This window comes from Lolium rigidum, chromosome 7 (genome assembly GCF_022539505.1).
Source record: "Lolium rigidum isolate FL_2022 chromosome 7, APGP_CSIRO_Lrig_0.1, whole genome shotgun sequence".
In the NCBI taxonomy this organism is placed as follows: domain Eukaryota; kingdom Viridiplantae; phylum Streptophyta; class Magnoliopsida; order Poales; family Poaceae; genus Lolium; species Lolium rigidum.
The window spans coordinates 351,945,019-352,017,107 of NC_061514.1; the positions used below are offsets into that span (position 1 = coordinate 351,945,019).

The window sequence follows — 72,089 nt, forward strand, 5'->3', positions numbered from 1 at the left end:
GGGTATACCGGGGGCTATAATGTGCCAAATGGTGCCAAACCTTGCTTTCCATGTGTATATGGACTAACCAAAACCAAACCTATCAAAAAGTATGTTGGTGGAACCTCACGCGGTGAAATCTAGGGGGTAGACCCCCGAGGCAAGCGAACGGCCGTTTTCGGGGGAACGACCGCCGGAGCACCGGAATGCCACCAAAACTTGCATGTGGACCTAGGATATGTGTGCAAGTGTGGTGGAAGGTGTGATTCACCAAATGGTGCAAGGCATAGCTCCCATGTGTGACCTTCCCTCTTTCGGGCGATAACACTTGGAAGATTCCTCGACTTGTAGGCTGAAGTGTCCCGCTGCGGGTATACCGGAGGCTATAATGTGCCAAATGGTGCCAAACCTTGCTTTCCATGTGTATATGGAAAGACCAAAACCAAACCTATCAAAAAGTATGTTGGTGGAACCTCGCGCGGTGAAATCTAGGGGGGTAGACCCCCCGAGGCAAGCAGACGGCCGTTTTTGGGGGGGGGGGGACGACCGCCGGAGCACCTGAATGCCACCAAAACTTGCATGTGGACCTAGGATATGTGTGGAAGTGTGGTGGAAGGTGTGATTCACCAAATGGTGCAAGGCATAGCTCCCATGTGTGACATTCCTCTCTTTCAGGCGAAATCTATAGGGGGTAGACCGCCGGGGCCCGTAGACCGCTGTTAATTTGGGGGGCAGTTGAATCCCAGCGAAACTTGCATGTGGACCTAGAATATGTTTGGAAGTGTCGTGTAAGGTGTAAAGCTGCAAGAAATTGCACCAAATATGTGGGGGCGATAACACTTAGTAGATTCACCGAACCCCGTTAATTTGCTCCGAAACCCTGATATATATGTTGGGCCGGGGAGAAGGTCCATGAAGATGTAGATTACTTGTTTATCGGTATACGGATTGTATTAAGTAACACTAACAAATAGTCTACAAAAAGTAAAAACTAATTTTACAACAAATATAAGTATTAATATAAATATAAATACTACAAAAAAGGAAAAGAAATAAAACTGCCCTCTGTGCCGTGCAAAAACACACGGCAAAGGGATGGTTTGCACGGCAAAGGATTCTTTGCCGTGCAATGTTTCTTTGCCGTGCGCCTTGGCTTCCTCGTTGCCGTGCATGTTACTTTGCCGTGCGTTTTTTGGTTGTTTGCCGTGAACTGCTGCCTTTGCCGAGTGCTGGGCTGGCTCTTTGCCGTGAGCCCGATGTTTGCCGTGCGAGGACCAAAAGCTGCACGGCAAAGATTTCATTGCCGTGCGCGATGCGCACGGCAAAGATTTTTCGCACGGCAAAGGCTGCTGTCAGCACACGGCAAAGGGCCCTGCACGGCACTGGCCTTTTTTCCCGTAGTGTTAGATGTTTTTAAAGCTTGTCATGCGTATTGGTAGGCGACCTTGAATAAAGTTTATGAAATTTCTGGAATGAAGATAGTGCATGATTCGCTGCTAGCTAGTAGATTTTCTTTGGAATCAAGTATTAGTAGGTTAAGTCTTGCTAAAGCAATACTACGTACAAACTTGATGGATAGCTATAATTAGTGTTTAGCTACCGCTACACAAATTGCAGAAGTGGAATGTGTACCTCCATGATTACTTGGTGATGAGGAACTACACCGGAAAGGCATTCCAAGGCGAAGGCACTTTGTCTCCACATCCCGTTGGCGTATGCCGCGATGTGTTATGATTAAATTACATAGTTATCAGGTTTTATCTATGCTACAGACATAACTGCGTTCATCTGATTTTATCTCTTCCAGTCTGATCTTTCTGCCCTGGATAAGAACTTGTTGCGAAACCGGCGCATTTATTTTTCAGATCTTATATTTTTACAGTCAACTGAAGAAAGATATCATATACTTATGAGTACTGAATTAATGAGAATTATGAGTACTGAATTAATGAGAATTAATGTGCCTTTATATCGAAATAAAAGATGCAATGGACTTTGTGCACCTTTTTTTTTTTGCGGGTAGACTTTGTGCACCTGGTGTGTGATCACAAACCCGATTGACATAGAAGGAGGCAAAATGGAAACATTTGCGGAAATCAGCAGATTTACTTAAGCCTAATAGAAAGCATGTCATCGAATCTTCCCACACACACATACGGGGGCGCGCTGGCAGATTTATTTATGCCTAGAAGAAAACATTCTGCACCAAACGTGCCAAGTACAAGGGGCTGATCTTACATTTACCTTACTTATTACTTGAAAGTGCCAAGTACGACGACCAGATCTTAGTACATTAGTTCACTAAAGACGCAGATCTTATACTACTTTATTGAAAACAAAGACTTGGGACGCGAGAAGGGGACGCTTCTCCTGAAGAGTTCGGATCTAAACATTACTTCATCAATGACCACAGTCGCAACTGAAGCAGTCGCCGCCCGGGAGCTTGCAATACCTGCACACGATGATGCACGCACCGCCCACATACCCCGTCGGCTTGATCTGTGCCTGCGCGTTGTCGTCGGTAGCAGCCGCGGCGGCGCCATCAGCAGCTGTTCGTCCGCCGGAAGACGAAGCAAGAAGAAAAGAACACATGAGCTGTTAGTTCACCGGCGGCTAGGACTAGGGAGAGTGGAGCGTGGTGTGGAAGAAGAGAGCGTGAATCGTGATCGGTCCGGTTGAGTTACCTTGGGCTGCTGCCGGCACGGCGGCGAGGTCCCGGCACGAGGCGACGACGAGGAGGGCCAGGAGAGCCACGGCGACGGGAAGAAGCTTCATCTTCATCGTCGTCTACCCTTGTTGATCTGACTGAATCTCTCCCTTGCTAGTGATGATGATGTTGAGCGTGCGTGATCGGGTATTTAAGGACCGGGGCGGGCGGGCGGCCGAGAATGCCTGCCAGCTGCCTCTCCCAGCTTATTTCTGGTGGGGACGGCCATGAATGCTAATTACGCAGTGCCCTCCTGAGGACAGTGAGGTTAATTTGACGCTTGTGGCACACCACCATCCTTATCTTGAGCTCGTGCCAAATACAGCATTGAGGCGACAGCTGCGTTGCCTGATGGTGCCACTGTGCCAGCACTTGCATGGGACAAGACAACTACGGCCTCGTTGGTGCGGAGTCCATCGGCGCCGACGCTAGAGCTCGTATGTGCAAGTGTACCTTCAACGCGGCGATCCATCCCGTGTTTGTGCGTTCGGATGGATTGAAACGGACAAAACCGTGGCCTAACGCGATCACACATCGCAAATTCGGACGGCCGCGGTGTCCTGAACGACCCAAATCTAGGCCAGATTTGCGTAGCCGCTGATGGCATGCGCCGTCCGGTCGCGTCCGCCTGCTCGTCTGCTCGCATCCCTGGGCCAGCTGTCGGTGGGGGGCACGCGTCATATTAAATGTGGACCGGGAGGGATCTGTCCCTGTCCAATCCACTTCCCCACTCCACTCGACAGTTCCCCAAGCACGCGCAACCGCCGCCATGGCCCCGAAGAGGGCTTTCGCTCCCGGCGCCAACAACGGCGAGGCGAGCAGCAGGCGCCGTCCTCCAGCGTCGCTGAGGGCTGGGGGACACCGCGACGGTCTCTACATCAGAGAGGCCGCCCACGTCGACGCGGCATTGGCGCAACCCGCGCCGCTGCTACCGAAGCCGGAGGATGAAGACGACCCGGAGATGCGCGCCGCGATGGCGCTGTCCAAGGCGGAGAATGAGGCCAACTGGCCGCATCTCTCGGAGGTCATCCGCACCTCCGTGATGGAGGAGGAGGCCCGGCAGGCGGTCGAGGACGCCGAGGCATGGGCATTGCTCGACCAGGCCCATCGGGAGGAGGAAGCGAGGCAGCGGTGCGAGGAGGCCAGGTTCGGCCGCAAGGAGGAGAGGCGCCAGGAGGCCAGTTGCATGGCGGAGCAGGAGAGGCGCCAGGAGGCCAGGCGCCACGCGTGGCAGGAGAGGCAGCTCCTCCTCAGGGAGGAGGCAGAGCTCCGGGCTGCTGCGGCGGAGCAGCGGGCGGCTCCGGACCCCCACTCGGCCTGGGAAGAGGCCTAGTGGTCGCCGTGGCCGGAGTCCCCGGCGCGGTCGAGCCACAACAGCGCCTCGCCGCCCGGGGACGTCGTCGACGCCCACGGCGACGAGACCAACAGGGACTAAGCGGCGCGCCGGTGGCCACCTCGTCCTCCTCCAAACCCTAAGATAGGTTTTTTTTATTTTTTTAAGTTTAAAGCTCATATAGAGGGCTTTCTTTTGTAGTTTAAATTTGCCCAAAATAGGGCATATGTATAAGAGCATCTCCAGTCGCTTCCCCCAAACCGTCCCCCAAACGGCACCGGATTGAGCGTTTGGGGGACGTGTTTCGTTCGGGCCGCGTTTGGGGGACATCGCTCCCCAGCCGCGTCCCCCAAACGCCGCCTCCAAACATTAAAATAATCTTTTTTTTGTTTTTTAGCATTTTTATTTCAATAAAGAGAAGAAATATTCCACAAACTAATACATAATTGGGTACGTGGTTTACACGAAGACATAATTTGGAACATGATTTTCCACAAACTAATACATAGTTTGAACCATGGTTGACACAAATATAAATATTGCAAAAGAACTAAACCTAACTAGGCCGTGCATCGAAGGTTTCGCGTGTTCGCTGCCAAGAAAGAACACTCGAGGGCATACCCAGTCACCCAAACTGGAACATCCAGCTGGTGATGGTGCCCTGTTGGTTCTTCCGAGGAAGAAAAACCAGAAACCTCCGTGCATATATTCGCTGCGAAGAAACAACACTCTTCAGTCGTCGTCCTCCTCGGCGTTGTCCCGTGGTAGTTCCGGTGGCAACGCGTCTCGTCGAACACCTTGACGCTCGTGTCCTTGTCGCCAAAGTAGGAGAACAGGAGGACGAAGCCGGCTTCGAGGTGGTGGTAGCGCGCGAACTTCTTCCAGCCGATGTGGAAGTACATCTTGCTGCGTGCATCGTAGATCACGTCGACGATCCACCAGCAGCAGCCGCAGCCATCCTCCCACAGATGCAGCGAGCGCGGGCGCTCGTCGCCGGCGACGTCACTAGTAGGAAAACCCTTATAGGCGAAGCTTAGTTCTGTGGCGCACCATTAAAAATGCGCCACAGAAATTTATTTTGTGGCGCACCTGGTAAGGTGCGCCACATAAATAGCTTAATTTTGTGGCGCACCATGGAACACTGCGCCACAAAAACTTTGTGGGGCCCACACCCTGTCACGCCCAATCATTGGTTTCACTTTTTCTACGGCGCACTGCACTTGGTGCGCCACAGAAATAACGTATTCTGTGGCGCACTGGCCTAGGTGCGCCACAGAAATAACGTGTTCTGTGGCGCACTGGCCTCGGTGCGCCACAGAAATAACGTGTCCTATATCATGGCCGTACCCCTCGCTCGTCCGTATACCACTCTCTCCCCCTCTCCCCTCTTCCCGCGCCGCCGCCTTCCATGGCGAGCGCTGCCGTCGCCGTCGCCGCTGCCGCCGCCTTCCTCCGTGAGGGCCGCATGCCGCCACGCTCCACCCATTCCCGCCACCAGCAGCACAAGCCGCTGCGGCGTGGAGGAGGAGGGGCCGGCGCGGCGTCAAGGTGGAGGAGCCACCACCGGGTCAAGGTGGAGGAGCCGCCGCGACCTCCACCCCTGCCGTCGTCGTCGGTGAGCTCCTCCACAACTGCCGTCGTCGTCGGTGAGCTCCCTCCCCTCCCCTCCCTCTTCCTCTCCCGCGCGAGCACAAAGTGCTCGATGAAATGCTGCTGTGATTTTGTGCTGTTGTTGTGCTCGATGAAATGCTGTTGTGCTCCCCTTTTCTTATTCTCGTATAACTTGGCTAATTACATGGATTGAATTATGATCCCATTGATGCCATTTATCTGGTATGTGCACATGGATTGAATTATGATCCCATTGCTTGCAGTTGTTGCCTGTCAAGCACTGCATGAAAGCCTTGATTAAGTGCTTTACTGAAGCTTGGGCTTTAGTGAAGTGTCATGTGCAGGTCATGCTGCTATTGCTTGATTAATTGGTGCTATGCTTGTTACGGATGGAGCTATAGTTGATTAATTGTTGCTATGCTTGTTACTGATGCTGCTATATTGCTTGATTAATTGGTGCTATGCTTGTTATTGATGCTGCTATATTGCTTGATTAATTGGTGCTATGCTTGGTACTAAATTGGTGCTATGCTTGGTACTAAATGAACATGCTATATGAACACCAGCTACTAGCAGTGACATGCTATATCGGCTCTATATATATCTGCTCCAAAGGTTCCATTTGGAGCCTGGATTGCTCACTTGGTATTGCTTGCTAGTTGGACATTTGGTTGGTTTTGATGCTACTGGTTCATTTAAATGCATGAAATGCTACTATTGTATGCTATTGTGGTATCCTTGTGAAGAAAATGATGGATTCTTGTGAGCTTATGGTATGCAACTATGCTACTGTGGTATCCTTGTGAAGATTTACTTGATGGATTCTTGTGAGCTTATGGTATGCTACTATGCTTATAATGCTCGATTAGTGGGGATGCTTACTCGGATCATGTGCATATAGTTCATATAGTTCCCTAAAAAGAAAGAATGCTCCCTGGCCAGATGCTTGATGTCTTGGCTCAGCCAATGATGCAAAGGCTGAGGCAAAAACTTGGATAAGAACAGATACTAAAATGTGTGATTTAAATGGAATGCTTATGATGGTATACTAAAATAGAGATATTCACATTAGGGAATCATGTAAATGAATGCCACTGTGGTATCCTTTTCTTGTTGGCTTTGATGAAAATAGAGATATCCACAGTAGGGGATCATGTAAATGAATGCCACTGTGGTATCCTTTGAAGAAAAAGGACTGTTTCTGATGGTTTTAAAAGGCTAGGTGGTGCTAGGTGATTCAGTTGGCTACCAAGACTTGTCTCATCTGGTTAGCTGGGATATGCTATGTGTTTTTGCTTGTTTAGGCATATCTATCACTTACTGGATTTACTGGTTCTTGATTGGCCTCTCTTTTGCCAGCATCACTTGGTCTATATACCAAGTGATGAATAATCCCTTTGGAGCATCTGCTCCATGCATGCTATGTGTGTTTGAGCATCTTGACTTATGTCACCATGGTTGCTGGTTTGTTGGTGTTTTTGTACTTGCCGATGATTAGATGGTTGGTCGATCACTCGTACACTCGGGGTGGAGCAAGTGAGTCCGGTGTGATGGCACAAATATCAATATCTTGTGCATCCTACCCGGCCTCACTTACTCCATCCCTGGATGTTAATATTTGTTTCGACCAACAAAGTATGAGGCATTCCATTTAGTTCATACTATTCAGTTGTCTATTATTTGAGTTGGCACTTCTTAATTGCATTGGCCGATGATTAGAATGTTCGGTCACTTGTAAACTCAGGGGTGGAGCAAGCGAGCCTGGTGTGATGGCACAAATATCAATCTCTTGTGCATCCTACCTGGCCTCGCTTACTCCATCCCTGAATGTTAATATTTGTTTTGACCGACAAAGTATGAGGCATTCCATTTAGTTCATACTAGCTACTTCTTAATTGCATTGGCCTTTCTTCCATTTTAGTGTCGATGATTAAATTGTTTGTTCACTTGTACACTCTGGGGTGGGGCCAGTGAGCCTGGTGCGATGGCACAAATATCAATCTCTTATGCATTCTACCTGGCCTCACTTACCCCATCCCGGAATGTTAATATTTCTTTCGACCAACAAAGTATGAGGCATATGATATCTAGTTGAGATACCACTTGGCTCTTTCTTCCATTTTAGTGCCGATGATTAGAATGTTTGGTCACCTATACGCCGCAATATACTTTGTAGATGGCCCCCCTTTCCCCGGCCGCCGTTCCGTGAATGAGTCTTTGACGAGACAACAGCGCCGACCTGCCTCTCCGGTGCATCACCACTTTTCTTCTCTCGCCGTCCAGTACGTGAACGAGTCCTTAATGCAAAGACGGTGTCGGCCTCCCTAGCATCATGCCGACTCCTGTTGCCGTGCTTCGGGCCGTGTCTCGGGCGCCCTGCACTCTTCGCCTTTTGCCCGGTGAACGAATAGACTAATCGTTGGAATAAGGAAGCCGATGACGGCCGATCGCAATTTAATCTTGCGACCGGCCGTCATCGGTTTCCTTATTCCAACGATCGATCTATTGGTTCACCGGCAAGAAGGCGAACAAGGCAGGCGCGGGACACACGGCCCGAAGCGCGGCAACACGGCCCGGCATAATGCTCGGGCAGGCCGGCACGGTCTTTGCATCAAGGACTCGTTCACCGGACGGCGAGGGACTGCCGTGGTTCCGCGCCGGAGAGGCAGATCGGCGTCGTTGTGTCGTCAAGCACCCGTTCACGGAACGGCGGCCGGGGAAAGGGGGCCCTTCCGCAAAGTATACTGCGGTGTATACTGCAACTATGGTTTCTGACCATAGTATTTGTGTTGACCAACAATGTATGAGGCACTTATTCCATTTTGTCATTCCATTTGCTTTGAGATTTTCAAAATACCGATGATTAAAATGTTTGGTCACCGTACACTCGGGGGCGGCGTAAGTGAGCCTGGTAAGATAGCACAAATATCAATCTCTTGTGCATCGGACTTGGTCTCACTTACACCGTCCCTAGATATTAATATTTGTGTTGACCAACAATGTATGAGGCATTTATTCCATTTCTCTTGTGCATCGGACTTGTTGGTCTCACTTTCTTCCATTTTCATCATAGTAGGAACTGGATGAAGAACCCCGATGGAAGCGAGCCTGGTGGGTAGAGATGAGGGAGCAAAGGAGGAACCGGATGAAGACTACTTTGTATCTCGAAACTGTGAATTTTGTATGAATTAAGAGTTGTATGCAAAACATTTGACACTTGCCACTATATATGTATCTCGATCGGGCTCTAAGTAATGTGATGATGATGTCTATGTTATATCCGTGCAATGTACATGATATTTATATTATATCTGAATGTTGCTCGTATATAACCCGTATATATGTATATTGCTGTCTATAAACTGCATGTGTATAGCAGGCAGCACAAAATCGTGTATAATACAAGCAAATTCCGTGGCGCACCGAAAACCAATTCCGTGGCGCACGCTTTTCCGTGGCGCACCTAAGAACACGTGCGCCACGAAACCTTAATTCTTTGGCGCATGGGCAGGTGCGCCACAGAAACCTTATTTTTGTGGCGACGTTTCTGTGGCGCACCTCCCATGCGCCACAGAATCCATTTTTGGTGCGCCACTGATGAGGCTTTTCCTACTAGTGCGTAGTCGGCGAAGGAGTCCGGCAGCATCTAGATGCCGTGCGGGTCGCCCTTGAGGACGACGATGAACTCGAATAGCACGGGCGCTCGTCCTGCATGTCCTACGATGAGGACGACGACAGCGTCACAGGCGACGGCGAGCGTGTAGCTCTGCCGCGGCCGCGGCCACGACCACGACCATGGCCGCGAGCTCGACCTCCTCCTCTACCAGCCATGGCGTCGACTCTTGAGATGGTGGAGGCTAGGATGGGGGAGAGAGGCGCTAGGGTTTGTGTGTGAGAGGGACAATGAGAGGCAGTCCTTTTTATATGCCGGGGGAGGCGGGGGAGCGGTGGTGCTCATTAACGCCTGCACGCAGAGCTAGGCGCGACGAGACGCTTCGCTGCGCCTCTGCGGACTTCCGTCGCAAGGTAGACGACAGTTAGGTTAAAATTCAATGTGCCGCTGACGGGTCGGCCCCGCCACTCACCGCCTCGCTTTTCGGTGTGTCCGGCGTCCCCGGTGCGTCCCCTGTGGGGCGGGGACGGGCTCGGGATGCCAGACACCGTATCAGGCCGCGCCAGACAAAATGCAGCTTTGGGAGACGCGGCTAGGAATTTTTTTATCCGACAAGCGCGAGGCTCAAATCCCTTCGGGGACGGTTTTGGGGACGCGACTGAAGATGCTCTAAATTTGCCTAAAATAGATCATATGTTTAATGAAATATGGTTAGGTTTAAGTGTTTTCATTTTTTTCTTTTATTATTATTATTTTTCACTTATGTGATGCGTCCGTGCGTTGGGCGCATCGTGCAACCCAAAGACACGTGGACGCGGCCGCTGTTCGCGTATCCGCGCAGCCACCCAAACAATCCAAAACGAACGCCGTAAGTCATAACTGGAGTACTGGGAGCGCTCTCAGCCAATTTTTGATGGGGACGGCCAACTGAACTGCGCAGTGTCCAGATTGCCGAATTTGTCGCTTTCTGACCCTCATCTTGAACTCGAGAGATCCCTCCGTATGCCGTGACCACCCCGTCCCTGTCTTCAGGTGCTCTACCAGCGGACCTCCGAGACTTTTGGTGTCAAGAGTGGGACCTTGCTTGGACGGCACTGAGATTGAATGCCAATTCACGCATGCAAATCTTGTCTATGGCACCGACGCCTGCCTACACTTCAGTCGACGATGGCCACTTCCTGACCTGAAGCAAGAGAATTAATGATGTTTTCTTCACGGCCAAAGCGTCTGAACAAGCAGCAAAAGATGATGGACAAGCAATGCAATTTTCAGCGAATTCAGTAAAGTGAACTAACTCATCCACACAAAAATTGTGAAGCAATTGCCTTGTGTGTGACAGGCTTCAAATAATGATGCGTTGCAGAGCAAACTGATTTTATTACAGATAGATGCACCTCATGGTAAAGCTTGCCTTCATGGTGAGTTGGGTACAAATACAGGATTTTCTACCAGACATTGAAACTCAATGCAACCAAGTGCTAATATACACGTGGCTAGATTATTACCATAACATTGTACATGTCAGATGTACACAAGTTGACTGAGACATCGCGCGACCATGGCCGCATCCATGGAAGGCGTGCCGCCGCCTTGATCTCCCAACGCCGACCTCCGCTCCGTCCATTCCGACCAGATCTGGCATCCTCGCCATGTTCTGTCTCTACCCATCCGAGGTTCGTGGTAGGCTGTGGCCCTTGTCTCGTCAGGACGCCGCCGATCCATCGCCGACCCAGGGTCCGTCGTCCGTGTAGCTGTTGGCGCCCCATCAGCAAGCCGGTGACGCTCGCGTCGTCTGCTACTGTTGCTCCGGCTACGCCGGCCGGTTTTCGCGACTGCGGCTGCACTTGCCTCTCACATGGCCGATCCGGGCATTGGTCGGTGTTTGCCTCGTGTTCGTCGAACCGTTAAGCCTGTGGCATCGGCTGCTCCGACCCTCTGCATGGTCGTCGTTGCAGCTTCCATGACCGATGGCACCTTTGTCCAGTTTCAGCCTTTGGGGATGCCCGCTGCATGCTGCTTTGGCCCCTGGGGCTACTGGTCTACCTCCGCTCGTTCCCGTTCTGGAGATGCTAAAGCCTGACATGCCGTTGCTGCCACCATCACCCGCTCTCAATATGGCGCCGGTGGCCGCTGCTTCGATGTCGCTCCACCTCGTGGGGCTGTGGCGTCCGAGTGTTGGGCCTCCCTCGCCGACGAGGATGATGACTCTAACAAGGAGGAGTTAGCCCCAATGACGTCGCCAGCTACCAGCAGCCCCCCGCTGGCTAGCGACCCTGCCGTGTTGGTCAATGGGCTCGGATCCTTGTTGTTGTCGCCTGTTGCCTAGGCTGGCCCTACTGATGATATGCTGCTGGCCCCGAGCTTGCTTTAGGTTGCTTCTTTGGGCTCCGACGAGGAAGACGACGATGAAGAGTTGGCTCCGCGATCGCTGTTGGCTGGCTCGATGCATGTTGAGGCGGCGGCATCTCTGCTTCTGCCAATTCTCTTGGTGACGATGATGACTGGGGTACAGGTGGGTCGAGGCGGCCACCCCAGCTGTGAGCCATCGTCCCTTCTTCGGAAGGAGGGCCTTGAGCGTAGCCTCGCCTTCAAGCGTTGGGCTCGGGGGAGAAGCTTTCGGTGCCTCGAGCGTGACCACCAGGTCAGCTCATGTCTTGCGTCCTTCAGATGCATCCGTTGTCGTCATCCTGGTCATCGGGAGCGTTTCTGATGGGGTTCGTAGCATAGAAAACAAAAAATTCCTACCGCAAGAAGAATAAATCCAAGATCTAATCTATGGAACACCCAAGATCTAATCTACAAGATCGGAGCAACGAGATTGATGTGAGACTAACCCTCGAAGATTTCCAAAGCCTACGAGATTAGATCTCGTTGTTGGTGTAGACGATCGTCCCCAGTGCTGCAATCCGGCAGCACTTCCGTACTCGGTCGCGCGTACGGTGTCGATGAAGCCCCTTTCTCTCCCCGTTCCAGCGGGCAGCGGAGGTGTGGTAGATCTCCTCCAAGTTCCAGCAGCACGACGGCGTGGTGGTGGTGGTGGAGGAAGAAAAACTGCAGGGCTTCGCCTAAGCCAGAGCAGCGTATGGTGGAGGAGAGAGGCGGCCAGAGGAGGGGACAATGATGGGGATTGTGGCCGGCCACCCCCTCCCCTCTTTATATAGGGGGCCATGTCGGCTGGGGTGGCCCCTGATGGCGTGTATTTCACACGTTCGTTGGGCAACCCCAAGAGGAAGGTATGATGCGCACAGCAGCAAGTTTTCCCTCAGAAAGAAACCAAGGTTTATCGAACCAGGAGGAGCCAAGAAGCACGTTGAAGGTTGATGGCGGCGGGATGTAGTGCGGCGCAACACCGGAGATTCCGGCGCCAACGTGGAACCTGCACAACACAACCAAAGTACTTTGCCCCAACGAAACAGGTGAGGTTGTCAATCTCACCGGCTTGCTGTAACAAAGGATTAATCGTATTGTGTGGAAGATGATTGTTTGCGAGAGAAAACAAGTAAAACAAGTATTGCAGCAGATTTGTATTTCAAGTATTAAAGAATGGACCGGGGTCCACAGTTCACTAGAGGTGTCTCTCCCATAAGATAAAAGCATGTTGGGTGAACAAATTACAGTCGGGCAATTGACAAATAGAGAGAGCATAACAATGCACATACATGACATGATAAGTATAGTGAGATTTAATTGGGCATTACGACAAAGTACATAGACCGCCATCCAACCGCATCTATGCCTAAAAAGTCCACCTTCGGGTTATCGTCCGAACCCCTCCAAGCATTAAGTTGCTAAACAACAGACAATTGCATTAAGTATGGTGCGTAATGTAATCAACAACTACATCCTCGGACATAGCGCCAATGTTTTATCCCTAGTGGAAACAAGCACAACACAACCTTAGAACTTTCCGTCACTCGTCCTGGTGTCAATGCGGCATGAACCCACTATCGAGCATAAATACTCCCTCTTGGAGTTAAAAGTAAAAACTTGGCCGAGCCTCTACTAGAAACGGAGAGCATGCAAGATCATAAACAATACATGTATAATAACTTGATAATTAACATGACATAGTATTCTCTATCCATCGGATCCCGACAAACACAACATATAGAATTACGGATAGATGATCTTGATCATGTTAGGCAGCTCACAAGATCCAACAATGAAGCACAATGAGGAGAAGACAACCATCTAGCTACTGCTATGGATCCATAGTCCAGGGGTGAACTACTCACTCATCACTCCGGAGGCGACCATGGCGGTGTAGAGTCCTCCGGGAGATGATTCCCCTCTCCGGCAGAGGTGCCGGAGGCGATCTCCTCGGATCCCCCGAGATGGGATCGGCGGCGACGGCGTCTCGGCAAGGTTTTCCGTATCGTGGCTCTCGGTGCCGGGGGTTTCGTCACGGAGGCTTTAAGTAGGCGGAAGGGCAAGTCAAGAGGCGGCACAGGGGGCCCACACCATAGGCCGGCGCGGCCGGGGGTGGGGCCGCGCCGCCCTAGGGTTTGGCCACCCCGTGGCCCCTCTTCGTCTCGTCTTCGGACTTCTGGAAGCTTCGTGGAAAAATAGGCCCTCGGGCTTTGATTTCGTCCAATTCCGAGAATATTTCGTTACTAGGATTTCTGAAACCAAAAACAGCAGAAAACAAGAATCGGCACTTCGGCATCTTGTTAATAGGTTAGTTCCAGTAAAATGCACGAATATGACATAAAGTGTGCATAAAACATGTAGGTATCATCAATAATATGGCATAGAACATAAGAAATTATCGATACGTCGGAGACGTATCAAGCATCCCCAAGCTTAGTTCTCGCTCGTCCCGAGCGAGGTAAAACGATAACAAAGATAATTTCGAAGTGATATGCCATCATAACCTTGATCATACTATCTGTAAACATATGTAGTGGATGCAGCGATCAAAACAATGGTAATGACATGAGTAAACAAGTGAATCATAAAGCAAAGACTTTTCATGAATAGTACTTAAAGACAAGCATCAATAAGTCTTGCATAAGAGTTAACTCATAAAGCAATAAATCAAAGTAAAGGTATTGAAGCAACACAAAGGAAGATTAAGTTTCAGCGGTTGCTTTCAACTTGTAACATGTATATCTCATGGATAATAGTCAACATAGAGTAATATAACAAGTACAATATGCAAGTATGTAGGAATCAATGCACAGTTCACACAAGTGTTTGCTTCTTGAGGTGGAGAGAGATAGGTGAACTGACTCAACATAAAAGTAAAGAGAATGGTCCTTCAAAGAGGAAAGCATCGATTGCTATATTTGTGCTAGAGCTTTTTATTTTGAAAACATGAAACAATTTTGTCAACGGTAGTAATAAAGCATATGAGTTATGAAAGTTATATCTTACAAGTTGCAAGTCTCATGCATAGTATACTAATAGTGCCCGCACCTTGTCCTAATTAACTTGGACTACCGGATCTTTGCAATGCACATGTTTTGACCAAGTGTCACAATGGGGTACCTCCATGCCGCCTTGTACAAAGGTCTAAGGAGAAAGCTCGCATTTTGGATTTCTCGCTTTTGATTATTCTCAACTTAGACATCCATACCGGGACAACATGGACAACAGATAATGGACTCCTCTTTTATGCATAAGCATGTGGCAACAATTATTATTCTCATATGAGATTGAGGATATGTGTCCAAACTGAAACTTCCACCATGAATCATGGCTTTAGTTAGCGGCCCAAAGTTCTTCTCTAACAATATGCATGCTCCAACCATGAAGGTGGTAGATCTCTCTTGCTTCGGACAAGACGGACATGCATAGCAACTCACATGATATCCAACAAAGAATAGTTGATGGCGTCCCCGAAACATGGTTATCGCTCAACAAGCAACTTAATAAGAGATAAAGTGCATAAGTACATATTCAATACTACAATAGTTTTTAAGCTATTTGTCCCATGAGCTATATATTGCAAAGGTGAATGATGGAATTTTAAAGGTAGCACTCAAGCAATTTACTTTGGAATGGCGGATAAATACCATGTAGTAGGTAGGTATGGTGGACACAAATGGCATAGTGGTTGGCTCAAGGATTTTGGATGCATGAGAAGTATTCCCTCTCGATACAAGGTTTAGGCTAGCAAGGTTATTTGAAACAAACACAAGGATGAACGGTACAGCAAAACTCACATAAAAGACATATGGTAAACATTATAAGACTCCATACCGTCTTCCTTGTTGTTCAAAACTCAATACTAGATGTTGTCTAGACTCTAGAGAAACCAAATATGCAAACCAAATTAGCAAGCTCTAAGTATTTCTTCATTAATGGGTGCAAAGTATATGATGCAAGAGCTTAAACATGAGCACAACAATTGCCAAGTATCAAATTATCCAAGACATTTTAGAGTTACTACATGTAGCATTTTCCAATTCCAACCATATAACAATTTAACGAAGGAGAAACTTCGCCATGAATACTATGAGTAGAGCCTAAGGACATATTTGTCCATATGCAACAGCGGAGCGTGTCTCTCTCCCATAAAGTGAATGCTAGGATCCATTTTTATTCAAACAAAACAAAAAAACAAAAACAAACCGACGCTCCAAGCAAAGTACATAAGATGTGGCCGAATAAAAATATAGTTTCAGGGGAGGAACTCGATAATGTTGTCGATGAAGAAGGGGATGCCTTGGGCATCCCCAAGCTTAGACGCTTGAGTCTTCTTAATATATGCAGGGGTGAACCACCGGGGCATCCCCAAGCTTAGAGCTTTCACTCTCCTTAATCATATTGCATCATACTCCTCTCTTGATCCTTGAAAACTTCCTCCACACCAAACTCGAAACAACTCATTAGAGGGTTAGTGCATAATAAAAATTCACATGTTCAGAGGTGACACAATCATTCTTAACACTTCTGGACATTGCATAAAGCTACTGGACATTAATGGATCAAAAAAATTCATCCAACATAGCAAAAGAGGCAATGCGAAATAAAAGACAGAATCTGTCAAAACAGAACAGTCCGTAAAGATGGATTTTATTAGGCCACCAGACTTGCTCAAACGAAAATGCTCAAATTGAATGAAAGTTGCGTACATATCTGAGGATCATGCTCGTAAATTGGCATAATTTTCTGAGCTACCTACAGGGAGATAGACCCAGATTCGTGACAGCAAAGAATTCTGAAACTGCGCAGTAATCCAAATCTAGTACTTACTTTTCTATCAAAGACTTTACTTGGCACAACAAAACATAAAACTAAGATAAGGAGAGGTTGCTACAGTAGTAAACAACTTCCAAGACACAAAATAAAAACAAAGTACTGTAGGTAAAAACATGGGTTGTCTCCCATAAGCGCTTTTCTTTAACGCCTTTCGGCTAGGCGCGAAAGTGTAACTCAAGTAACATCGAAGGGTGGTGCACCTACAGCGGGGTTTGGAGTTTTCTCAACCACGCATAGTATATTGGATACATAAGTTTCAGCGTCTCCCTTTTCATTAGTCTTGGGCTTGCTACTCTCATCGAACAAATTTTCGAGAACAAGCCAAGCATAGTTATGTTCTAGTGCATCATTCATAGCTAGGAGTTTACATGGTATTGGTGCTTTGATCTCCCCACCAGCATTAGCATTATTAGTGTACCTTATCCTATCCATATCCATTTTTTCAAGAAGGCTAACAAAATTAGTATGAGAACCAAGCATATTAAATTTAGCAAAGACCTTTCTAGCCTCTCTTGCTAGACCACCAAATTCTCTAAGAAGGGTTTCTGAAACAAAATCTTTCTTTTCCCCCTCTTCCATATCACCAAGTGTAAGAAACATGTGTTGGATTATAGGATTGAGATTAACAAATTTAGTTTCCAACAGGCGAACTAAAGCAGCAGCAGCAATTTCATAAGTGGGAGCAAGGTCTACCAAGTGTCTATCTTCAAAATCTTCAACGGTGCTAACATGGGTGAAAAATTCTTCTATATTGTTCCTCCCAACTATAGACCCTTGTCCTACAGGTATGTTCTTTGTGGTAAAATCAAAAGGAAACATGATGAAATAAGTAAAGTAAATGCAAGTAACTAATTTTTTTGTGTTTTTGATATAGCAAACAAGACAGTAAATAAAGTAAAGCTAGCAACTAATTTTTTTGTGTTTTGATATAAGTGCAGCAAACAAAGTAGTAAATAAAATAAAGTAAGACAAAAACAAAGTAAAGAGATTGAGAAGTGGAGACTCCCCTTGCAGCGTGTCTTGATCTCCCCGGCAACGGCGCCAGAAAATATGCTGGTGCGTAGTTGACGTGGGAGTTAGAAATCTTTGTGGTGTAGCTTTTCTTCGATTCCCCGGCAACGGCGCCAGAAAATATGCTTGATGGCGTGTATTTCACACGTTCGTTGGGCAACCCCAAGAGGAAGGTATGATGCGCACAGCAGCAAGTTTTCCCTCAGAAAGAAACCAAGGTTTATCGAACCAGGAGGAGCCAAGAAGCACGTTGAAGGTTGATGGCGGCGGGATGTAGTGCGGCGCAACACCGGAGATTCCGGCGCCAACGTGGAACTCGCACAACACAACCAAAGTACTTTGCCCCAACGAAACGAGTGAGGTTGTCAATCTCACCGGCTTGCTGTAACAAAGGATTAACCGTATTGTGTGGAAGATGATTGTTTGCGGAGAAAACGAGTAAAACAAGTATTGCAGCAGATTTGTATTTCGAGTATTAAAGAATGGACCGGGGTCCACGAGTTCACTAGAGGTGTCTCTCCCATAAGATAAAAGCATGTTGGGTGAACAAATTACGGTCGGGCAATTGACAAATAGAGAGAGCATAACAATGCACATACATGACATGATAAGTATAGTGAGATTTAATTGGGCATTACGACAAAGTACATAGACCGCCATCCAAGCTGCATCTATGCCTAAAAAGTCCACCTTCGAGGTTATCGTCCGAACCCCTCCGGTATTAAGTTGCTAAACAACGGACAATTGCATTAAGTATGGTGCGTAATGTAATCAACAACTACATCCTCGGACATAGCGCCAATGTTTTATCCCTAGTGGCAACAGCACAACACAACCTTAGAACTTTCTCGTCCTTGTCCCGGTGTCAATGCGAGGCATGAACCCACTATCGAGCATAAATACTCCCTCTTGGAGTTAAAAGTAAAAAACTTGGCCGAGCCTCTACTAGAAACGGAGAGCATGCAAGATCATAAACAACACATGTATAATAACTTGATAATTAACATGACATAGTATTCTCTATCCATCGGATCCCGACAAACACAACATATAGAATTACGAGATAGATGATCTTGATCATGTTAGGCAGCTCACAAGATCCAACAATGAAGCACAATGAGGAGAAGACAACCATCTAGCTACTGCTATGGACCCATAGTCCAGGGGTGAACTACTCACTCATCACTCCGGGAGCGACCATGGCGGTGTAGAGTCCTCCGGGAGATGATTCCCCTCTCCGGCGAGGGTGCCGGAGGCGATCTCTCGGATCCCCCGAGATGGGATCGGCGGCGACGGCGTCTCGATGAAGGTTTTCCGTATCGTGGCTCTCGGATGCGGGGGTTTCGTCACGGAGGCTTTAAGTAGGCGGAAGGGCAAGTCAAGAGGCGGCACGGGGGCCCACACCATAGGCCGGCGCGGCCGGGGGTGGGGCCGCGCCGCCCTAGGGTTTGGCCACCCCGTGGCCCCTCTTCGTCTCGTCTTCGGACTTCGGAAGCTTCGTGGAAAAATAGGCCCCCGGGCTTTGATTTCGTCCAATTCCGAGAATATTTCGTTACTAGGATTTCTGAAACCAAAAACAGCAGAAAACGACAAGCGGCACTTCGGCATCTTGTTAATAGGTTAGTCCAGAAAATGCACGAATATGACATAAAGTGTGCATAAAACATGTAGGTATCATCAATAATATGGCATAGAACATAAGAAATTATCGATACGTCGGAGACGTATCAGCCCCCTTTCCCATCTAGGGTTAGGGGGCGGTGGCCAAGTGGGGGGAAGAGGGATTTCTTCCCCCCCCCCCCCAAGTTGATCCCCCTAGGGTTTTGGGGAAACCCTAGGGGTTTGGCCGGCTGGGCCTTGAGGGGCATGTGCCCCTGGCCCATTAGGATAGGGAGCACCCCCTCGGCCCATGCTAGGCCTCCTAGGGTCGTGGGCCCACTGGTGCGACCCCCGGAACCTTCTAGAACCTTCCCGGTCATCCACCGGAAAAATCCCGAACTATTCCGAAACCTAGAAATCAACTTCCCTTATATGAATCTTATTCTCCGGACTATTTCGGACCTCCTCGTGACGTCCTGGATCCCATCCGAGACTCCGAACAAACTTCCTCTCCATACCATATTCAAATCTACTTATGCGACATCGAACCTTAAGCGCGTCACCCTACGGTTCGTGAACTATGTAGACATGGTCAAGACTTCTCTCCGAGCAATAACCAATAGCGGGATCTGGAGATCCATAATGGCTCCCACATATTCAACGATGACTTAGTGATCGATTGAACCATTTACATACGATGCCAATTCCCTTTGTCACGCGATATTTTACTTGTCCGAGGTTCGATCATCGGTATCTCCATATCTTGTTCAACCTTGTTACCGACAAGTATTCTTTACTCATACTGTGGTATGTCATCTCTTATGATCCAATCATATGCTTGCAAGCTAATCAGACGACATTCCACCGAGAGGGCCCAGAGTATATCTATCCGTCATCAGGATGGACAAATCCCACTATTGATCCATATGCTTCAACTCACACTTTCCGAATACTTAATTCCATCTTTATAACCACCCATTTACGCAATGGCGTTTGATGTAATCAAGGTACCCTTCCGGTGTAAGTGATTTACATGATCTCATGGTCGAAGGACTTAGGCAACTATGTATCGAAAGCTTATAGCAAATTGAACTTAATGACTTGATCTTATGCTATGCTTATTTGGGTGTGTGTCCATTATATCATTCACCTAATGACATAACCTTGTTATTAATAACATCCAATGTTCATGATCACGAAACCATGATCATCCATTAATCAACAAACTAGTTATACAAGAGGCTTACTAGGGACTCCTTGTTGTTTACATAACACACATGTATCAATGTTTCGGTTAATACAATTATAGCATGGGATGTAAACATTTATCATGAACACTAAGATATAACAATAACTAATTTATTATTGCCTCTTGGGCATATCTCCAATAGTTTCTGTTGTGTGCGCTTTCCCGTAGCTCGTTCTTGCTCTCTGGACGCTCGTGCGTGTTCTCCGGATGCACATGCTCCCTGTCAGCGGCACCGCTCTCCCCCCGCACATCCATGTCATCTATCGGCGTGTAACACCCCAACTTTTGCAGCCTTGCTTAAGTGTTCTGAGTGCAAAAATTCGGGGAAACAAAAACTTTTTCATTTGGTAAAGTTAGATGAATTGTCTTGATCTGCTTGTAGATGGATTGCCTTGATCTACTTGTTTAAAATCTTCTTAAGCTACCTTATAGCAAAACCCTTTTCAAGATAAAACCTTTTGGCAACTCACCCACAAAAACCCATCCATTTCTGGAACCATGAGTGCACCTACCTTGAGATCCTCCTTGTAATGCACTTTAGCTCACCCCATCCTTTATTCTAGTTTTGAAAATCATCTACTCCCTAATAGTTTTATATCTTGAACCCTAGACATCAACCTTGGAACACACTTCAAAATTGGCTAAGTCCCGAAACCGAAACTATTACCAGATTCAATCTTGGAGCCCCTAGCCTTGTTCATCCTTTATCATCTGAGTCAATGCACCTAGCCCTGGTCCTACCTTGTCATGTGCACTTTCCAACCATACTAATTTCTTGGACCATGTCCTTCATATACCTACTTATCCTTGATGGTTTTGAGGCCAAGTCAATAATTTGTTTTTGGCACTGTTAAAAGATTCAAACTTTGGTAGTTCATCTCTAAGCACCCACAACTTTTATAGGTGAACTCAAGGTATGGATCTCATCTTTGCAACTCCCTCTACAACTTCCACTTCTTGCATGTCCCGTGGAAATCTTGCAATCCATTTTTCCAACTTGATCTTATACCCAATCCTATGTTTCATCACTAGATCACTTCTTCCTCTTCTACCTCTTGTTTTCCTTTAATCCAGGTTAATACTCAAAACTAAAGGTGTGTAAATGAGGGCTACATTATGTAGTAATCATATACTATTGATAAATATTTTCCCAAAATTATTTGTTTTACTCAAACCAATTTATTTCCCTTTCTTTTCAAATATCCCAGTGTACTTTTTATAAAAGAGAGTTGCTTTTATACAAAAAAAACTTTTTCAAAACAAGGCACATCTAAGGCCTATATTTTACCCCCTAACTTTATATTTCAAAATTAGATATTTTGGAAGTGTTTTACTATTTCTTTTTGCCTATTTCCATTAATGGAAAAAGGGGAAATTAAAGGTTTTAATCACTTTTCTTCCTCCTTAAATTTTGGGAAAATTACCCAATGTGTGAGATGGTATTTGGGGCCATTTCACACCAAAAAGCCTTTGGATCAAGTTCAAATTTTCAAAATAAAACCCCAAAACCCCATTCTGGTCTTTTTGAAAATAATGAAAATAAGGCCGCTGAAGTTCGTGGAGTTGGTGGGCATGGCGGCACTGACGATCATTTTCAGCCGTGGTGGGAGTGTGACCTCGCGGTGGTTGAGTTCGTGGAGTTGGTGGGCATGGCCCTTGTCTCACTACCCGAAACTGTGAAAATCGTGACGGCCAAGTACGTTCGTGGCGGTTCCGGGGCGTCCGTCACGCGTAAGTACACGTTCGTGACGTGGAAGGCCGATCGACGCGAAAGACCGAGACAATCGCGACGACTGGGCGAATAACCTTCACGATTAGTGGAACCGTCACGATCAACTGATTTCTTTCGCGTCGCTTCGGCTCAACCGTCAGGATGGGCCGTCACGATTAGTTTTGGTCCGTCGCGACTGTTTTTCGGCTGCAGCGCGGCCCATCTGCGCGCGGAACCATGAAAATAATGGGCTATTCGCGCCAATTATTGGGCTTTCGTGACGAGGACTGAGCCCAACGTCAGGAAAGAAGCAGGGACTTAGTCGATCCTTAGTCCACAAACCGTCCGATCCGGCACGATCGAGCTTCGCCTCGACCGCTTGCGCCGCTGCCGCCGCCCATCTGCGATCTGCGCCGCCGCCCATCTACGATCTGCGCCGCCGCCGGAACCTCGTCCGCCTAGTCGCTCCCCCGTCCCACATCGTCGTCTTAGAAGCCGGCACCCCGCTGCACCTCCTTCCCCTCCATCGAGCCGGCCGGGCGGAACAAGTAATCTTCTGACGCGACGCCCGCCTGATTTGCAGGGACCGACCTGCTCCTACATCTTCTCCGTCTCCCCGTAGATATACTCTCCATCGCCCCTCTAGTTAACTATCGATCTGGTCTTCTTCTCTGCTCTATTGGCCTCTCTTTCTCATATTTCTCATTAGTTGTGCTGATCAGGTAGTTGTGTTGAGTAGTTAACTTGCAAGTCATTCTTTATTTAGAAGAGATCCAAGATCATTGGTTAGTACAGCATGGTCCAGATTATTTAATATTAAATTGTCGCTTAGTGATGCCATTGCTGCCATTGTTTATGATACCACCTTTTACTGCATTGTATATGATGCCATTGAGAACATTGTTTAGTGATCCCATTGCAACTCACTCATTAGTAGAGAGCAGGCCTTGATTATTTTATCCTTATTGTCAGATGAGTGATTTTTATATGATCGCACTGCAGATCACACGCTTTACTAATGTAGTAAGTTTTGTTCGATTGCGTTCCAGTAGTCGCGTCTATACATGTACTCTAAATCTTTAATTTTTCTGAATAAAGGCAATTAGTAATCTAATATGTTTGTCTTTGGCAGGCAAGATCGCTCCAAGTGTGCTGACTTGCCATGGCTGCTGATGGTGAAACTTCGGTATGGACGCGATATGGCATTCCTTTATGTTTATAATTTTTTATTTCTATTTCGTTGCTGCATTCTGATATTTGGTTGCAATATTTTATTAATTGTAAAAAACAGAATGATCGAGGTTGGATGTATAGTGGTTGGAAACGTGGTAAATCAACAGATGAGTGGTATGAAAACACAAAAGAATTCTTAGATTTTGCTTTCTCTGCTCAAGCCAATGTAGTGCAGAATGGGAAGATCAAGTGTCCATGCGCTGGACTGTCGTAACTATATTACGAAGGATAGAGATGCTTGTGGAGTTAGATTTGTGTGGCTTTGGTTTCAAGCGGAATTACAATGTTTGGACAGAACATGGTGAGGGCCGTGTCCATCAAACAGACCATGGAGGTGCTGATGTGGATGATAATGATAGGATGGACGATATGGTGATTGACTTAGCTGCTTCTAACCCTCTAGTAGGAGAGGAACCAATAGAATCTGCCAAAGCTTTTTATAGGATGCTTGATAGTGTGAAAGAGTTGGTGCATGAAAACACAAGCCACTCAACTATGTCTGCCATAGCACGGTTGTTGACCATAAAGTCAATGAACAACCAATCCGAATCTGCTTATAATGATACACTTCAGCTCATACATGAGTTGCTGCCTAGCAATTCATCCTTGCCGACGAATTTCTATAGGTCCAAGAAATTGCTAGAGGGTCTTGGTATGCCATATCATAAAATACATGTGTGTCGCAATAATTGCATGCTCTATTACAAAGACAATGAGGCTAAACTTAAGTGTGATATTTGTAAAGCCCCTCGGTACAAAGAAGGTTCCAAGAAGGTCGCACATAAAGTGTTGCGATACATGCCCATAACAGATAGGTTGCAGCGATTGTATGCTCATGAGGAGACCGCAAAAATGATGCGGTATCACAAAAAAACTCCTCACCCTGATGATGATGATGATATGATGGTGCACCCATGTGATGGTGAAGCATGGCAACAACTTGATAAAGATGAACCTAACTTTGCATCAGATCCTAGGAGTGTGCGACTAGTTATGGCAACCGATGGCTTCACACCTTACAGTTTGACTGCTGCTTCTTATTCATGTTGGCCTGTGTTTGTGTCTCCTTTAAATCTTCCACCTGATGTCATAACGCGCCCAGAATACATATTTCTTGCTCTAGTTATCCCTGGTCCTGAACATCCTGGAACTAAATTGAATATTCTTATGCAACCTTTGGCTGATGAGTTGTCCAAATTGTGGGGTGGCGTTCGAACATGGGATGCATACGGGAAACAAAACTTCGACATGAAGGCAGCACAGCTTTGGACAATCCATGATTTTCCTGCCTTCGGAATGGTTGCTGGGTGGAGCACACATGGGAGACTTGCATGTTATGACTGTGGAAGTGATACACAAGCATTCCGATTAGACAAAGGTGGGAAGGCATGCTGGTTTGATTGCCACAGGAGGTTTCTTCCTCTAGATCATGAGTTTAGAACCCAAGCTGATGCATTTCGGAAAGATACCGTGGGCTTGGCAAACAATCACGCACATCATCACTAGATGATGTTGCACAAAACAGAGGTGGATCTCGAAATTTCGCTTGCACCAAAGAGTACATTGTGAGTCACCTTCGGTTTCATGTGTTTTTTGTAGTTCTAGATGTGGCAGCGTGATAAAACATCATGGTTTCTTATGCAGGGAAAGACATTTGGGCCTGAACAGGCAACAACCATGAACACTTACAAGTGCATGAAAGTAGGAGCTAAGAAATATAAAGAGAATGGTAGCAACACCTCCATCGAGAACCTGAAGGCGAAAAAACGCCTTGTAAGTTACACCGAACTTTGCTCTTTCTTCAATAGGACTATCTGTAGTAATCTGAAATGTTATATGCTTTTTATCATGTTGCAAGGATGACTACGAGAAGGGTCTTAAAAGTGCATATCCAGAAGATTGGCAGGAGCGTGATCTTGATCCCGCTGTACTGTACTCCACCGGTGGTGGCATGCCTCATGGACGGTTTCCGATAGGTGATGGCGCATTCAGGAAGTCAGAAGTTGTTGCTGCTGCTAAAAGAAGCAACATAAAGCCAGCAAACTCCATGTCGTATCAAGATTTGTTGAGGAAAAACACATTCTTGGAAAAAAAGAACAAGACTTATGCTAAACATATGAGAGTAAGTTCTGTGATATGCATATATTGTGAATTCTTAGTTGCCCAAATTAACCTGAACTAATACTTGGCACAACAGTTTTTTTATACAAATGCTGGATTTCCTGTCCCGGAAGACCTTCAAGATGACTTGATGGAAGATGGTGTGCATGTAAGTACTAAAAACCAATAGTATCCATATTTTTATTAGTTGCGTGAGGTGCGCTGCTGCTGTTTCAATAGCTTTTTGTTTGAGAAGCACCTTGCAGCAGCAAATGCAAATCATGGGTACCCTGACTGCCCAAAGGACCGATGCTTGATTGTATTCTCTTGGTCATTGCACTAGAAAGCCAATGCTCCATAAGTTCTAGTTATTTATTCTATTAGTACTACTGCTACATGCATGTCTGTATGCATACCATCTAGTATCTATATGTATGCACGGTATATAACTACTTCAAAGTTGCAGAACTGTACTTGTACTTATGCATACCATCTAGTACCTATAGGTATGCAGTGTATATAACTACTTCAAAGTTGCAGAACTGTACTGTACTTATGCATACCATCTAGTACATATATGTATGCAGGGTATATAACTACTTCAAAGTTACAGAACTGTACTTGTACTGTTACTAGCACAATTTAAAACGATGTTTCTTCATGTGGTTTTTGTAGGTGAATCAATCTTCACCATCTACAGAAAATGGCGGCACTCAAGTGATGGCATCGTCTCGTGCCGCGGAGCAAAGTGATACTACCCCATCAGGCCACCTGCATACAACTCAAGCAAGGGATGAATCACCTTTCTTGGATGAATAATAAGCATGAATATAGCAGTTACACATGTAGCTACCATGTTGGAATTTGACTTTCTTTTGTCAGTAGTTTGTGAACCTGAATGTTTCTATATTTGTTTCTTCTCTATGTTGCCAAAAACAAGTGGCTGTTATGGATATAGTACATGTCATTATGGATTACTGTGTGATAGTTTGTTCAATGAGAAAATGTATTGAATGTGATTTGTGAATCAGATGTGCGTGCTGTTTTGATAATGGCAAAATATATTTATATATTGATGTCAATTTTTATGTTTTTCCAATTGAATTTTGGGTTCCATTTGGGAAATGCTTCAGCAACAGTGCTGACGCACATTCCTGACGGACAGCTTACATCCCTGACGTTTGTGCTGGAGTACCCAGAAATGTGCTTTCCTGAAGGTTGAACGTGCTTCCTGACGGAGAGCAAGCGTCAAGAACACTTTTGTCCTGACGGCAAGGCATTCCTGAGAGTTCAGCCTCAGCGTCAGAGTTCATCGAACATCCCTGACGGCTGTGGTCTCTGACGGGCTTTCCTGACGGTCGGACCGACAGGAATGGTTCTTTCCGTGGTTCCCGTGCGACGTCAGGAAAATTCGTCAGGAATACTCTTTCCCGTCGGTCACCGTCAGGAATGACCATCTTTCCTGACACCTTATTACCGACGGCTGGTTCCTGACGGAGGCCGTCAGGAATACGTATTGCTGACGGTATTTCAGTTATTTCTGACGGAAATTGGCCGTCAGGAATATTCCTGTCTGGGGTAGTGTCTCCTCTGATGCGAGCATCGACACGATAGGCGATACAAAATGCGTCAAATAGGAATACTGCTCGTTCCTCGAGTCTTTCCCATGGCCGCGCAAATCGCCGCCCTTCTAGCCTAGGATTCCCCTTCACCGCCGCCGCCCTCGGACCACCCTGTTGACTTCCTCCGGCAAGGCGGTAAGCTCACCGCGCATTATCCTCGGCACCGGCAAGACATCAAGCTCACTGCATTTTCCTTCCTACCATTCTCACAAAGGTGAGCCATGAGAAGCAATACATCACCATACTCTTCCTCCCCACGTGATCACTTGGCTGACACTTTTGAAAGTCCCAGCTGACTGAAGTTCCAAGCAGTTAATAGTAGTGACTTTAGAAAATGACACTACTTTGTATAGTTGCCCACATGCACGTCAACTTTGGGATGCAATGAGAGGCATTTGGTATTTACCTTCAGACGTAGAGCTCCGGTCCAACACAGGTTGTTGGTTGCGTTCCATCCTGGAAGCTGCTCCGAAGCAGATGTGTGATGCTATTCTGCTCGTTGCTTGGCGAGCTTGGTATGCTCGTAATGAAGCTACTCATTCTAAACCTCTCCCTTCGATCGAGAGTTCCAAGCGCTTCCTCACTGGCTACATGAGTATACTAAAAAATCTGAAGACTTCATCAACCGGAGATATGATCAAAGGCAAGCAACCAGTTCTGACTAGTTCAGTTTCAAACTCGTTTGGTGTTGTACCAGAAAAGCCACCTGACAAACATTGGGAACTCCCTCCTATAGGTTGGGTGAAATTAAACTGTGATGGATCGGTCAAGTTGGAAGATGGCTCGGCCGGAGCTGGTATGGTGCTTAGAGATGAGAATGGCCACATCATATTCTCGGCTTGTCGTCAGTTGTTGAACTGTTCTGATCCTCTTGAGGCCGAAGCTATGGCATGTGAAGAAGGCTTGAGATTGGCTATGCAAAGGAGCGATAGTCCAATAACAGTTGAGCTCGACTGTTCAATCCTAGTTGATGCTATCAAGGAGAAGAACCAAGATCGTTCGTCAGTAGCACATTTGATTTCAGAGATTAGAGATATGTTTAATAGTAATAGAGTTATTTCTTTTGTAAAAGTGGATCGTATGCAAAACAGGGTTAGTCACTGTCTAGCTAATTTAGCAAGAACAGAAGCTAGAACTGCCGTTTGGCTTGGATCGGGGCCTGAGGTTCTGTCTCAGGTGTTTGCCCAAGACCTCCTTGTAATCCCTGTGGCTTAATATATCCTCTTTTACCCGCAAAAAAACTATATGACATTGATCATTTTTTTTTTGGAAACTCCCAAGAAACTAAAGTTCCATGGCAGTAAATAGCAGTCTATATGTCTCAGCTTGCATGCTATAGAGTCGGTAGATTTAGAATTGTAATCCGTACATTATAGATTTTATGCATCATGTCATTTGCCCACAACACAAGTATATAGGAGCTAGCTATATCAAATAACTATGAATTTGAACATGCCAGTACTATGTGGAGCAACTTCACTTTGCACATTCGTACTTCAGGTTATCATGGCAGCGACCGTTTGCGTCCGCCATGATCGGAAATGCGTCTGGCACCACGTCCAGCGGGGCGACGCAAAGTGATCGGGCCGTCCGCGGAGACGCAAACCTAGCCCAAATATGCGCCTCGGATGCGTCTCTGGCGGACGCTCGGCGGACGCAGAAAGTGTCCGCTCGCGTCTGGCGGAAGTTTCGTCGGGCCTGCCTGGCAGCGACCCTGCGTCGATGCATCTTCTCAAACGCGGCAGCGACTGGCGCCGCTACGTCGCTTCGGCAGTCTGCGCCACGTTAATGGCGATGCCTCGGCTGCCGAGCGGCTGCCCACCTCCGCCAACCACGTTAATGGCGACGCCACGCGTCCCGCGGCCACCGCATGCCGCCGGCCTATATAAAGGGGGCGCGCGTTCTTCTTCCTCATCCACTCCTCCAAAGAAACCCTAGCCGCCACAAAGCTCGACTGTAGGGCCGCCCAGGTATTCCTGCGACGCAGCCAGGCCCGCGAGGAAGTCCATGCTCGGTCCTGGTGGCCGGCGAGACGGCCGAGGCCGCGGCCCTGGGCGCCCCCGTGGCCGGGGCAGGGGCCGCCGTGGTGGAGCAGCTACGGCCCCACGCTCGCCGTCACCTGCGCCCTCCTCGTCCTCGCAGGAGGAGCGCTGCTTCGAGTTCCTCCTCCGCATCGACGATGACCCACTCGCCATCAAGCGGCTCCCGGACAAGTTCGCCCAGTTCGTCGACGGCGTCGAGCCGGCGCAGTTGCAGCTACGGGAGGCCAGGCTGCAACTTCTTCCGCCGGACCGTGGAGGTCTTGTTCGACGGGCGGGGCAAGATGTACCCGCACACGGGGTGGGACAAGTTCGCCCGTGACCTCGCGCTCGAGCCCGGCTGCCAGCTCACCTTCCTCTACGAGGGGGACGGCGAGATGATCGTCAAGGTGTTCGACGACACAGCCTGCCGCATGCACTACCACACCGGCGAATCCGGCTCGGACACCGATAGTTAGAACGTCGAGTGTTCTTTTTTTTGCAGCGAATCTGGCTATAGGCCAGACGAAGCCAGTGGAGGTCTCTGTCTGTTCTTCCTCGGTAGAACCAACAAGGGCACCGTCTCCTCCCGCTGGATTTTCCAGTTTGGGTGATTGGGTGTGCCCTCAAATGTTCTTCCTTGGTAGCGAACATACGGAAATCAACACAACTGATTTCTTTTAAAAAAAAATTATATTTGTGTCGACCATGGTTCAAACTATGTGTTAGGTTGTGTAAACCATGTTCCAAACTATGTGTTAGTTTGTATAAAATCATGTTTCAATACGTAATATTTGGGACTATGTTTAAATGGAGAAGAGGAAAAAAAAGAAAAAAATAAATCCGTCGCCCCGCTGGAGCAGCCCCTAGACGCAAACTGACGCGCGGACAAAAACAGTCATTTTAGCGTCCGCAGCGCGACGCAAACGGACGCTCGCGGACATTAAATTGCGTCGCGCCGCTGGAGGTGCCCTCAAAACCAAACATTTACATATACATGAGAATCACACTTCAGGTTTTAGATGTTTTTAAAGCATGTCATGCGTATTGGTAGGCGACCTTGAATAAAGTTTATGAAATTTCTGGAATAAAGATAGTGCATGATTAGCTGCTAGCTAGTAGATTATCTTTGGAATCAAGTATTGGTAGGTTAAGTCTTGCTAAAGCAATACTACCTACAAACTTGGTGGAAAGCTATAATTAGTGTTTAGCTACCGTACACAAATTGCAGAAGTGGAATGTGTACCTCCATGATTACTTGGTGATGAGGAATTACACTGCAGAGGCATTCCAAGGCGAAGGCACTTTGTCTCCACATCCCGTTGGCGAGTGGTATGCCGCGATGTGTTATGATTAAATTACATAGTTATCAGGTTTTATCTATGCTACAGACATAGAACTGTGTTCGTCTGATTTCTGATCTTTCTGCATTCCTGGATAAGGATTTGTTGCGAAACCGGCACATTTATTTATCCGATCTTTTATTTTGCAGTTGAGAGAAGATCAGATGGAGTTGTGTATCTATCACCCTGTTGCTAATTTTTTTTAAAAAGTTTAATATAATGCGCCTTTAAATCGAAATAAAAGATGGAGTGGACTTTGTGCACCTCGTGTGTGATCACAAACCTGATTGACATAGAAGGAGGCAAAATTGAAACATTTGCTGAAATTAGCAGATTTACTTAAGGCTAAAAGAAAGCATGTCATCGAATCTTCCCCACACACACAGGGATTTCAGGCGCAGCTGGCAGATTTATTTATGCCTAGAAAACATTCTGCACCAAACGTGCCAAATACAAGGACCAGATCTTACATTTACTTTACTTATTACTTGAAAGTGCCAAGTACGACGACCAGATCTTAGTACATTAGTTCACTAAAGACGCATATCTTACACTACTTTATTGAAAGCAAAGACTTAGGACGCGAGAAGGGGACGCTTCTCCTGGAGAGTTCGGATCTAAACATTACTTCATCAATGACCACAGTCGCAACTGAAGCAGTTGCCGCCCGGGCGCTTGCAATACGTGCACACGACGCTGCACGCACCGCCCACATACCCCGTCGGCTTGATCTGCGCCTGCGCGCTGTCGTCGGTAGCAGCCGCGGCGGCGCCATCAGCGGCTTCGTCCGCCGGAAGAAGAAGCAAGGAAAGAAAACAAGGGAGCTGTTAGTTCACCGGCGGCTAGGACTAGGGAGAGTGGAGCGTGGTGTGGTGGAAGAAGAGAGCGTGGTCGGTCCGGTTGAGTTACCTTGAGCTGCCGGCACGGCGGCAAGGTCCCGGCACGAGGCGACGGCGAGGAGGGCCAGGAGAGCCACGGCGACGGGGAGAAGCTTCATGGTCGTCGTCTACCCTTGGTTGATCTGAACCTCTTCTCTCCTTGCTACTAGTGATGATGTTTTGGCACAGAGAGCTGGCTGGTGAGTGAGGTGAGAGTGAGACTGGTGAGTGTGTGTGATCGGGTATTTAAGCACCGGGGCGGCCATGAATGCCAATTACGCAGTACCCTCCTGAGGACAGTGAGGTGAATTTGACGCTGGTGCCACGTACGCCACCATCCTTATGCTGAGCTCGAGCCAAGTAGAGCGTTGATGCGACAGCTGCGTTGCCTGATGGTGCCAGCAGTTGCATGAGGTACGTGCTATCCAGCTCAACTGGAGTACGTGGGAGCGCTCTCAGCCAATTTTTGGTGGGGACGGCCAAATGAACTGCGCAGTGCCACGGGCGTGTGTGTGATCGGGTATTTTTAAGCACCGGGGCGGACCGGCCATGAATGCCAGTCATCTGCGGTTTTTGTGTGGGAGAAGAGTGAGGCGGCCATGAAATGAATGCATTTGTCGCTTATGATGCACACGGACGGACGCCATTATCTTGAACTCGGTGACACTGGCCCATGTTCAGGTGCATACACAGCATTGTGGAGAGACGGTGTTAGAGCATGTACAATAGATCCTAGTCAGCAAGCTACAAGCCATTATATATTACTAAAATCTTATGTGGAGGAGAGAGAAAGGAGGAGAGAGAAGAGAGCTGACGCTTCGCTCCTAGCCGGGCTGTAGCACAACAATCAAAAAGCTGCAGCTCGCATGCAGCCTGCGGTGGATGTTATAGCTGGCTCTTCCCATCTCTTGTGTCTTGCATGAACACTTCTTCATGCAACCATTTAATATTTAATATATATATAGAGTCTACCTAATAGCCAGCTTATTGTATGCATATTTATTTGTGAAAGCTTTAGGTGACATGGCATGCTAATATAGCCAGTGGGTGACTATATTATTGTTCTTGCTCTTATCTCGAACTCGTGCATGGAGCAGCTGCGTTGCCACGTGGGTGTGGAATCCATCACCGCCGAACGCGAGAATCAGTCACAAGCAAGCAGTCCAGCAGTGCACAGATAGGTGAATTTGTCGCTCTGTGACATCCTTATCTTCAACTCCAGCATCCCTCCGTGTGCCCGTGACCCCGTCCCTGTGCTCAGGTGCTCTCTACCAGCGGCCCACCGAGACTTCCGGTGTCAAGAGTGGGACCTTGCTAGGACGGCATTGAACGCAAACGACAAGCAGGAGATTGAGGACAGGTAATGCAGTTTTCAGTGAAATCTAAACACACAACTCATGCACAATTTCCCTTTTAACAGCTTTGGAGTGTGCATATCTAGAACATGGGGGTATGTGAACCCACTTTTTGAAAAGTTCCGTTTGTGATGTAAAAACATATTTTTAAAATCGAAACACAAAATAATTTCCCAGATGATCTCAGATATGTGCCCTGGACATGAGTTTCGTGACGAAAAAACTTTTTATTTTGTCTCGGCAAAAAAGTGAAATTTTGTAGGGCTATATAGCAGTATATATGGGACGTATTTTGTCTTTTTTAGATTCTGAAATAAAAAAGTGGTTTCTCCGCGAAAACTTTCTACGCACACATGAAACATGCGTACGTACCCGAATATTTTTATTTCAGAATTTTTTAATATTTGGAAAATGCATTTCCAACTAGGGTTCACATGCATCCATGTTCAAACCGGACTTTTCCCTTCGGCTACCATTACATTGATTCATCTCCTAGCAAGTTCAATTAAGATCATCTCCACCGGTGCCTCTTAAATAGGCGCAGCACAAATGTCGGCACTGCTATATAGGATCGTCGGCACTGCATCCTCTATTTGGGGATGCTGTTTCCACACCGGCGCTCCCCGTACGGGGGCTCCCAATTTTTTTCTTAATATTTTAAAACAACATATCAATTATATTTTATTTATACTATATTTAATTATTCATACAATCACACAAATAGAAATTAAATTATTCATACAATCAAACAAATAAAAATTAAATCATGCATTGTTGGCGGCTCCTCTCCTCGCCTACAAATGCGCGCAGGGGGCGCGACAACGAAGGCAACGGTGGTGATCTAGAGGGGTAGGAGTCGGCTCAGACGTGGGTAGGAGGTGGGAAAAGTGGTGCGTCTGGCTGCCAGGTGGAGCCCACTCGCGTTTTCTGACGTGCCGTCGAAGGGGCCGACACGGGGTTGCCGGCGTTTCTATTATGCTCGAAAACTAGCCGGCGTCTTTTGAGACGCACCGGTGTAAGCCTAAAAATCACGCCGACTCCCAAAACACTATCGAGACCGCTATAGGACGCGCCGGTGGAGATGCTCTAACACAAAGATGAAGCTAGCAGTAGTGCAAGTTTCGGCGTAAGAAACTTTTCTTATGATTTTCAGTGATGATGATGAAGGTAGCAGTAGTTCAATTAACACAAAGATAACACACTGTTGTGCATGGAAGCAGGAGTGGATGATGATGATGCTCCATGGTAATTCAGTTACTCCAGAATAATTCCTTAGGAAAATGTGAAACAGGAAACCAGAATTATTTAATTTCTTAAACACCTAAATCCCGAAGCATCCAATCAGCACGGCACCTTCTTCGCTGCAGCCCGCTCGAAGCAGTCGCCCATCTGCCACAAACTGATCTTCTTGTTCTTGATCAGCCATCTTGATCATCCTCGCTGCCACCCTTGCCATCTTGATCGTGTCGCTGGGCTCTGCCAAGCACAAATGAATCAGACAAGCAAAACCGAAAGATGCGTTCAAGAGCAAACTGATTTTGTTTTCTATCTACAGATAGATGCATCTCAAGGTAGAGTTTGGTTTCATGGTGAGTTGGAGTACAAATACAGAAATATCAATCAGGCCTGAACTTTAATGCAACCAAATGGTGATATACACTTGGCTAGATTACGGCATTGCATGGATAAGCTACCTGAACACATCATCTCTTTGGATCATAGTGTGGCAAGGACAAGAAGTAAATGGGAGTACACTGAGAACTTTTTTTTTCTCTTTCCCTCTATTCCTAGTCCTAGCTTTCATATTAGTACATCTTCCAAACAATTAGATACCCCGCACTACAGGAAACGATTAGGTGCCGATGGCCAGAAAATACACAGACGGTCATTTATCGGGGCCGTCGGCACATAACCTGGAATGATACGCCCCACTGAAGAAACCGTCGGCGTAGCTAGGCCGTCGGCGTAGCTACATCTATGCCGACGGCCACCGTCGGTGTATCTTAGCCGTCGGCGTAGATCCAGGGGTGTCGACGGCCACCGTCGGCGTAATCTAGCCGTCGGCACAGTTACTGAACATGTGGCAGTGGCGGTTCTTCCCATTAACGGTCAGTAGACGGCGTTAGTTGCGCCGACGGCCCATATCTTTTCCCTCTTTTTTGTTCCCTCTTTAATTTTACTAAATATACCAAACAAGGCCTAGCGCTATGGCGGCCGCTACTCCTGAACCTGAAAGCTGAAACCTATTGCCATGAATCAATACGAGACCCAAGGAGATTGGATATCGGCCTCGTGCCTCCTGCCGGCGCCGCCGCTGATCACCTCGTCTCTGTGGCCTATGGGCCATGGAGGCGCGGTGGATCTCGACCCTCGTCGGTGGGAGGGCTCCGCTCCCTATTTTGAGGGATTCGTTCTTTGTTTTTAGGGTCAAGATTTGTAGGGGTGGTGCTCAGGTGGTGGTAGCGGCATCTCGTGCAATAAGGTCTCCCCGGCTTCAACCCCATCTCGGCGGCAACGTCGAGAGGCTTGTGGGAGTGGTGTGGTCTTCGAGGATTTCGTCTGGCTGTGGGGATCTTCGGATCATCAATGAGCTTCATCTGCAGTTCTTCCTTCTTCTTCTTCTTCGTCTCTTGGACGGATGTGGTCTTTTTGACCCATTCGGTGACTTCCCGTTCGCAACCAACAACGTCAGGCCGACTCAGGGAGGAGCGGCAGCGGTGGCGCGCCGTCGACACGGTCTGGTGGTTGAAGATGAAGGGCTTCTCAAGGATCTCGTTGTAATTTTCGTTTTTCTTGTAGTGCTTTGTACTGTTCGTTGTTTCTTTTAATACGAAAGTCCTATTCGCAAAAAAAAAAGGGCGGAGGCAGAATTTTTTTATGAGGGTGGCCAACCAAACAAGTTAATTCGTGCGAAAATTTTGCAGAAAATTTGAAACGTAGGCAGTACCAAATATAGTTTTTTTACTAAATATACCAACGTTCCCGTCAAAACTCAAGGAAGAAGAGAAATATGGTGCTGCATCTAGACTAATCTAGATCTAGACTAATATAAAAAGACACAGAGTGGCAGATCCAAAGAATCTCAACCATCCAATAATCTAGTCTATTGGCTCAGATTATAGCACTAAAACAGTGTTAGACGCAACCCCACGCATAATCAAATCAACGAGTGGAAAGACGTCTTTTCTTCCCAACGCGCGACACCCTGCCCCGCGTCGACCTGCACACGACCTCCAGGCCGCCGCAATAACCGCCGCGCACGCTGCCGACGCACACGACCTCCACGCCGCCGCATAACCGTCGCGTATGCCAGCGGAAGCCGCCGACGCACACGACCTGCTCGCCGCTGCAATAACCGCCACGCACGCCCGCGAAAGCCACCGACGCACACGCCGCCGCGCCAGTGCGCCACCCGCCGCCCGGGCTCGCCCCGTCGTCGCGCCGCACGCACGCCGAAGCCTCCTCTGCACCTGCCGTCCCCTAGGCCCAGCTCAACTGCCCCACGCCGTTGCCTCCGTCTGCTCCCAGCTCCTCCAAGGCCAGCTCCTCCAAGGTCCAGCTCCTCCAAGGTCAAGCTCATCCAAGGCCCAGCTCGACCGCGTTTCCTCCTAGAATCCTGAAGGTATCTGCTTATTTTATGATTCTCCAATCCGTGCTTTAGATTTCTCTTGTGGGAATTTGATTAGTATTAGAGTTGTAGTCATCTCTCTATTATTACCACCACGCTTTGTTACAAGCTTTACATAGCGTATACATGCATTTGTTGCTCTTCTTTGGCACAATTTACTGTTACAGCAATTCAGTGCGTAGTCTCAATAATTGGTTTTTCTGTTTTACATTAAGATTATGTGTTTGTACATCACTCGGGTATCAGTGCATTGTGCATATCGCTAATAGAGTGCTTTAGAGGTTCAGTATTGTCATTTTACTCTTCAGTCAGGGATTAGTGCTACGAACAGGATACAAACACGGGTTCTACCAAATCTTGAGAACAAGAAAGAGAATAAAATTGTGAACTCAAGGTGGAATTCCGAAAAAGAAGATGGAGCTGTGGGATAATTGGAAATACCCTGTGATGGTAAACGCATGTATGATCTGACCTTGATGCTCCGTTTTCTTTCTTGTTTGACAATCCATTATGCATTACATTACAATTTTAGCATCAATTAATTTTTTGCATGTAGCAAGATCATATCGTTAGTCAAAGTGATATGTAGATTAGTGAATTTCGCTGACTCGCAGTTTACACATGCGAGTTCAAATATTTTCCTAGGATGCTTCCTTCTGGTTTTTACTGATATGCTTGGGCTAACCCTATAACTGTTACTGCATTTAACTTCAATTTTTCATGAGACCTATCTAATTGTGATCTTGCATAGGTTTTGCATGAGGGTAACTTTGCAAGAAATGCTGCAAGTTGTTTACATTAATCGGTAAGTTTTGACAAATCTTCGTTTATACTTCTGATCGCCATGGTAGTAATGGTCAGTATTGCATAAATCATGTGTCTGCCAAATATTCCATTCATTTTCATTTTGTGGTATTAAATGGAACACTTAAATGATGGTAACCTGAACTTTGGAACTACTTTTTGGACATACTTTGGATGTACCTGCGGTCGCCTTGGCATCCACCTGGAGCAGGTGAGTCCGGCCAGCCACAGACCCGACCATGATCGTTGATCTCTTGGGGCGTACGTTGTTTTATTAAAGGTATGTTTCTACCGTCGTATATGGTGTATCCTAGAAGTTAGGTTATTTTCCGAAGCCATTGATTTGGCTTATATTGTGTATAACCAAAGATTTGCTAACTTGGAGATGGTATTTGAATATGGTAAGATTAACATGGCTTATTGGATGGTACATAGGTTGTAATTTGGATCTATTTTTTGCATACAGTGGTTGCTATTGGAAATGAAAAGATTAGGCATGCAAGCTCAGTTTGCTCAGAGGAAAAGTTCGATGGATCACCATAATCCATAATGGAGAAATATTAAGTATGATTCATCAAGTTCATTCACATGTAGTTGGGTATAAAATATGTCTTCCTAATAATATGTAGATACTGATGATCTCATTTTTTTTTGGTGTAATGGTGTATACTCATGATATTGAAAAAGCATGAAATAGCATATAGGTATGCCTTAGTGTAATGTATCGAGTTACCTTAGAAGTGTTTTTTACAGAGTAGTCATGCAGATCTTGAAGTTGTCCTTATGCTGAAACTATTCTGAACTTGAGGTAAGAAGATGTAAAATCTTTGCTGGTAGCAACCAACTACAATTTAAGGTGTGTGCTCTATGGCCAGCTGATGGTATTGCCCTAGCGCTATATATATTTACGTACGACTGTCTGGCTTTCTTAAAGAGGACAGTGAAAAAAGTTGCCTTTCTTCTAATTTTTTTTGAAGATGTTTTTTTTTTTTAATTTCAGACTAGGACGTATACATTTATTGGTGCTACATTGGTCCAACTATGGCATTTAAATTAGAAGAAAGATGTGTACATACTTACACGAAAGTCAGTTTGAGCACCTCTTCTTTTTTTAGTTTTCTCAATAAGGCAAACCATCAGACTACGGATAAGTTGTTTTTGGAACATTACATGGTTGCAAATTCACTTTTATATGGAACTTTTTTATATACTGTTGTTTGCAGAGATGGAGTGTATATACATTCAGAGGTCAAGAAGGTCAAATTTGTCAAGAAGGTCAAATTACTCTGAAGCAACAAGGGAGGTCAAAAATTGATGGTTAAGTTAACCTCTGGGTACTTTTTCGTCATTTTTACTACTCAGTTAGTTTTATCGTCTTCTTCTATTGTGCTATTTTTGGCTACGGTAACTTCTGATCCGCAACTGTTCACTAATTACAGTGTTTCCTGATGATTTTAAGATTCCATTTTGTTTTCATCAGAGGCATAGTACATGAAGAATATCTGTCCAACTGCGTCACCATTTGGATCAGGGGAGTGTTCCCCGTTTAAAGAGCATGTATGGCTTCAGGTGCTTCAGGTGCATTTTGAACTGATGTACATACTTCTACTATGTATGTATGGTATCAGGTGCATCTTCTAACAATAGCGGCGTATGAGGGAACAACATACCATCATATTATCTGATCAATCTGACATAGTGTACATAGAGGTCTTTCAGGCAATTGCATAGTTACAAATGACCAAAGTAGTAGCAGCTATACTGTACCATCTTGTTTGGATTCAGAGAGAAATCAAGTTTAAACTCAATCTAGCAGTAACTTGCAAGTGATTAAACGAGGAAACAATTTAAATAGCATCAGTGCATTTTCTTAAAATAATTATGGCATGCAAGTTTTCTCTTTATTTCCATGTATTACTTGTTAATAAAATATATGCAGGTTTATCCGAGGGATAACAAAGATGGAATGGTTCAAAAAACAAGACATAAGGAAAAAAGATGCTTATATCAATACAGTAGCCTACCACTACCAGGTTTTCTCGAATACTGCAATTTTCAATTGATTTTTAGTATGGTGTGCGATGTATTTCCTTTTAATTTATTATGTTCCTTGAGATGAGATGAAGGGTATGAAAATGTGTACACTGTGAAACTAATATGTATATTGTTGGAAGTTTTTAAAAAATGGAATCTACAAATAATGTGGCGTATCTAACTAATATAGTTGACAATGTACGTGTGATTTTCATGTGTAACACAACCAAGTATATCTAGATGTTTCTTGAAAGATGAGATGATGTGATTTTCTTGTGTACAATGTATGTGATTTTCATGTGAAATAAGACGACTCTCAGACCGGTTGTTTCTTGTCAAATGAGATGAGGTGCACTCTATGAAATTACTTGCTTGTTGTATGAAAAAATATGTATCACTGGTATTTTTAGAACGATCGAGTAGTTGGCATGTCAGCCTGAAAAAGAACTTGGAATTTTTTTTCTTATTTTACTAGAGAGGAACGGGCCATTTGTAACATTTTTGTGGGGATGAGAATTTGCTTACATATACTCATCACTGCAAAAAAAATCTTCTCTCTTCCATATTGCTGATAACAAAATTGTTATTCATACCCTAAAATAAAATAATAATGACCATAATCATCACATTAATGAGATTACATGGCTGCATCATCGCAGTATAACAATAATATAAATAATTAAACTTGGTTGTTGACTTCTTATTTAGAACGGGTAAAACATTTACGGTGCAGCACAGAACACAGCCCTCCCCCGTCCTATAATAAATCATAGAAGGTTCACACAACAATTACACATTTCCCCCTAAATTCACTCCAATATAGTTCTCATTGGGTAAAGGAAATACTCGCAATCTCACTCCAATAGAGTCTCATCGGGTAAAGGAAATACTCGCAATCATGTGTCGAATGCAGGAATGCTATCCAACAACAAAGTTTGTTGATTTTAGGATGAGCAAAGAATTTTCTATTTATTTTATACGTGCGTTGCACGTGCAATTTTACTAGTGCGTAGAAGAATTGGACCTGTAGCAGCCTGTAGCTGCCTAGTTGTGCATTCATTTGCAATAGAATATTAGGAGCAGTAAAGATTCTCTCCCTTAGGATCTGCTCTGAACATCTTGTTCATTGTATCTAGTACTTATCTATTAGGGCAACACTTGGTTAAATGCACTGTTTTGAAGGTAAGAAATCAATATGCAGCCATGATATAGAAGAAAGTTCTGCGTTCGCCGGTGCTATGAATTAGATATTACCTAAACAGCTTAAGGCTGGTGAGATCGAAGCTCTCTCAGCGATTGGACGGTGCAAGCACGCACGGTGGGCCAGCGTAGGGATAGGTGGCGCTCGTTTTGGGCTTGGCCGGTGCATGGTCGGCGCATTGCCTGTGTTTGCTGTCAATGGGCCTGGGTGATTGTGGACGGTCGGTGGAGTCCTTTTTGTGGCTTCCTCCACGACTATGACAGGTGGGTTCGATTTCTACTGGAGTTCTCGCTGCGGCCACACATGGCTCGCCGGTGGAGGTGCACGACGTCGTCACCTGTGGAACGGGGCAAAGAGAAACGAGTTGCGTGCTCACCTTGGTGTGGCTGGGTGCTCGGCAAGTTCGAGGATGGTTGGACGACGACGAATCGGTCCACGACGGTGGTGGCTGGAGCTTGGCAAGACGAGGTTGATTCGTTCGTTGGGCATCGACGGACAATCCACTTGGCGCAGGAGGACGCGGACGATACGGCGAGGACGATGTGGTCAACAACACGTCTCAGAGTGGCCTTCCTCAACGAATGCACGCTCCCTGGCTCCGGATTTGGATCTCCGCGCGGTTGTGTGCGATGCCTCGATGGCGGACGGTGGCACTGGAGGAGCGTGGCGGAGGTCGCCTCAGCCGGTGGCGGCGCGATTCGAGATCGAGGCGTGGGACGGAGCTTCCAGGAGATGGCAGTTGGAACCGGGCAGGGCCCCGTCCTCTTGAGGCTCAAAAATTTGCCCGGCCTCGGCCGCTGTAGCCGCCGCTCCTCATCAAGCCATCCAGCCAGAACAGGAGCCTCAACCATTGGCGTCGCCAATATCTCTGTGTCAACTGCCTGCTTCTTCCCGATGTTCACCTCCAAATCTACAACAGCTTCCTCCTAAACTACACCAAGGTGAGACCCTCTCTGTAGTTTCTTTTGCAATGTCTTGCTGGTAGGTTCTTCATGTGATGGATGGCAACACGTGTTTATTCATGCATGTATGTACATATAAGCATGGTAGGATGGTTATGGATGTTTGTGGAGAGACTCTCTTTTATTGTACCCTGAAATGATTATGGGCCCTTCATTTCTTTCAGTCTGACGGCTGATCTTAATCAGTACTCCAACATAAGTGGAGGGAGTATGACTACTAAAATTAGCGGGGTACCTTTGACTCAGGGGTAAAAGAGAGTAAACTAATTTATACGGGAGCTCTGGTAAAATAAATAGTCAAGTGAAACACGATGTTTCCATCACAACGAAAAGAATTACTAGCGCAAATTGATGCATTTAAACATTCGCTCGTTATCATCCATGGTCCGTTTGTTGTGGTCATACAAACTGTGGAGGCGCCGTCCGCGTGGAGGACGAGACGAGCGCCGAGACTGGAACGCTCTACCGCCGGCGCAGCCAAGATGAGATCACTGTGACGAGAGAAGATACGTCGCACGAGTCTTGTGCCAAGATCGCACGATTCAGTGGACAGTTAGACAGATGAATTGCTGGTTAATTAAGAGATGGAAAGACTAAAGTACCCTTTTTAAACGGAGGGTTAGATTTGAGCGGTACTCCAGCCTCTCTCCAAAGAGTACTGGGTACCGTAAAAATGGCCTAAATTAATGGAATATTGGTAATGATGTGTGCATGCATTACTGTGAAACTGATTGCTACTGGCAAACTTTTGCTTTTATTTCTAGGCAGACTGGTTCATTGTCTGCTTTGTTTGCATCAGGAAATGACACCACACTTGCAACCTCTGCGTGAATTGTCAGCAGTGAATCCTTTCCTCCACGCACCTGTTATCACCAGAATTTGACCGAGTCAGAGGTGGGCCGCGATCAAGATGGACTTGAAGATATATATAGAAGAAATACGTGAATCGGCCTTACATGCAAAGTTTGGGCTAGTTTGCCCTTGTATCTGTAACATATTAGATTACGTGTCGGTTAGGAGTTAGAGTTTTACCCGTGCACGGTTAGGTGCACGCTCGAATTAGAAAGTCCCTTGGACTATAAATATGTATCTAGGGTTTATGGAATAAACAACAACCAACGTTCAACACAAACAAATCTCGGCGCATCGCCAACTCCTTCGTCTCGAGGGTTTCTCCGATAAGCACCATGTCTGCCTAGATCGCATCTTGCGATCTAGGCAGCATACTCTTGTCTACGTTGTTCATGCGGCTGCTCGTGCTCGAAGCCTTTTTGATGGCGAGCAACGTAGTTATCTTAGATGTGTTAGGGTTAGCATTGTTCTTCGTATCATATGATGTCGTAGTGCAACCCTTATACATCTAGCCGCCCTTACACCTATCTTAGGTGTAGGGGCGGCACCCGTTTGATCATTGTTTAGTAGATCCGATCCGTTACGGTTGCTCCTTGTTCTTCAAGGATTAGTTTAATATCCGCAATAGTTAGGCCTTACAAAGGGTTGGAGGATCCAGCGGCGTGTAGGGTGGAGTTTGCTAGCCCTAGACGGGATGTTCCGGGGATCAACCTCGTGTTGGTTTTTAGGCCCTGTCTAGGATCGGCTTACGATCACCGTGCGCGAGCGCGAGGCCCAATCGTGAGTAGGATGATCCGATTATGCGGTGAAAACCCTAAATCGTCGTAGATCGCATTAGCTTTATCTTGATCAAGCGGGACCACCATATATTCGTGCACCTCGTACGAATCATGGGTGGATCGGCTCTTTGAGCCGATTCACAGGACAACCCGAGAGCCGATCGAGGCTCGTATTTAACGTTTACGTGTATGCCCTGCAGGAAACTAAGCGAGGCATCATCCAACACCTTCCCGACCGGGTATAGGTCGGGTGGCACGCCCTTGCGATAGCATCGGACGTGTGACCGAGAGGCTTTGCGGGCCGTCGCTCCGAGGGATCGGGGCCAGCCGCAACCCTAGTTGTTCCCGGCTCTACGGTGTTGCCGGTCGCTGCCCGCCGGTGGGTTTCGACCGCAACACATTCTCGGCACGCCCGGTGGGACCATCTTCGACATCCACCGCATCGCCGTCTACATCCGAGATGGCGGAAAGCACTCCGGTCAAGTACGAGGATCTGCCTGACGAGCTCAATAAGAAGCATGACGAGATCAAGGCAGTCCTTGAAGCCGAACTCATCGGCTCTTTCCACAAAACCCGCTCCCATGGCGTCAGGTGGAAGGGGTTCTCACCTGAAGGCGCACTCGATGGAGTGGACCTGTCCGCCCCGTCAGAAGAACGCACCAAGTCGCTGCGTCAGGAGATCAACTACATGGTGGCTCATTCGCTGCACCGCCACTCTGAGAGCCTGGTGAACACTTTGGAGCGTGTCGCTCTGCGCGTGATCCAGGAAATCATGAGCCATCGGTATTCTCCGTCGGGACCAGCTCTGGGGACTTACAAAGGAGAGATGCCACTCCAGTCCCATCCACCGCTGCCGTTCGCGTTGGCAGCACCAGAAGTGCCGAACTCATCGGCATACGTCGTCTACAAGATTGGTGGTGATCCTAGTGACTACCAATTCCTACCTGAGGCGCCCAAGGAGATCCCGCACGGATACGCGTGCGCATACGTACCAGACTGCAGTACCTGGGCACTCTCGAACCAGACTGCAACAGCAGGGGCCTCTGGAACAGCAGGAGGAACGTCGGGAGCAGATCTTGAGAAGCAAACGTGGCTAGCTAAGTACGCCACTCCGACAAACCTCCAGAGCCCAGCTCCTGCAGTTGGCTCGAAGCTCGGAAAAGCAAGCATGGCTGGCTAAGTATGCCACCCGGCGAATCTTCGGGGTTCGACACCTTCGCCCATCACCGCGGATCAGATTTGTACGATTCGAAAGATCAGTTCGGCATGATGCCGAAAAGGAAGACGTTCGGCTATACCAAGCCGTACCCTAACGAGTACGAGTTGATCCCGCTACCACCCAAATATCGGCTCCCGGACTTCACAAAGTTTAGTGGATCAGATGGTTCCAGCTCCATCGAGCATGTGAGCCGATATTTGGCACAGCTGGGCACGATCTCAGCATCGAGCGAGCTGCGTGTGAGGTTCTTCGCACGGTCCCTCACGGGATCGGCTTTCGGATGGTACACATCGCTGCCACCGAACTCCATCCGGACTTGGAAGCGGTTGGAGGAGCAATTCCATGAGCGAGTATCACTCGGAGGCTTCCGAGGCCGGCATTGCCGATCTAGCACAAGTACGACGAAGCGCGGGGAAACGGTGCGCGAATACATCCAGCGCTTCGGGACCGTGAGGAACCGATGCTATTTGGTTCACGTAAGTGAAAAAGAAGCGATCGAGTTGGCGGTGGTGGGTCTCTCATCATCGATCAAGGACGTGGCCTCCCAAGCGAGACTACCCTTCATTGGCGCACATGGTGCGTAGGCTGTCGGCATATGAACAGCGCCACCCGGATGTTTACCGGGACATATTCAAGCGTGCGGTGGCCCCGGTTGACGCGGACGAGGATGAAGGTGTCTGCGGGAGATCGAGAGGTAGCGGTGGCTGAATGGACTCGAGCGGCGGGCCCCGTGTCCCGCAAATGGGTTAAGCCACAAGGCCCTCCAAAAGGGTTCGACTTCGACGTGACCAAAACCGAGCGGATTTTCGATCTTTTACTCACGGAGAAGCATATAAAGGTACCCGAAGGCCACAAGATCCCCACGGTGCAGGAGGCTGAACGGAAAGCCATACCGCAAGTGGCATAACACGTTCACCCACACCACTAACGACCGCGAGGTGTGGCGGCAGCAGATCCAAATGGCGATAGAAAATGGACGGCTAATTTTCAACCAGTACGCCATGAAAGTCGACACACACCCCTTCCCCGCCGTTAACATGGTGGAGTATACTTACCATGGAGGGTGCCAGCCAGATCTCTCTTGCAATATCAACATGGTGGGACCTGGGCACCACCCCGGTAAGGACGGAGATGAGGGCAGCTGCTCTCATAGCAAGGACACAGAGGAAGCCGCTCCACGCGATCGGCTCCGCCAAGACGGCAAGCGCTACGTCACAGAGGGAGAAGTGAAGAACATAAGATATCAGCGACCTCTCTCTGATCACCTCCTCAACAAGTACGTGAGTCAGTACGACCAACGCCGACGATACAACGACGATGATGAAACAGATCGTCTGGCTAGGGACGACAGGAGACGTCGTCGGCATGATCACGACGAGGAGCGATACGAGCGCCACGCCAAGGAAAAGTCGAGGGAGCAAGACGACGTGGATAGGCACTGGGACTGCCCCTTCTTCGGTACATCGCTGGGATTCGAGGAATGAGCCGATTGCCTACAATCGGCAAGCTGCCCAGAATGCAAACAGAAGAAGAAGGATGCATCTAACATGTCTGTGTTCAAGCGTCTAGGGCCTCTCCCGCCTCGGAACAAGCATGCTGAGTCCGCTCGGGTGGAAGATCTCGAGGAACTAGAGGACGATGATGAAGAAGACAAGTATCATCGGCCCGAGTGGTGCCCCGATGGGCTCGGCCGTTCTCGAAGCGAAGGGTTCAGCGTCTACGTGGGTTAGAGGAAGCCGAAAGATTATACCGCACACGTTGAGGAAGGCACGGCCTGATCCGGCCGCCAAAATTCAGCGAACCCTGGACGAAGAGGGTCGGCCACAAAGAAAAGAGTGGCGCCCCAAGCAAAGGAAAGCCGATGATGATACATCGGCTGGCACAAACATGGTCTTCATCCTTCCAACAGAGTTTAGCGCTCCAGGATTATATGAAGCACCTGTGGCACAACTGGACTGCGGCCCACAACCGGTCATCTTTGAGAAGCCATGAGAAAGAAGTTACAGGCATCTGAAGGCCCTGTACTTGCGAGGATACATCAACGGGCAGCCTGTCAACAAGATGTTGGTAGACACCGGAGCGGCAGTCAACATTATGCCATACTCCATGCTACGTCGGTTGGGACGCTCTAGCTCGGATCTGATCAAGACCAATGTGACACTGAGCGATTTCAACGGCCAAGCATCCGACGCACAAGGTGTTCCGAATGTGGATCCGACCGTAGGAAGGAAAACCGTCCCTACGACGTTCTTTATTGTCGACGACAAGAGCACCTATGCTTGTCCTACTAGGGAGAGATTGGATCCACGCCAAGCTGTTGCATTCCATCCACGATGCACCAATGCCTAATACAGTGGGATGGAGATGAAGTAGAAGTCGTCCACGCGGATGATTCAGCCGAGATTTCAACAGCCGGCATGGACGTTTGGGAGACATCAGGCCAAGAACCACTCACAGGAATCAATTTGGACGACTGCGAGCGCATCGACGTGACAAAGAACGGGGTTAGGCTGGTTTTATCCACCGGCCTGACCGTGTAACAAAAGCAAACATCGATGGACGAACGTGGCGATGCCGATCCAGGAGATCGGCCCCAAGGATTTATGGAGGAACATTACAAAACCTTCATGGAGCAATTCAACGTGGAGGCCGATTCCAGCAATCGGCCAAAATTATCCTCACCATCCATTCTGCCTGGGTTCAATATTCGATCCAACAGGGAATCCCTGAAGAGCCGATACCATCAAGTCCCTTGAAAGAATCGGCTCGGGGGGCACCTAGGTGGATAAACACGAGGATATGCAGTAGGAGTGTCTTGCAAATGCCTAGCAGCCCAAGATATTCTTTGATGATGGGTATTGAAGTATGGGGGCCGATACATAAATCGGCCGTAAAAAATTCAAAATTTTTTAAGCATAGCCGATGCAGCAGACATCGACTTAAGGATAGAAAGCCGATGCATGGCCATCGACTCAAGAGGTGACTCGATGGAGCAGGAAGTGGGCCACGAAGAGAGACTCGATGGACCAATGCCAATGCCAAGAGCAGCATGGACGTGCGGATCAGGTTAAGGATGGGTTGCATCAGATCCGACCAGCAAGGCGCAAGGAGTAGACTGAAGAAGCTCGGGGGGCAGCTCACCCTGAAGGTCCTCTGCTCCGGGGAGCCGATTTTGTTGAAATCGGCTGGCTCTGCGTTATGACGTGAGGCCAATGGCGGCACATTTGGCTGATCCATTACCGTTCTCGCCTTGACTGAGACTCGGGGGGCAGCTGGCCTGGTGGATGCTCTGTTTTTTAAAGCCGATTGGGTGGCCATCGGCTAGTCCTGAGCCGCGATTTTCGTCAAGGGTGGTGATCCGGCGGAACTCAAATTCATTGTTCGAAAGGACGAAGTATAGTTCATGAAGGCTTGATGCGCTGACATCGGCTTTTTGAGTTTTGACCAAGATTGCAGTCACCCCGTGGTCGAAGAAAGGAAGGGCGGATTATGAGAGACCGATGCGTTGCCATCGGCTCATTGAGAATCGGTTTAAAAGAAATCGACAAAATCAAATTGGGGAGACTTCTTCATTAATAAACAGGATTTTTTACAAAGGAAGAACCGATTGCTCAAAGAAGGAAGAACAAAAGAAGGGTCTATTGACCAATCTACTACTGCTAGGCCTACGCTAGTAGATCCTAATCTACGGGCCATCGCTGCCCTCGTCATCCTCCTCGGAACTCTCATCGGCACTGCTGCCGATGGGCTCCTCGTCGCTACTCCCGTAGCCCTCTACGGGAGCTTCATCCCCGTCTTCATCGTCGCTGCTGTCGTCGTCCCACCACATGCGGAGGCGTTTCGCCGGCGGGTAGCCCTCGAGGGAGTCGTCGTCGTCGTCTTCCTCTTCCTCTTCTTCAGAGGTGGGACAGCCGTCCCAGGGGAACCGGTCGTCCTCGCTTTCCGACTCCAGTTCCCCGTCGGCAAGTAACTGAAGATCTTCATCCCCGCTGGTCGGGGACTCGGTCGTCTTCGGACCGGATGGAGGAGGCGTGGTCTTCCAGGTCCCATGCTTCTGGGCACGGATGTCCGGCGGCGTCTCGCGGGAGGAGGAGGACCCGTAGGAAAGCTCGGAGGAGGAGGAGGAGGAAGAAGACATGGTGGCACAGGAGGGTTTTTTGGGTGCTAATGCGAGGAGGACGAAGGAGGAGCAAGCTGTTTAGAACGGTTAAATAAAAGGGATATGAGGGAGATTCAATGCCACAGCAGTTTCCGAGGAGATGATGCCCAACAGGAAAATTTTGCGGCCACGTGGAGAAGTGTTAGGGGCAAGGCATCATGATGAAGGATTCTGCGGCGGTTTCTGCTCTGCCACGACATGACCCGACGAAAGAAAAGCGTAATGATTTTGTAAATGTCATTTCCAAAACCAGGGGGGCATGTGTTATCACCAGAATTTGACCGAGTCGAGAGGTGGGCCGCGATCAAGATGGACTTGAAGATATATATAGAAGAAATACGTGAATCGGCCTTACATGCAAAGTTTGGGCTAGTTTGCCCTTGTATCTGTAACATATTAGATTACGTGTCGGTTAGGAGTTAGAGTTTTACCCGTGCACGGTTAGGTGCACGCCCGAATTAGAAAGTCCATTGGACTATAAATATGTATCTAGGGTTTATGGAATAAACAACAACCAACGTTCAACACAAACAAATCTCGGCGCATCGCCAACTCCTTCGTCTCGAGGGTTTCTCCGGTAAGCACCATGCTGCCTAGATCGCATCTTGCGATCTAGGCAGCATAAGCTTGTCTACGTTGTTCATGCGTTGCTCGTGCTGAAGCCTTTTTGATGGCGAGCAACGTAGTTATCTTAGATGTGTTAGGGTTAGCATTGTTCTTCGTATCATATGCCTGTCGTAGTGCAATCCTTATACATCTAGCCGCCCTTACACCTATCTTAGGTGTAGGGGCGGCACCCGCTTGATCATTGTTTAGTAGATCCGATCCGTTACGGTTGCTCCTTGTTCTTCAAGGATTAGTTTAATATCCGCAATAGTTAGGCCTTACAAAGGGTTGGAGGATCCAGCGGCGTGTAGGGTGGAGTTTGCTAGCCCTAGACAGGATGTTCCGGGGATCAACCTCGTGTTGGTTTTTAGGCCCTGTCTAGGATCGGCTTACGATCACCGTGCGCGAGCGCGAGGCCCAATCGTGAGTAGGATGATCCGATTATGCGGTGAAAACCCTAAATCGTCGTAGATCGCATTAGCTTTATCTTGATCAAGCAGGACCACCATATATTCGTGCACCTCGTACGAATCATGGGTGGATCGGCTCTTTGAGCCGATTCACGGGACAACCTCGAGAGCCGATCGAGGCTCGTATTTAACGTTTACGTGTGTGCCCTGCAGGAAACTAAGCGAGGCATCATCCAACACCTTCCTGACCGGGTATAGGTCAGGTGGCACGCCCTTGCGATAGCATCGGACGTGTGACCAGAAGGCTTTGCGGGCCGTCGCTCTGAGGGACTGGGGCCAGCCGCAGCCCTAGTTGTTCCCGGCTCTACGGTGTTGCCAGTCGCTGCCCGCCGGTGAGTTTCTGACCGCAACAGCACCTCGTGTTCTGGCCGCTTCATCGTCTTTGGGTGTTAGTTTGGATTTTTCTTGCAACAGGAATGGATCAGGTGGTGACATGCAAGTAATATGAAATCTCACAAGGTTTGCAAGATGTATGATTCTACATTAAAAGGTACTACAGATTTGCCTTTCTGCTCGCTGACTCAAAAGTCAGCCTTTGTCACACATAATATCAATATGTCCTGAATGTTTAGTGTTTACCTAACCGCTTACCTATTTTTCATGTTCCTCACAGTGAATCCTGAAAATATTATATGTTTGAACTGGCACCGGACTCCATTCCACATCCCTTTCAATCTAACTAAGTTCCTTAATTATTTGTTTCTAGCAGAACATCACGGGTCATTCACACACTTAGTGTTTTCTTACCTGTGAAGCATACTTTCTGTTACAAGGTTGCTTACGCCATCTGTTCAAATGAATGTGCTCCGGTGCTTTTTGGAAGTTTGTTTTGCACGACTTTCAAAGCAAAGATTAAAGGCTGTGATTAGAAGAACTAAACCACCCGAGTAGTGGGTCTTGGGACGTGGGTAGTTGCAAGCTGTTGTCTTCGTCCAGTAAGGCGTGGATTTAAACTGTTAAAACTTCGGTGGGATTTGCTCCCTTAATCACAGCCATCAGTTTGCTTTAGGAAGCGTGCAAAAGAGTGTCGGAAAGCACCGGAGCACTTTATGTTTTCTGTTTGACTAGCGCTTGCAAGGTCATACTATTTATTTTTATCTTGGTACCTTTCTTGTCTGAACATTGAATGGTATTTCCTTGTGTATCTAGAGCTTTATCTTTTTCTTCCTGCTTCAAACTGATTTGTGGACATATTTTTTCAATGTCGATGCCCGCAAATAGTCTTGCTGAAACATGCATATAGCCATGTACTTAAAAGGCGGAAGGTCATAATAATGGTTATATTTTTTCCTATTAACATAGATTAGCTCAGTTGCATGTGAAGCAATTGCGGGCATTTAGTAGTTAATAGCTCATGCTTAGCTGTTTGGTACTGTTTCCTCCGTTTCTTCTCTTTTATATGACCAAAGGAGAAGAACTTGCGGAAATAGTTCGTTTCCAGTGCTATCATGCATCTATGTAAAAGGCCCCAGGTCATATGATGGTTACATATTTTCCTCTTCTATATTAGACCAGTTAATTTTCGAAAAATAACTCTGTAGTACTAAATGATTGTAGATATAGAAACTTTGTTATAGGTCCCGTAGTGAATGCTTAATGTTTGAAACTGAGTCAAAGAAGATGGAGATAAGCTGTCCATCTATTGAGACCATGTTCATGTGGCTGTAAGTTATAAATTTCAAAAAGATGCTCACCTTTTCCATGTTTTGTGAAAGGCTTGTCGGAGTTCTGGTGTGTCATGTTTCTTATTGTATGGCATATTTAGTGATATCAATTATATTTGGCATCTGGAGTCCTTTTATTTTCCTTGAAGTCATCATCTACGAATCAGTTATTGCCTGTTAGTATCCCATGTATTATATCATATATGTGATCTTAATGCCCACTGAAATGTTTACTCGCATATTATGATTTCTCACTTCCATTATTGTTTTATGAGATCTTCGTGAGAGGATGTACGTAATTGACATATCAATGATTCTCTTTCTCACAATGAAGCATCACATCTTCACCATGTGTTACATATTATTGGGCTAAGAGTGCATATAGTGACCAGTGATTTTATACTGTTGTTTGGCATGATTTGTTTGTTAACTAACTAGACATAAAATCAATCTCTTTATTCTTGACCATTTTAATTCCTCTTTGTACCGTTTCTTAATGACGGGATGGATGATATTCTAGATGATGAATTTAGACAACTACCATTGCTGTCTCAGACAAGGTTTTCTTCAATGTACCTTTCCTAAATTCCGGGTTAATGATGGATTGCAGGTGTCACATGATATCATTACAGGGTATAGCGTTTGGCAATTAGGCCTTGCTGGCTTAATGGATCTGAATGTTTGGATGCTTTCTTTGTATCTTTGTATTATGTATCTATCATAAGAGATCTTCCTTATGTTCTTGCAAATGGGTTTAGTTCATTGTCTGTTGCTTCTAACACATGCACACTCCTTCCAGGCATTGAAAGTTGCAGTCTATGTCTAGACTGTACAAAGTTTGCAACTGACCGCACCGATTGGTTGTAGTCATCTTAACTGAATAGTTGAAATCTTGACATAAGCTTTTGTCAAATTTGTAGGCGGAAGTAACTTCTGCTCACTGCAAGATATGCAAAGTGGGGAACAGCTCAATTTTTCTGGCACTTTTGATTGGCATTTGTAAAAACATGTACAATAATACAAATATTTGGATGCACCAAGTTTTTATTTATTTAAATGAACCTTTCCTGCTAGTGTCCTTTGTGAAACTCTACGTGAAGCTTCAAATGAAAAAGACCATGAAATCAACAGATTCACAATGGATAATTATGATGACCTGGGTGTGGTCCTAGATTCGAAATTTTGCCAAAAGAGACCACCTGCCCAAATTCATTGACAAAAAGGACCACCTCTGAATCAAATTGACAAAAAAGACCACCTCCGGTGTGGTGGCAGGGCCCCAGCCGACACGTAGAGCTTGCTGCCGGGGGCTGTGGCGGCAGGGACCGACCGTTAGCCGCTTCGCATCGCCGTCCGGCCGCCGTTACCGACGCGGGCCTTGCCGTCGGTGCGTCCGACGGCAGGCGGACGTGGCGCATGCCGCCACTCTCTTCGGAGGCAGGGCCCGGCATGCATGCACGTGTGGCTGAAAGCGGTGACGCGCGCGGGATTCCTGGCCGACAAACAACGGCGCTGATTCCGAGGCTAGTGGAGACAAACTGCGCTGATTTTTAGGTGGCTCCACTGATTGCGATGATTCTCGTTTCTGAAACTTTGCAATCCTTTTATCAGTGGATGCACTGCAGTGTACAGAAATTAGACCGAGATTCGTAGACATATACAGCTGAATGACCACCGAAAGTGATGAATTTGCATGCTATCCTGCTCGCCCGACCACACTGCATGTTGTAACAGTCGATAAATGGCGCTGATTTCGATGATGCACTGTGAAAGATGCTTGATTCTCGTCCGTAAAATATTGCAGCGTGTCAGACTATTCTTTATAAGCTGGAGTGTGTTTCGTCTGTGCGGTATCACTCACTCACTCTGTCATGCTTTGCCTCTCATTCTCAGCTCACATGATTTTGAGTTAGTATACGGTGTATCACTCACTCTCTCGCTCTAGGCTCTAGATCTGAACTCACTCAGCTTCGCATTTAGTGTAGGGTGCAGGAGCTAATTTAGCAGAGAAGATAGATCAAGGTATGTGTATCATGCATGTTGTAATTTTCTCATTAATATTTGTTGTAATTAGCTTTAGAGCAAGAATAATAGTATAGCCAGCAGTCGGCTATAACAATTTACCACATCATCTATAGTTCACTTATAGCTAGCATATACAATAGTAAGCTATAAAATTGTAGTACTTTTACATTACATGGCCCACCTTTTAGTCTCACATAGTGCCTAGGAGCACGTGCTAGAGCTGGCTATTAGATAAGAGCCCACTTCCCTTCTCTCTCCTAATCTCTTTCCTCCAACTAAGCAAACTTATTATATTTTATCTCTTATAGCCAGCTGACTGTACCTTATTGTACTTGCTCTTAGAATGTCATTAGCGCGTGTAGTATGGCATGGCTATAATTGTTATAGAGCAATTTATTTGAACATGCAAGAATCTTGTAGCATCGTGTAGTTAGAGAGAATGTGATTAGGGCATATGTTGACCGTGATTACGACATATTAGGACATGCAACATGTAATTAGGACGTAAATATCTAACTGAATGTGCCGTTTAGAATTTATGTTTTATGTATGCAACATGCGAAATATATAGATTATGATTTTATGTGCGTATAAATATATCTCGTATGAATGATTAACTTCTAATTAGATTAAGGAATGGTGCATATACGGACTATGTACAGTAAGTAACGGTGAACATTAGTAGTAAATAATGATCTCTTCTAATTAGACTAAGTAATGGTGCATATTAGGACTAAGCGGACTCAGTAACAGTGAACATTAGTAGTAAATAATAATCTCTTCTAATTAGTAATGGTGCATATTAGGACTAAGTGGACTAAGTAATGGTGAATATTAGTAGTAAATAATGATCTGTTGAAGATCCATGTTAAAGTAGACATATAATAGTACGGTGCTGAAATATTAATGTTCTAACTAAATATGTTGAACGTGTATTTTAGGTGGATTTGATTATAAACTGCTCTAATTGCAGTAAGGTGGAAGAATTTTAAGATATAATTAGAAGTGGAGCGCACGGGCTGAAGTTGAGGTACTAAAATCCATCCGTACTTATTTTAATTAGTTGAATTAATCCGCATGTATTTAAATAGTACATTGCTAGGAAGCCACATTGTGGCAATAGGATATTGCCGCAACTATGGCCGTTGCAATATGGTAAAACTGCGGGAAATGGGGTCATGGTAATAGGATGCTGCCACAAAATTAATTCAGTCGTTGCGTTAGGTGTCTCCACATAATGGAAGGTTGTTGCAATAAGGTAATGCCACTTTTGACGTTGCAATAGCGTGGTATGTTACCACGGTTTAGAACCGTTACGGAAGTCTATTACCAGACGACCTATTGCAACAATTTACGGTGACTTTTGCCACGATTTTTTTTTGTCGCGAAAACTACATATTGCTACGGAACGTTTCTTATGGCCACGAATTTGCTCGTTGCAGAAAGGCTACGCTCTTGTAGATTTGTAGTGAAGTATATATCCATGGCAAGTTTAATAAATATAATTTACACTAAAATTATAAAATTTCCGAAAAAATATTTTTTATTGGACAACAATTCGAGTGAGCTTCTATTTCGCATTACAAGGTGAGCTAAATATGAAATGTTACTAATATTAATGTTAACATTATTTTATTATAATATATATTCAAAAATAAACTTATCACTTCCTAAAAATATATTTTTTGTAACAAAAACAATGCTAGGTTACTAATTTATAAACATTAACTAAAAATGATAAAATCATACGACTGCATTTTTATGTATTTGCATTAATGTTAAATATCTTTAATATTTACGTAGACATATGTAATGGTACATTCTATAAAATATCTTTAGAGAGATTTTGAGTATAACATCAATGTAATAAAATTTACAAAACCTTCTAGGGTATAAAGTAACTCGTTAGTTTGTCTCCTTTTGGTTTCTTCTCGTGGTCAAATAGAGTATGTCACTAGTATAGATCAGGTTTTTTAAGACCTGCGTGACACATGGAAAACCTTTTTCATGTGCGGTGCGGAAAATGTTGACGCTCCAAAAAATCAACCATCTGTGGGTCCTCCACCCGCCTATGGTGCGAAAATGTCACACGCGTTCAAATATCTCGAACCGTATCTGATACAACGTAGATGTTTCTCTATGGATAAATCGTGCGATTAATTTTCTCTATGCAATCCATTTATTTCTTTGAATGTGTGTGATGTATTACCGCTTTCTTTTCCTTTTCTCGTCGTTTAGCCACCTTGCAGAAAGCCTGGCCCATCTGTATATTTAGTGAGCGCCGCCGGTAGCTCATAATTGAAAACATTGCTTGAAAAAAATATAAGGATGATGCCTCGCCGATACAAATATGTGCCAACCAACAAACTTAGCAGATTTGGTCTTTCATCGCGACGCCGTGGGCGGCAACTAGCCCAAGCATTACCTGCCGTAGTCGGATGGCTTACAGTAGCGATGCTGCCGATGGTCTGCTTGCAGCTTCAATGGCGCTGATTGTGGCACCCGTATCGGCTCCTTGCAGCAATTTCCTTAGCCAGTTGTAGCAACTGCGGCGATCACTTGTAGCAGTAACACCGACTCTTGCAGTTCTAGCGGTGCCGCCTGAATAATGGGGCCGCTGCTTGTAGCAACTGCGTTGACGGCTTGTAGCAATTGCGGCTACAGGTGGCTTTTATCATAAAGTACCTAGAATTGCTACGTCCTCCTAGAAAATCCATTTTTTAGCGCACTGAATTTATTTTAGCTCTTCCTCTCTAATAATTTTATTTAACTTCTCTTGTAAGAACGAAAGTTGTCAAACAAGCCAGCAGTCTCACCCTTCTAAACTAGCAATTACATCCCTATCCCTTTTATATTGTTGTTCAACATTTTTTTCTAAACTACTACGAAATTTAACAAAACAAGTATTGTTGGGATAGTGATAGGCTACACTAACGCAAAACAAAAGTTTCTACCATGTAACCAGGATTGTTGTAGTCATAGATAATTTACAAGATTAACACTAGACGTGTACGATGAAGCACGTCGGGCAGTGTAGTCATACTACGCCCTCCCCCGTCCCCTCGTTTTACGAGTCCCCAAGTGCTAGAGTTGCAACAGCTCCAAGGTATCCACACGTCTGGAATAAAAGCTTCACATGTTGGACTGCTAGGTCCGCGCGTGCAACTGAGGCGTGAGAGAAGTGGCGTGTGGGTGGAGTCGTTCAAAGCCTAATCACCTCGCCCCAGCCTCTCTTGTATAGGCGTCTCTGATGGGTTTCAACACTTGAGGCCCATTAGTACCCTAAGCCTAGTCTAATGCGGATCTAATCTGAATTAAGTGTGTGTGACACTACAGGTTCACACGTGAGTAGCCATGACATGAGTACTTCTACTGAGACAATAGTTGGTAGCAGCCTCTAGCAAGACATGCCAACTCCCAAACGCACATATATTGGATGAACGATCACAATGTTATGTACATGCCATTCGATCTTTTTCCCTCACGATGTTCGATTAAGCTCTAAGCTAAACACTCTTTCTCGATCATGTGATTTGGAATCCCAAACTAGGTTAACTCTTAACCTTAGCACGACCATGCATTTCTGGATCCAAACACTCGAGGGGCTCACCGATATCTCTCAGGCGGAGAGGGGCAAATTCCATCTTGATTGATCATACCTTGCATCATGCTTCTTGACAAACCCGAAAGCTACATTTATAACTGCCATGTCACAGTGTAGTGTTTGATACTCCCTAAGGAGGTCGATTCACATATGAAGTACATGTGACAATCTCAGAAATAAGGACAAAGTGTAAATTGTGTAGAGAGAGAACTGCAATCATTATTTCCATGTATCATGTTGGGCAAGTCTAACCCCATGTTCATAACATGTGTTCACACCATTGGTGTGGCATCTCCATGTTTATGACTTGCTAAACAAACTCATCAACTAATCGATGTACTAGTCTAATATTCACTTGTGTCCTCACATGAACTCCGACTAGGAACAACTTTAGAAAACCAAACAAGGAAGAGCTTCACAAAATTTCACATAACTGTCAATCAATACAAGTTGTCTGATATGGATATTTAAGGAATATTACAATAACACACGGATACAACAAAATATAATCTCTCTAATTGTATCTACGTCATAATTTTTACAAGTATACCATCTGTCTAAGTTGCTTATCTTTGTGTAGCATATTCCACACTTTATGTACTAGAGAAACAAAGAGCAACTCTAGGTTTTTTTAGTGGAAACAAAATCCTGGAGTTTACTGTTTCAGTTCTTTTATTTTGCACCGACAGCGGATCAAATGGACTTTTGATTTATTTCACATTAACTTCTATTTTAAGTTTAGTAAGACACCCTTTATTGGAAAAGAGATCCAACAGACTTCGTGCACATGTGTGCGCACTTGGCACGCACACGGTTGACTAGGAAGGAAGAAAAATAGAGATAGAATGTATTACAGTTTTTACCGTATAGCTGTACATTTGTGACACATTTTATCCTATTTAGTGAATTTTTACAAAAATATCACATCTACGACACTACAAATACGGGTTTACCCTAGTTTAGCATTTTTCTTGTTTTTGTTAGATTGGACATACGTGTTTTGTTGATGTGGCTCGACCAAAAAATGAAAAGATCGAATGGCGTCATCGACGATTATGTCTAGACTCCTCTTATTCAATTGTTCCATTTCTCATCCTACTACCGATATTTTTGAGCGCCGGTTATCACCTCACACCTTGCCCATGCACGCATCCAAATATTGTAAAGACGCAATATAGACAAGTTTGTACTCAATAGGATAAGAAGTGTCACAAATGCATAGATAGAGAGTAAAAGGCCGAATTCACTAGAAGAAAATCAGAACAAAATCATCAACAGTGGTACCGAGGTTCGAACCATGCAGAATGCTGCGAATTCTCTAAAAAAAGGCCAACCTTTGTGAAGGCCTATAGTGGTACCCAGAATGCTGCCGTTTGAATGGACGACGCAGATTTGCACCGAGACTGCTCGACCCATATTAAATGAAGCCCACGAGGGCACGGCACAAAAACATGGCAGCCGGTTAAGAACATACGGCCCACTATCTAGTGGAGAACTGCAGATCTTCTAGAGGAGTGAAGGCACAGCGGAAGATTCTCGCCGCGTTTGGTTACCTTGACCATATTTTAGCATCACTGGCGGCTCAGTGGAAACAAATTCTCATCTTGTTCCATCTTATTCCAGACGAGTCACGGTATAAATTTAGGCTGTTGTTTTGTAGTTTGGGTCAAAGTTTTTGGGCCAGCAGAATTGTAAGGCTCAGTGTATTTGCTTTCATACGAGCCCAACTTTAGCCTCACCGCTCTTACCTCTCATCTCCTCACCTATCATAAAACTTCACAGCGCCGTGCACAAGCTTCGACACGTGGGCGATCACGAAGGAAGATACCACCATGGCACCGCCGGTCACACCAGTCAAAACCATCACCACGTCACCGACAACGAAGACGAAGAGCACCATGATACCGTCGGTTACGCCGGTCACAAGCATAGACACGTCGCCGACCACAAAGATGAAGACCACCATGACACCATCGTTCACGCCGGTCACAAGCATCACGACGTCGCCGACCACGAAGACACATGACACCGCCGTTCACGCTCGTCAGAAGCATAACCATGTCGTCGACGACGAAGCTGAATACCACTATGACACCGTTGGTCACGCCGGTCACACGCATCATCACGTCGCCGACTACAAAGACGAACATCACCAAGCCACCCGCACCATGCATTATCCACTTCTCACTTCTCACTAGGCATGTAAGTGGTCACGGGCTGTCCACGGCGCCACCAGCCCAGCCCAGTTAATTCCCGTAAGTTAAGGCCCACGGTCAAAGGAAAATTAATGATGGGCAGTGGCGGCGCATACGCTACAGCCGCCATGCCGCTTCGATTGTAGCGATTCATTGAGGCTTCACCACTTCAAGGCATTGGCAACGGGCGTCATGGCCGGCGAAAGTCCGCCCCCTCTGCTCACCCCCTCTGCATCGAAGCTCCATGGAGTCGGCGAGTTCTCCATCCGTCAGCTGCCCCTCCCTCCGATCCCCTTCCCCGGCCAAGCCGCCGAGCCCCCTCCTTCCGCTCCTCTTCCTCGGCCAAGCCACCGCCCCTCAAGCAAAAGAGTCCCGGCTAGATCCATGGGGAGCAACCGGCGGCCGCCAATGTCTTTGGGAAGCCGGAGATATTCGGCAAAATCTATGGGGAGCTGAGCGGTACGGAGATCTAGCGGAAGATGAGCTCCTGTCTACTACTATGTGATGATGTTGGCGGGTGTTGGTGGGCACAGCGGACGACGCTTAATTTGAAGGAATTAAACGAACAACTAGCGGCCACCCCGCACACCTCAAGCGAACAGAGGTGGTGAGGTAGCCGGCACCCACGAGCAAGCCCAAATACAGGCTGACTTCTCACACACCATCATCACGTCGCTCTCCATGAACATGGCAAGCAAGAAGTTGAGCAAGAGTGCTCCAAACTATACTCACGTATACATACACATTCCAATATATTAGCGAGTTATTTATCTATTCGTGTATGTACACCGAAATAAAAACCTGTCAACATGAAAGTCATGCGGAATGCTGAGGTGAACTTACTCCTTAAAGTAAATTTCAAAAGGTTAAGCGTATGCGACGAATTTAGCAAAATTCGCTCTCAACTTCATACACAAAATTGATGATTTACGACCGACAAAACTCGAAACCGATTATGGAAATTGATTCGCCTCATCGACACGCATCTTTTTCATGTACAACTTATTATTCGAACTATGTTTCTGTTGATTTGAAGAGAGGAACGCGAGTGGATCCAAGCAACCAAACGGACGAAAATTGTTGGACCAATGCCCAAACGCGCCCTGCGAGATTTGGAGAAATCAGCAGATTTATGCACTCCTCAAGAAAGTATGTCGCTGAGCCATCGAATCTTCTTCATCAATCGCCCACCTAGAGCAATGTCGATGACAATTCGAGTACCATAGTCAGCAGACTCTGCACCAAACAACACACAGAAGAATTGCGAAGTTCCAGGACACAGAATGCGAGAAGGGACTTCTCCTCGACCGGATCTAACACTACTTATTCAGAACAAAGCTCGCTAATCCCTACCTCCAACTCACGGCACTCGTCACTATCACTAGCTGGGGAGAAGCACCATCCAATTCCTAGTGGATCTAAGGGCACTTTGGGCGGCCGCTCTTGGGGGATTTCATGTCCCTGTAGCAGGGGCACTCGTCCTTGCTGGCGAACGGCCCCGACGGCACGCAGCCGGCGCACCTGCCGCAGCACATCTTGCACAGGCCCATGCACCGCCCGGCCACCTTCTGCGAGCACCGCTTCTTGCACTTGCCGTCGCACACGCTGTCAGGAACAGCCGCGGCACCATCTGCAGTAAATCCGCCCGAAGACAGAGCAAGAAAACACAAGAGCTGTTCATCAGCTAGCTAGAAGATTGTAGTGTGAAAGAACAGAGCATGAGTGCCTGGGTAATGGGTCTGCTTAAGTTACCTGCAGCCACGGTGAGATCCTGGTACGAGGCAACGAGGAAGAGGGCCAGGAGAGCTACGGTGACAGGAAGAAGCTTCATCGTATCCCCTTGTTGATGCTTGGCACAGCTCACTTAGCTGAGGCGAAAATGCAACACCACTGCGCACACCGATTGAGTGAAGTGGGCAGAGTGTTTGGAAAGAGTAGGCTGTGTGATCAAGTATTTAACCACTAGGGGAAAGTTCTAATAGCTGGCTTGCGGTTTCAGTGCGGCTGCCAGCTGCCTCCGAGCCCTTTTTTTGTGTGTGGAGAGTGTGGACGGCCATGAATGCCTATCATACTTGGAGGCGTGCGCCTGTGTCCTTCGGAGGAAAGACGGGTGAATTTGTTACTTACGACACGCCATCACATCTATCTTCCTTTTTTTTTTTTGAACAGGGTAGGGCCCTAGGAGCTGCTTATATTAACGAAGCTGCGATTACATTTTACAGAAAAACCCCCACAGATCGGGGATATTCTGGATAAGGACCTAGCTTTTGCAGAACAGACCCTAGAAAGAATAGGAAAAAAGCAATCGGGTCCTTGAAGCTCTGCACCGCAACTGGTTGCCATCGAGATGCTCCGCCACATCATTGACACCGGCGCCGGGGACGAACCACTTGGCCCAGCGTCGTGGCGAGAGCAGAAGATCTTCCCCTCGGACTTCTTGGTCTCTGGGAAGTAGAGGATGAGGAGGGTCGCCTTTCGACCATGAGATGCAGAGGCAGGGCGTTGGAGGCCGCCGGCTTGAGTCCTCTGCTGAAGAGCTCCAGAGACGAGAGCACAGAGGCTCTCCAGATGGAGGGGCCGCCCTTCGGCCAATGAGTACGGCGACAACGGCGCCGTGATAGACCTCCGACGAGAAGCAGATCTGCTCCCCTGCAGCAGATGTGGTGGTCTGGCAGAGTCAGCAAGCAAGAACTCCTCCCTCTCGTCACCCTGACGAGGAAGAAGAAGCAGCTCGTCGCTGCATCTGTGGCCACCAGATCCACCAGAGCCAGCCTTATTTATGGAGATCCTCATCTCCCTCCGCCGCCACACCTTCGGCTCCGACCACCGGAGCTCCATGAGGTCGAGGAAGAAGACGTTGCGGTGCCAGAGCTCGGATCCACCACCTCTCTCCCGGCATCAACTCCATACGCCACATAGGGACCAAAGCTAAACCTACTACTACGAATATATACTCCGGCGCCTTCTCCTCTCCATCTCAGGCCGGCTATTCCGGCGGAGAGGAGGAAGGAGAGGCCCGGCGAGGAGGAGAAGAGGGGCAGGTACTGTAGATGGTCTAGAGCGGTTCGGGGGGGGAATGAGAGCTCGGTATCTTCCTTTTCTTGAACTCGTGCTACAAATTGGAGTACTTTTGGATTTTATTTTAGACATTGATAGATAAAATTTTTTTAGAGAATGATAGGTGGTTATAGGACTAAGGAAATCTTTGAGCATCTCCACCGGCGTTCCTCGGCAACAGCGGCAGACAAGCGCTTTGGGGGCGCCGGGCAGAAACGGCGGCCACTTTGGGAGGGGCTGTCCATACCGGGCACCCCATTAATAAAGTTTGCAAAAAAAACTAAAAACAAAATTTAAATGAAACGGGCAAATTTCATTCAAATATTTAGGATTTTTACTATGACTTGAATGAAACTTAACGGAACTAAACATAAATCTACTCACGAAAGTCAAAGGCGCCCAAGTTGAGGCTGCCGGTGTAGCTTTCCGCCCCATCGCTGTCACCTTCTCCGATGTTGGCGTCCTCATCCTAGAAGGACGACAAGAAGTCGTTAGGCCGGACTCGCCGCCGTCTAGCTCGATGATGGCGTTGTTGTCCTGCGCTGAACACCACTTGCGTATTCCTCGTTCGCCACATGAATGCCGTTGGTGGATTCTTCTAACGGCTTGCAAAGCCCCGGCGAGCCACTTTGGTGGCGCATCTACACCGTGATGCCCTGCAAATCCTCCTTTTTTCAGGTCTAGAGCGTTGGCACCAGTTCCCACGTTTGTTATTCTTAATCCGGGGGTCAATGTGCCATTATTTTGTGGTTGTCGTCATCGTGGTGTTGTTTGTTGGATTTTCCATGAACACAAAAATAGACGTCCCAATCCTGCCTGAGATGGAGTCACCGAGCAGCCATCTGAATCGTAGTCGAGGGCCAAGAAGAGCGACTCGTTGCCACCGTCATTACCGGGCTCGCCTCCTATAGCTAGACCTGTGGCGGCATTGTTGTAGATGGGAGTAGCGAACGCGGCAACGATGTCAGCTTTGGTGGCGGTGTCGTCACTTTTCACCGCAACATGTGTGGTGGCAAAGTCAGCGATGTCATCGATTAGGACTAGCACGACGACGGACTCCTTCGGGTTATAAGCCCCAACGCTTTTGGCGGCAGTAGTCAACCAGATGAAGACGTGGATGCGGTCAATCGGGACGTGCGTGACTAGTGTCGGGGCCGGACTAGCTATGACCTCTACGTGAAATTCGCCAAAGCTGCCGATCATGAACGTGGTCTCATCGCTGACAAGAGGAAGGGATCCCACCACGAACTCTATTGTAGATGCCAGCCGACGGCGCCAAATGTCATTGTTTTGTTGCAACATATGCTACATGGGTAGCTTAGATTATGTGGAGATCCATGGTGACACTGAATGTCCTGGATGAGATTGGCATAGACGATGTATCTAGGTTCGGCCCCTCACTGTGGAGGTAAAGATCTTCTTCTTGCCTAATTGTATTGATAGATGTGTTTACAAATAGCCGGAGGTGGTAGGGAAGACTAAAGGTGGATCAATGTGATCTAGGGTTTATGCCCATCAGCCAGTCTTAGATAGATCACTCAGATTAGGGTTTTGTAGGGTAAGGCTAAGTCGGCCACATGCTCTGCACGCCTGTCTCTTGTCTTCGACTGGGATAGTGAAAGGACATGGAGCCCCATGTGTGGTTTTGGTAATTGATTACAATCCCTATGGACTAATGGTTGTATTGAGATTCTCTCTTAGGTCGTGTCCATAGCAATGCTTGAGCCATATGTTGGTCTCAAGGTTGCAAGATGAAGAAGATCGAGTACAATGTCGAAGAGACGGATGAAGACGGTGTCGAAGAGGAATGAAGACGGTGTAGAAGATGAAGAGAGATGAAGATGAAGTAGAAGATGAATGAAGATAGTGGCGTGTATGTTGGATGAAGACGGTGGCATGTACAAGGTTGAAGAGGAATGAAGACGGAGCTTGCCGACTTGAGGGTAATGCGCAAGGTCAAGATTTGTGCTCGGTAGGATAGTTGGTCGCATCATCGGAGAGAGCTTAAATCTTGCATGCATTGCATCATGTTTCTTGGTTGTTGTTGGTTCTTATCCATGAGATGTGTTCGAGCTTGTGTTCATTCTCATGACAAGCTCTAGCTCACCGGAAGCGGATTCCGGATGCATCTCATGTTGCGTGTTCGAGTTGGATGATTTTCCCGGTTTACCGTATTATGAGGTATGCAAGAACTCCATAGGAGTATGCAAGAACTGACACACTTTGTTCACACTATACGAAATATCCGGACGAGTCAAAGTGAGGTACTGTAAGGCTCCAACTACACTTCTGTATCGTGTTGCATCTTCAGGAGATAGAGGTTCCCCAGATTGTTTGGTGAGCTTCTCTGTAACAACCATAGGAGTGCTGCACGACTTGGAACAAGCCATGTTGTGCTTCTGTATCAAATCCACAGTGTACTTGCGTTGACAAAGAGAAACACCATCCGCAACATGCTGAACCTCGATGCCAAGAAAGTAGCTAAGTACTCCAAGATCCTTAACAGCAAAGTCCTCGATGATGTCATCCACATATATGAGGAAATACATGGAGAGCCCCCCTTTACGAAATATGAAGAGAGAGACATCAGCGGCTGAAGCCGTGAAGCCAAGTGCAATGAGACGTTGACTGAGGCGCGAGAACCACGCTCGCGGAGCCTGTTTGAGACCATAGAGAGACTTCTTGAGTTTGCATAAGTGATGTGGCTGGCGAGGATCAAGATAACCCGGCGGCTGCTTCATATAAACCTCCTCACTGAGAACCCCATGAAGAAATACATTTTGAGCATCAAGTTGTCTCATGCTCCAGCCATTACTCACCGCAAGCGAAAGGAGCACATGAATGGTAGTTGTCTTCACAACGGGGCTAAAAGTATCATCATAGTCTATACCTTTTCATTGTTTAAATCCCTTAGCAACTAGCCGAGCCTTGTAACGATCAACCGTACCATCAGGCTTGTGTTTCAACTTGAAGACCCATTTGCTATCAATGACATTAAGACCTGAACGAGACGGAACAAGATCCCACGTCTCGTTGCGATGGAGAGCTGAAATCTCGTCATCCATGGCAGTTTTCCAGGGAAGATGTTGAACACTTTCAGAGTAGCAGCCAGGTTCAAAACTGGCTGGCGAGGAGGTGGTGCAGACGTACGTGACGGTGCCATCAGTTCGCTGATATGCCTTCCGAATTTCGACCTGGAGACGCGTACGTGGGCCAGTAGGAGCAGACGCACCCGCAGGTGCCGGCTCGTGAGCAGGATCAATCGCGTCTAACTGGACACCGGCGCGGGAGAAGGGAGAGCTAGCCAATTCGTCCGAAGTGGACTGAGACATCGAGGGCGACACTGGGTGGGCCGCGGGTGACCGCAGCTGTGGCGTCGAGTGGGAAGCAGGCGAGTCCGACGAGGCAGATGCTGCTCCAGTTGCATGCTCCATGCAACATGACGGGGATGACACATGATTTGAGGCATCGGCTGATCCTGCACCAAAAGATACAGATTGCACATCTCCATAGAAGTCATTAGCACCATTAGAACTACCGCTAGCCGCAGGAAATGGAATGGGTAGATTCTGAACTGGAAGAGGCACATGCACATATGACGTGATGGGAGGATCCATGGGAGCGAGTTTAGCTTGATGCAAGCGAGAAAAAGGGAAAATAGTCTCATCGAATATGACATCACGAGATAGATATGTACGACCAGTCGAAACATCTAGGCACTTGTAACCTTTATGATGCGAGCTATAGCCAACAAAAACACATTTCTTAGATCTAAAGGACGGCTTGCGAGAGTTATAGGGGCGAAGATGCGGCCAACACGCACAACCAAAAGATTTGAACATGGAATATTCTGGTTTAGTATGAAGCAACCGTTCAATTAGAGATGCATTATCAATGACTCTAGTAGGTAAACGGTTAATGAGGAAAGTGGCCATGAGGAAAGCCTCATCACAAAAACGGACAAAAACTGATGCATGTGCAAGGAGAGCGAGCCCTATTTCAATGATATGGCAGTGTTTGCGCTCAGTGGACCCGTTTTGTTGATAAGTATAAAGACATGAAACATGATGGGCTATACCAGAATCTTGAAGGTACTTATGCAAACGTTGGTACTCTCCACCCCAATCGGATTGGAGGCACTTAATTTTAGTATTTAAGAGGCGTTCAGCATGAGCTTGGAAGCGAATAAAAACATGTTCAACATCAGATTTTGCATGCAAGAGGTAGATCTAAGTGAATTTGCTAAAGGCATTAATAAAGCTAACATAATATTTGTAACCACCAACCGAAATAGTTGCTGGCCCCCACACATCGGTATAAATAAGCTCTAAAGGAGTTTTGGCAACAAAGCTAGAGGAACTGTAAGGAAGTTGGTGGCTCTTTGCTTGCTGTCAAGCGTCACACACCGATGCATTATGAGCTTTGCTACAAGGCAGTTTATTCAAACTAAGAATTGAATTAACGACTTGAGACGAAGGGTGACCAAGGCGACGGTGCCATTGCTCCCTAGTGATGGACGCCATGGCAGTTTTGGCGTCTTTTATTGCAGATGGATAAAGTGGGTAGAGGCCATCTCTATATTTGCCTTCCAGAAGTTTTGTCCTCAACGCCCGATCCTTAACAACAAAAGAATAAGGATGATGTTCAACAAAGACGTCATTATCGCGAGTGAGTTTAGAAACGGAAATAAGGTTCTTTGTAATTTCTGGAACATGGAGAATATTTCGGAGTGAAAGATTTCTAGCAGGGGTAGTGTTAATGGAACTTTGACCAATGTGGGAAATATGCAAACCTGCACCATTGCCGCCTTGGACGTTGTCGTCGCCGTTGTAGCACTCGCGGAAGGAGAGGCGGTCTAGATCACTTGTGATGTGATCCGCCGCGCCTGTATCCATGTACCAGATCGTGTCCACCTGGTAGCTTGGTGTAGTCCCGGCAACGTTGGCCGAGTGCTCTTCTTCTCCATGGAAAGAGCAATCGAAGCGCCGGAAGCACTTGAGGGCGACGTGGCCCCGTTTGCCACAAAGCTGGCACTGTGGGTGTGGAGCCCCATCATTGAGGGTTTAGGCTTGAAAAGGGGAAACTTGAAATCAAGGCATTATTTCTGACTCACTGACTGAACTAAATTTGAGAACATAGTCTGAAAGGTAGCTCAGAATTCGTTGGAGTTTGGCCCGTATAACAGATCCAAGAATTTAACTTCGCCCAGGCAACATTATCTATAACAAACTTTCTCCTAAACCAAGTGCAACTAACCTCAGAAACTATCATGGTAGGCAAAAGCTGAAACACGCAAAAATTGCACCAAGACAAGCGATATATGAACACAAATATTCCAACTTAAACGAGACAGAGTATCACACACATTCCAGCTTCAAATTCCTCCGATCCCTCCTTGTGATCTAGTGAATGCAAACAGTACTACTACGCAATTAAGTGGATAACCAACGAACAACACACAGACAGAACATGGCAATGCTGTGCCAGCCTAGTACAAATCAAGAGGGTGTTTCCATTCTCCATATTCCGATGATCCAACTTCCTCGCAAGCAGGCATGCATCCGCGCCTAAACCTCCATGCGGCGCTGACAAGTTGGAGAAGAAACAGTTGGTAAGGTCATCAAGCAAACCAAACGATGCGCAACTTTCAAGAAGAAGAAACAAAGCGCACCACGCAGGAACTTACATGCAGCATGCTGTAGACGGTGATGGCCAGGTTGACGGCGCTCGCGATCCCGGCAAGGGTCAGGTCGACGTAAGTTGGGTCCGGCGCATGGAGGGTCATGGCGTAGCCGAGGAAGTAGTGGACGAGGAAGAGCCAGACTGCGGTGGCCATGACCCACTCGTCCAGGGGAGGCGGAAGACGCGACGGCGGGGGCTCGCTGCTCAGGACGATGGCGAGGATGACCTGCATCTCGATGGTGACGGCGGTGAAGTAGAGCACGGTGACCAGGACGTCCAGGGCCGGGAGACCGTGGCGGGACCAAGTGTTGCCCGCCTGACCAATCATGGAGAGACCGAGCGTCACCAGAAGCATCATGTAGAGGAAGCAGAGCATCTCGCCGGCGACCTGGGACTGCAGGAAGGGAAAGAGAAGCACACGGGTCAGAGCGGTCGAACGCAAGAACAGGCAAGACAGACAGAGAGGCTGGATTGGGTTTTGATTTACCTTGACATACTCCTCCTCCTCCTTGGCTTGTGCAGCTCCCAGGTTGCGGCCTTCAAAAGTTCAGATAAGACACTAGGTGGGTTAAAAAGAACATGGAAACAAATTGCCCAGCAAGAGCAAAAAAACACACGGTTCAACTGCGAAGATGCAAATTGATTCCCAATCCAACGTCGCTCGAAACCATGAAATTGAAGCTGAGCCACAACCACAACTATCTCCAAATAGAAACAAAACTGATCTGCTGAGGGGAGGACGGAGGGAAAGACAAGAACATTCATCCACAGGTCAGAGATCTTGAGCAGAAATTTCGACCTGGACCTCGTATACGTCAGTAAAAAATCTTTGGCACAAATCCCGTAATGAAAATAGGAAAACTGATGAACCTAGCAGAACAAACCACCAATAGGAAATCAAAGGGAAAGCTGACCCATGTAAAAACATTACTCGATGGCAAAACATTTCCACAAAGAAACAACATTGCTCTGGTAAGAAGAAGATTGAAGGAAAGAGAAGAGGACATTCATCCAGAGATCAGAGATCTTGAGCAGAAACAGGAAAAGTCATGATCTTTGAGTAGCACGCAGAACAAACTACCAACAGGAAAGCCAAAACGGATTGATTCAGAGAGCATACCAGTCATCTTGCTAGAACTACTCTTTTCCCTAACCATGGAGTCTTGGAGATATCTGTGGGACTCTGATTCTGTTTCTGAATGGCTCAATGGAAGAGTTGCCATGGAGATGACGTCTACTCCGTAGTTTATATGCAGCAGGCAGGCGAGGGGGACTTGGTCTCCACACTGGTCAAGGTGGTACATGGACGGACGTGTGGCAAAGTTTTTGTTGAGTTATTAGAAGAATACTTGTGGATGTTGTAGATATATAGTTACTGAGGGAGTAAATTGTAAAGTAGCCAAATAGTTTAGGGGCTAGAAAGGGAACAGAGGATAAGAGAAGAAGCTCCCAGAGAACACACGGACATTGTACTCATACTGTTGTATGAAATGGAAGAAAAATTCTCCAGGAAAAATTAGTTGCTAGCACCAACATGGTATCAGAGCATTCTGATCCGTAGTAGATTTCTCACGATTTTGATCTGCGTCGTGGTTGTGCTGCCTCGATTTGGAACTGCGCAGTCGTCTCCTTCGCCGCTGTACTGGCCGCCGCCGGCGCCGCTTTACCGCGCCGTCGCTGGGGAACGAAGAAAGGGGGAGGAAACTCTCTCCATCTAAGGTACTCACCTTCTTGTCTCTGAAGGTTGCAGCGCCGGAGTCAGTTACCGTCGGTTTTGGGAATTTCTTGGAGAAGAGCTAGCTCTTTTGATTGAGGATCCTTTGTGATCTGTGGAGTTTGTTGTTTGGCCACCACTGGTGTTCTGTGCAATTCGCTGCTAGTTGTGTTGTTTCAATCAGAAATCATGGGGGACAAGGATAAGGCCACGAGTGTTGAGAAATTATGTGAAGCTATGCAGCGGATGCTTGTGCAGCTAATGGAGCAAACACAATCAAAGTCTAGTAATGCTTTTGATAGCCTGAAGATTATCTTAGAGCCGAATCCTGTCAAGTTGTCCGGTCCAGGGAACTATTTCAGTTGGGCTAGAAATGCTTCTTTAATTTTAGGAGCACATGGACTGCAGAAATATCTAAAAGAGGAAGAGGGGAAACCAGGCGATGATGCAGACAAGGAACAGTGGCAGCAAAATCAACGGCGTGTGATGGTTTGGCTTCTGAGTTCCATGAAAAAAAATGTCCGAGAACAAGTGGAGAACCTCCAAACTGCAGCTGAGATTTGGATGGACATAGAGAAACAATTTTCAGGGAAGTCAAATAAGATGCAGGTTTGTAGAATACTGTATGAGATGAGGCACATTAAACAAGAACAGAAATCAGTAACTGAATATGCCGGGGAGTTAAAAAAGTTGTACAGGGATCTGGAGTTCTTTAGGCCATTCAAACCTCATGATCCGAGAGATTTGTCTCTTCTTCGAGAGTGGTTTGAGCCGGTACTTGTGCAGATATTTCTAGATGGTTTGAAACCAGAATTTCATCTTCGAGCTCAACTAATCCAAGCAACACCTACATGGCCTACGCTAGATGAAACTATTTCTAGCATTCTAGAGGAAGAAACACGGTTATCTAGTCAGCCTTCAGCATCTCAGGCAAGTGCAGATACAAGAGCTGCTCTATCTACACTCACTCATATTCAATTTGCTACCACTCCTAAAGGATATCAAGCAAATGCTACCAGAACTGATTTTAGGAGGAAGCCAAGGGTGGTGTGTGACCACTGTAAAAGGCCAGGACATGTGAAGAAGGATTGTTTTGAAATAGTTGGGTACCCACCTGGCTGGCAACGGAGGCAGCAAAATAGATTTACAATTGAGGATAATAGGGAGAAACGAGAACACGTACACTTCACCTCTGCAACGGAGGAGTCAACAGCATCAAGTGCACAAGCTCTTGAGGCATTCAAGTCTAAAATCATGTCCACCACTGATGAAGGATCTACAGAAGTCGCTTCTAGCTTTCATGCTCCTCGAGGCATGGATCATCCACATAAATCAACCAGTGGTAATTCTAGTCTGTGGATAATTGATTCTGGTGCTACTAACCATATGACAGGCACATCTAAGGATTTCTTATCATACATGCCACGTTCAGGAAGAGAGAAGGTCCGTATAGCTGATGGCTCCTCGGCTCCTGTAATGGGCAGTGGAACTATCGCATGTACACCTTCTCTATTTCTGAATTCTGTTTTACATGTGCCAAATTTCCCTGTTAATCTCTTATCCGTCAGTTCAACTACTAAATCTCTAAAGTGTGGAGCTTGGTTTGAGCCTGAATTCTGTGTATTTCAGGAACTCAAGACAGGGAAAATACTTGGGATTGGAATTGAGCATGATGGCCTATATTATCTAGATAACACCTCATCCCCTCTTGCACTTGCCGTTACCTCCCCATCACCCACAGATGAGTTATTGTTGCTTCATCGTAGACTTGGGCATGTGTCTTTTCGGGTCCTAGAAATTATGTACCCCTCATATTTTGCAACTTGTTGTAAGGACAAGTTGGTATGTGATGTGTGTGAACTAGCGAAACACATACGAGCCACTTATCCTAGTAGTAATGAAAGAAGTCGAGATCCTTTTGAGGTTGTCCACTCAGATGTTTGGGGTCCCTCTACTGTAACCTCTCTGTTAGGAGAGCGCTGGTTTGTAACTTTTATTGATGGTTTTAGCCGTTGTACATGGCTGTATGTGCTTAAACAAAAGTCTGATGTGTTGTCTGCGTTTAAGGATTTCTATGCTTTGGTTGGTAATCAGTATAATGCAAAAGTCAAAGTACTTCGTTCTGATAATGGAACAGAGTATGTTAACAAAGACTTTGACTATTTTCTATCATCCAATGGCATTATACATCAAACTACTTGTGTGGATACTCCAGCACAAAATGGAGTAGCTGAGAGAAAGAATAGACATCTACTAGAAGTTGCTCGATCTATTATGTTCGAAATGAATGTTCCAAAATTTCTTTGGGGAGAAGCCATTAAAACAGCAGCTTATCTGATAAATCGCATGCCATCTAGAATTTTAAATTTTAGAACTCCAATTGAATGTCTAAGTGGTACTAATTCATTTATTGTGCCTCCAAAAGTATTTGGTTGTACATGCTTTGTTCATGATTACAGGAACTCTATCGGAAAACTTGATCCTCGGGCTATCAAGTGTATTTTTGTTGGATATTCTCCTACTCAAAAGGGCTATCGTTGTTGGAGTCCTACCGAAAGGCGCTTCTTCGTGAGTATGGATGTTACCTTTCGAGAAAAAGAGCCATATTATATCTCATCCAACAAAATTACTCCGGAAATTGATAATGAGGGGGAGAAAGTTAATGAAGGACCACTTCGTGCTGGTCAAGTCTTGATTCCTTTGCTAGACACTACTGAGACCCAACCTGAAGTGGAAGAAGAGAAAAATGCAAGTACAAATGATGAAAACAATGACTCAACTGTTCCGGAGGAATGTGCATCATCACTGCCACAACAAGAGGTTGAAGTGACAGGAGGAGATATCGAGCATACTTCTAGTACTTCAA

The 72,089-nt window shown here is 46.7% G+C and overlaps 1 protein-coding gene and 2 long non-coding RNA genes across 3 annotated transcripts; 2 read left to right on the plus strand and 1 right to left on the minus strand.

Moving 5' to 3' along the window:
• The first annotated feature begins 36,079 nt into the window (after positions 1-36,079).
• On the plus strand, positions 36,080-38,265 carry LOC124679029. Its single transcript, XR_006994764.1, has 4 exons — positions 36,080-36,190; positions 36,948-37,001; positions 37,212-37,280; positions 38,224-38,265. It is a non-coding gene; the product is annotated as an uncharacterized LOC124679029 (long non-coding RNA).
• A 1-nt stretch (position 38,266) lies between these two features.
• Positions 38,267-39,231, plus strand: LOC124679030. Its single transcript, XR_006994765.1, has 3 exons — positions 38,267-38,334; positions 38,483-38,578; positions 38,940-39,231. It is a non-coding gene; the product is annotated as an uncharacterized LOC124679030 (long non-coding RNA).
• A 20,957-nt stretch (positions 39,232-60,188) lies between these two features.
• On the minus strand, positions 60,189-60,786 carry LOC124669728 (peamaclein-like). Its single transcript, XM_047206289.1, has 2 exons — positions 60,523-60,786; positions 60,189-60,400 (listed from the first exon to the last, which is right to left on the minus strand). The coding sequence occupies exons 1-2, from the start codon at positions 60,599-60,601 to the stop codon at positions 60,189-60,191; spliced, it is 291 nt and encodes a 96-aa protein (XP_047062245.1). The 5' UTR covers positions 60,602-60,786.
• Between the last annotated feature and the right edge of the window lie 11,303 nt (positions 60,787-72,089).

Bases quoted from the DNA above. Each gene is read 5' to 3' on its own strand.
- LOC124669728 (XM_047206289.1), bottom strand. From the start codon at position 60,601: ATGAAGCTTCTTCCTGTCACCGTAGCTCTCCTGGCCCTCTTCCTCGTT. The intron at 60,401-60,522 runs GTAACTTAAGCA...GATTTACTGCAG, and splicing joins GGATCTCACCGTGGCTGCAG to ATGGTGCCGCGGCTGTTCCT.